Source organism: Herpailurus yagouaroundi, unplaced genomic scaffold (assembly GCF_014898765.1).
Source record: "Herpailurus yagouaroundi ecotype Mexico unplaced genomic scaffold, PumYag 188, whole genome shotgun sequence".
NCBI classification, from domain to species: domain Eukaryota; kingdom Metazoa; phylum Chordata; class Mammalia; order Carnivora; family Felidae; genus Herpailurus; species Herpailurus yagouaroundi.
The window spans coordinates 29,539,072-29,611,160 of record NW_024412419.1 but is presented as its reverse complement, the minus strand read 5'-3'; the positions used below and the strand labels follow the sequence as shown (position 1 = coordinate 29,611,160).

At 37.8% G+C, this 72,089-nt stretch overlaps 1 long non-coding RNA gene across 1 annotated transcript; it reads left to right on the top strand.

Moving 5' to 3' along the window:
• Nucleotides 1–37,919: 37,919 nt before the first annotated feature.
• Nucleotides 37,920–52,114, top strand: LOC121044588 (uncharacterized). The gene is made up of 3 exons (XR_005797373.1): nt 37,920–38,109; nt 40,141–40,227; nt 51,508–52,114. It is a non-coding gene; the product is annotated as an uncharacterized LOC121044588 (long non-coding RNA).
• The last annotated feature ends 19,975 nt before the right edge of the window (nt 52,115–72,089 follow it).

Here is a 72,089-nt window from a genome sequence, read left to right as displayed (position 1 = left end):
GATGTATTTTCCTCTCAGGACTGCCTTCGCTGCGTCCCAAAGCGTTTGGATTGTTGTATTTTCATTTTCGTTTGTTTCCATATAATTTTAATATTCTTCTCTAATTGCCTGGTTGACCCACTCATTCTTTAGTAAGGTGTTCTTTAACCTTCATGCTTTTGGAGGTTTTCCAGACTTTTTCCTGTGGTTGATTTCAAGCTTCATAGCACTGTGGTCTGAAAGTATGCATGGTATAATTTCAATTCTTGTAAACTTATGAAGGGCTGTTTTGTGACCCAGTATATGATCTATCTTGGAGAATGTTCCAAGTGCACTCGAGAAGAAAGTATATTCTGTTGCTTTGGGATGCAGAGTTCTAAATATATCTGTCAAGTCCATCTGATCCAATGTCTCATTCAGGGCCCTTGTTTCTTTATTGACCGTGTGTCTAGATGATCTATCCATTTCTGTAAGTGGGGTATTAAAGTCCCCTGCAATTACCACATTCTTATCAACAAGGTTGCTTATGTTTATGAGTAATTGTTTTATATATTTGGGGGCTCCGGTATTTGGTGCATAGACATTTATAGTTGTTAGCTCTTCCTGATGGATAGACCCTGTAAATATTATATAATGCCCTTCTTCATCTCTTGTTACAGCCTTTAATTTAAAGTCTAGTTTGTCTGATATAAGTATGGCTACTCCAGCTTTCTTTTGGCTTCCAGTAGCATGATAAATAGTTCTCCATCCCCTCACTCTCAATCTAAAGGTGTCCTCAGATCTAAAATGAGTCTCTGGTAGACAGCAAATAGATGGGACTTGTTTTTTTATCCATTCTGATACCCTATGTCTTTTGGTTGGCACATTTAATCCATTTACATTCAGTGTTATTATAGAAAGATACGGGTTTAGATTCATTGTGATGTCTGTATGTTTTATGCTTGTAGTGATGTCTCTGGTACTTTGTCTCACAGGACCCCCCTTAGGATCTCTTGGAGGGCTGGTTTAGTGGTGACAAATTCCTTCAGTTTTTGTTTGTTTGGGAAGACCTTTATCTCTCCTTCTATTCTAAATGACAGACTTGCTGGATAAAGGATTCTCGGCTGCATATTTTTTCTGTTTAGCACACTGAAGATCTCGTGCCAATCCTTTCTGGCCTGCCAAGTTTCAAAAGAGAGATCAGTCACGAGTCTTATAGGTCTCCCTTTATATGTGAGGGCACGTTTATCCCTTGCTGCTTTCAGAATTTTCTCTTTATCCTTGTATTTTGCCAGTTTGACTATGATATGTCGTGCAGAAGATCGATTCAAGTTACTTCTGAAGGGAGTTCTCTGTGCCTCTTGGATTTCAATGCCTTTTTCCTTCCCCACTTCAGGGAAGTTCTCAGCTATTATTTCTTCAAGTACCCCTTCAGCACCTTTCCCTCTCTCTTCCTCCTCTGGGATACCAATTATGCGTATATTATTTCTTTTTAGTGTATCACTTAGTTCTCTAATTTTCCCTTCATACTCCTGGATTTTTTTATCTCTCTTTTTCTCAGCTTCCTCTTTCCATAACTTTATCTTCTAGTTCACCTATTCTCTCTTCTGCCTCTTCAAACCGAGCCGTCGTGGTTTCCATTTTGTTTTGCATTTCGTTTAAAGCGTTTTTCAGCTCCTCGTGACTGTTCCTTCGTCCCTTGGTCTCTGTAGCAAGAGATTCTCTGCTGTCCTCTATACTGTTTTCAAGCCCAGTGATTAATTTTATGACTATTATTCTAAATTCACTTTCTGTTATATCATTTAAAGCCTTTTTGATCAGCTCATTAGCTGTTGTTATTTCCTGGAGATTCTTCTGAGGGGAATTCTTCCATTTGGTCATTTTGGATAGTCTCTGGAGTGGTGTGGGACTGGGGGGCACTTCCCCTGTGCTGTCTTGAATAACTTGTGTTGGTGGGCGGGGCCACAGTCAGACCTGATGTCTGCCCCCAGCCCACCTCTGGGGCCAGAGTCATACTGGTGTGTGCCTTTTCTTCCCCTCTCCTAGGGGCGGGATTCACTGTGGGGTGGCGTGACCCATCTGGGCTACTTGCACACTGCCAGGCTTGTGGTGCTGGGGATCTGGCGTATTAGCTGGGGTGGGTGCACAGGGGCAGGAGGGGCAGGCTTAGCTCGCTTCTCCTTAGGTGATCCATTTCAGGAGGGGCCCTGTGGCAGCGGGAGGGAGTCAGATCTGCTGCCGGAGGTTTGGCTCCGCAGAAGCACAGAGTTGGGTGTTTGCACCGAGGGAGCAAGTTCCCTGGCAGGAACTGGTTCCCTTTGGGATTTTGGCTGGGGGATGGGCGAGGGAGATGGTGCTGGCAAGTGCCTTTGTTCCCCACCAAACTGAACTGTCTTCCGGGGGCTCAGCAGCTCTCCCTCCCTTTGTCCTCCAGCCTTCCCGCTTTCTGAGCAGAGCTGTTAAATTATGACCTCCCAGACGCTAAGTCTCTCTTGCTGTGGGAACACACTCCGTCCGGCCCCTCTGCTTTTGCCAGCCAGACTCGGGGGCTCTGCTTGGCTGGCAGGCTGCCCCTCTGCCCCGGCTCCCTCCCGCCAGTCCATGGAGCGCGCACCACCTGGCCGCTCTTCCTACCCTCTTCCTTGGGCCTCTCATCTGCGCTTGGCTCCGGAGACTCCGTTCTGCTAATCCTCTGGCGGTTTTCTGGGTTAGTTAGGCAGGTGTAGGTGGAATGTAAGTGTTCAGCAGGACGCGCGGTGAGCCCAGCATCCTCCTATGCCGCCATCTTCCAACCTCAGTTTTCATTTTAAAACTGTGAAACCAGAGCCCAGAGACAAGGTTTTCCACAGTCCTTTGAACAATCCCCCCCCCCCCAGTTTTACACAATTATACGTTGCATAGTCTCAACATTCATAAAATGAAACTTTTACTATTTAACTGATACAATTAAATTTACAGCTAAAACAATTAAAGGAACTGGGAGGTATATTCCAGAAAATTATTTGATATTTAGAAAGGGGAAAATGAACATTAAATGAATGCATTATATTACATTTTATGATCACCTTAATAAGGGAAAATGTTACATCAATTAAAAAGAATAGGATGTCATATATAATGAAAGGAGTAAAACAACAATAAACTATTAGAAGGAACAGGGAAATTGCAAGATGACTAAATTAATAAAGAAGTGGGATAAAAAGGTATCAACACATGAGTTTTCAGAATGAAAGGACCCACTGAGTTTCTAGTTAAATGAATGGAGAAAAATCCACATTAAAGGACATATTTGTGGGGCACCTGAGTGACTCAGTCAGTTGAGCATTCAACTTCGGCTTAGGTCATGGTCTCGCGGTTTGTGAATTTGAGCCCCCCATATCAGGCTGTCTGCTGTCAGCGCAGAGCCTGCTTATGATCCCTGTCCCCCTCTCTCTGCCCCTCCCCTTCTTGCACTCTCTCAAAAAAAAAATAAAATATTAAGAAAGAACATATTTGTGAATTTCCAGAATAGTAGGGACAAAGGAAAGATCTTAAAACCTTCCAAATAAGGAGGAAAAAGCAAGTCACATACAAAAAGAGCAATCATAGTTGGGCCCGCAAATCCCAAATGTGAAGTATGACAATTCCATGTTCCACCTCCTAGAAATGTGGTGGAGAGGCATAACTGAAATAGGAACTTTCTCTCCCAGGTTGCTCCCAGGCTCATCCAAGATAAGCCTGAGCCAGCAAGTGAAGGCCATCAGAGAGCATAAAAAGCTTGGTGAAATGAGCCCAAGGGAGAGTAACACCTACTCAGCATAAGGCTGACCTGGGAACACAGATTGAAGACACAGACACTAAGCAGACTGAGGCAGGTCTTTCAAGTCCTGGCTGATTTTGAAAAGGCAAAGAAGGGGTGACATTTAGGCCAAACATCACATCAATGAAGCAAAACCTTCGTGCTCATTCTCAGTATATTTCTAAGCTCTTGTGTGTGTGTGTGTGTGTGTGTGTGTGTGTGTGTGTGTGTGTGTGTTTGGGGAGGGGATGGGGCAGTGACTTACGAGAAGGATCTTATTGAAAGAATGAATATGCAGGAAGATCAGTCCCTTCGTTGGGCTTGGAGAAAGATGTAAATCTCCAGAGCAGCTTGGAAAGGAAAAATGGGGTGTTCCTGGGAGGTGCGATTTATAGGGCTAAAACTGAGACAGCCCCTGGCAAAGGTGCATGATTTGATCACCCAAAGTTCCAGAGAGTCTGAGGATGAATAGATAAATGCATCCCTGGATGGAAAGAAGAATAGCCAAGGGAGAAAAATGAAAGTGGAAAGAGCTTGACTGTAAAGTTCAGGATGAGCCGACCTTTGAGGGAGTCCTTCAACCAAAACAGTGAAAGGCCGAGCGTGGGGCTGGCATGAGGCAGACACAACATAGTATATGCCCAAGAGATTGTAAATAGCTCATGTCTGCCCTTTCTCAAGTTTAAATAGGTCTCTGTAAAAAAATAAAATATGCCAAATTCCAAATCTATCTCTTCTTGGGATTAATTGGTGGTACACATGAGCTTAAACAAAAATTGTTTTTTTCTAGGTATTAGAGTTCGCGAGGTTTTGTTTTGATTTCTGATTCTTTGGACCTATGTACCATAGAGAACCATTGTTATCAGTTGAAATCAAATACCCCCATCAGAGTGACATAGTGACAAACTCTGTGCTATGCTTCCTCTGGTGCTCCCCGTAGACCCATGCTTCATTACCTTTTGAAATTCCCAAGGACACAGTTCATTTTCATAAACACAAGATGTGATAGAAATTCAACAAAGGCCCCACGACATTGGCTGCTGTCAGGAAAAAAGCCTAATTGGTCTATCTGCTAAAAAATATGCTCAGAATGCAGACCTAGACTGAAATCTCAAAGGCTGGTTTTGAAAGATCTGCTGAACCAGGGGGTTTAGCGATGTATATTTTAAGAAGAGAACATTAATGTAGAAATTGAAGCATAATTTGAGATTGGGTTTTTGTGTTTTCCTTTTCTTTCTCATGTAGAGAAAGTAAAAGCTTTTTCCAAGTATGACTGCTACGTTTTCATGGTCAATACTCTGAGACCTGATGGCATTGATTCCCATCATGTAATTTACCTCAGCAGTCCTGCATTTTGAAATACTGAGTAATTATTCTCTACACTGGCTCTTCATTTTGTGTGCCATATGGGATTAACTAGAAATAATATTTAAAAATTTTAGGTGTCTGGAAAGTAACAAAGAAAATGAAATATGGTTTAGAAAAGCAGGTTAATGCCTTTGAGGGAAAATAAATGATAGAAAAATTTAAATACTCAATGGGAAGGTAAAAGTTGTAGAGAAATAAAGCTGCAGGGTATTACATAAGTGAGAAATAATAAATTAGATATGGAAATAAAACATTTTTTACAAAGGGCAACTGCAAGTTAGAAAATATTTCATATTTCCCATTGTGGTTGAGTCTATTGTTTTCAAAGTCACTGATGAGACTTAAAACAGGCTATCACTTTTTAAAATAGATTCAAATATGTATAACCTTGGAGCTCTTAATCCATTTGCATTTTACCATCTGCTTTGCATGCTTCTTAACTTAATATGCACATCAGAATTGATTCAACTTGCAAGCTCCTTCAGGAAGACATGTGCTACAATTGTATCGCCGAAATGATGATACTCAATAGTCTGTACAGCATAAATCTGAAAGGACAGCATGGAAAGAATACTAGACAAAGAGTTAGGAGACTCCACTCCAGTCATATCGTAATTATTAGCTCGCTTTGTGACCTTGAACAACAAATCTAAACCTTCCAGTTTTCAATTTTCACATGTAAAATGGATTAGGCCACATCTTTGAGACTCTTTCCAAGTCCAAAATTCTCACAAATACATCCTCTTACTGGGGGGGTAGGACTGATCATTTCAGTTAAGAAACAGACATCAACTGGTGCCTCTACTTCCCTCTTCTGATCATCATATTTAGGAAACACATCTTGAGAGTTTCAAATGGAAAAAAAATCATGGTCTCGTAACATATGCCACTAACAAATATTACAAACTGGATATTAAAAGCTGCATACTAATAAAAATGCATGAAAAATTAAAAACTAAAATGAGTTTAAATGCATCAATAATCACAATACTTGTAAATATAAGAAACTTTCTTGATGACAATCTCTTAGAGAGAGAAAGTTTTTGCTGTAAAAGCAAAAACTAAATCCAGCTCTCAGGTAATTTCAAGAGACATCCCTATGATATAAAGATATAGAAAGTTTGAAAGGTAGGAAATGGAAAATGTATGTTTTTAAAGTTCTATTCAAAAGAACATTGGTGTGGCACTATTATCAAAACAGATAGTTCCAAGACAAATATATTGGTAGGGATAATGAGGATTATCACTTAACCATAAAAGGAATGATTCACTATAAAGATATACCAGTTCTGAACCCTGAATATACCTGTAGCCTCAAACATAAGACATAAATATTGACAGAATTACCAAGGAAAAATAGCATTTTTAGATACTGATCAATCAATCTAATAAACAGCCTGAATAGATAGTCATGTGTACAACTCTGCAGCCAAGATTGAGAAAATATATATACCCTTCCAAGGCATCAAAGCCTATGAACAAACATTTATATAGAATCTGTGCATCTGTATGTACGAAGACATTATATGCACTATGCTATTAAACATCAGAAATGTAAAGATCAAAAACAAACTCAACAAGTCTCCCTAGACATGGTAGTCTTTCACTGTGGTAGCCAAAGGAAGCAGAAAAGATCTGATTTCCAATGGGAAGTTTACGTGATTTGATAAATGTATGTATCTGAAAACTACCACTAAAATCAATATAGAGAACATTTCCATTACTGCAACTTGAGTCCCAGGTAGACACTGACATGCTTTCTTTTGCTTATATGTAGGATTCGCCTTTTTCTAGAGTTTCATAGAAATGGAATCATATAGTTTTGTGTCTGGTTTCTTTCACTCAATGTGTTGTTTTTAGATTCAGCCACATTGTTCTCAGTTGTTAGTTCTTTTTATATTGCCAACTAGTCCCTACCAACTGCTTTTCCATTTGCTTCTTGATAGACATTCTGATTGTTCCCAATTTTTGACTACAGAAAACAGTTGACGTGAACATTCTTGTACAAGTGTTTTTGTGCATAAATGTTTTCACTTTTCCTGGGTGAATATCTTAGTTGAATAGGTGAATCATGTGGTAACTGTATGTTTAAATTCTTTTTTTTTAATTAAAAAAAATGTTTTATTTATTCTTGAGAGAGAGAGAGAGAGAGAGACAGAGCATGAGCGAGGGAGGGGCAGAGAGAGAGTGGGACACAGAAACCAAAGCAAGATCCAAGCTCTGAGCTGTCAGCACAGAGCCCAGTGAGGGGCTCGAACTCAAGAACTGTGAGATCATGATCTGAGCCGAAGTCAGACATTTAATGAACTGAGCCACCCAGGTGCCCCTGTATGTTTAAATTCTTTTAAAAAATCAGTGTTCCAAAGGTTTTATCCTTTCATGTTCCTACCAGCCATGTATGAGCGCCAGTTTTTCTACTACCTGGACAAGTCTTTTCAACTTTGGACATTTGAGTGTGAGTGTACACTCACACTCACTTGCAGTTTAAAGTCACATTTTCTCTGATGACTAATGACGTTGAACATCTTTTCATGTGCTTATTAGTTATTTGTATTTTCTTTTTTGATGAAGTGTCTGTTCAAATCATTTGCCCATTTTTAAGTCAGATCTCCTTTGCATTATTGAGTTGTAAATATTCTTTTTAAAAAATATATATAATGTTTTATTTATTTTTGACACACACACACACATACAGAGAGAGAGAGAGAGAGGGGATAAGGAGCAGAGAGTGAGGGAGACAGAGGATCTGAAGCAGGCTCTGTGCTTCCAGCAGCTAGCCTGATGTGGGGCTTGAACTCATGAACTGTGAGATCATGACCTGAGGCAAAGTCGGGTACTTAACCAACTGAGCCACCCAAGGTGCCCTGAGTTGTAAATATTCTTTATATATTTTGCATACAAGTCCTTTATCACATGGTGTAGTGCAAATATCTTCTCTCAGATTATGACTTTCCATATAAGTGTCTTCAGAAAAATAGTAATTTAAAAAAAAATTTTTTTAACGTTTATTTATTTTTGAGACAGAGACAGAGCATGAACGGGGGAGGGTCAGAGAGAGGGAGACTCAGAATCTGAAACAGGCTCCAGGCTCCAGGGTCTGAGCAGTCAGCACAGAGCCCGACGCGGGGCTCGAACTCACGGACCACGAGATCATGACCTGAGCTGAAGTCGACGCCCAACTGACTGAGCCACCCAGGCGCCCCGAGAAAAACAGTAATTTTTAATTGTGATTACGTTCAGTTCTTTTATGATTCATGGTTTGTTGTGTGTGTATGTGTATGACTTTGGAACTTTTTGCTAGTCCAAGATCACATATCTTTCTCTTATATTTTCTTCTAGAATTTTATAATTAAAGTTTTTCCATTTAAGTCTAAGAACCATTTTGAATTAATTTTTTTAAGATGCAGTTAAGAGTTGAGATTTAGTTTTTCCCATATGGTTACCCAGTTGTTCTAACATCACTGTTGAAGAGTCTATATTGTGTTCCTTTGGTGGTGTCATGGTTCCTTGATTCTTCCTGTTCCTTGAAGTCTTGTGTTGCTGTCTTTACATAAAAACAAGTGGCCTCTTCCTCCAGTCTTTACATTCCCCAGATAAGATCCATTTATAGATCTTACTTCTTTCTTCATGACTATCTTCTCATTTTGAGGGTAAACCCTATATGTCAGCCTCTTTATATGTTATAGGATTTTATTTGTTATAAATTGTTAAGGGTTTTTGCATTTATATGCATAAGGATGTGGTCTGCAGCTCCTGTTTTTGTAAAGTCCTCAACTGATTTTGGTGATAGAGTGATGCTAGCTTTATAAAGTGATTTGATAAGTGCTTCCTTCTCTGCTTTCTGAAAGAGTGTGTATGTGGTTGGTATTATTTATTTCATAAATGTATGACATAATTAATATAAATCATAAGGTTCTACAGTTTTTGAAAATGATAGGAAAATCAATGTGTTTAACGAATATTTCGAAAGTTAGATTAGATTTTCTGTATCATCTTGTATTAGTTTTGGTTCACTGATTTTCAAGGAATTTGTTTTTCTTGGAAGTAGCATATATTGTTATTAAGTTGTGAAATTATCCTTTATTATATTTTTAATGTCTGTGGGATCTTTAGTGATCTCCTCCATCATTTTTGGCAATTTGTGTCTCTTCTCTCTCTTTTTTCTTGATCAGGATAATTAGTTACCATTTTTGTTGACCTTCTCAAAGGAACAATTTTTGCTTTAACCGATTTTTCTTTATTGTTTTTCTGTATTTATTTTCAATTATGTATCCGTTATTTTCTTCATTATGCTAATTTATTTTAATTAGCTCTTCTTTTCCTAGTTTCTTAAGTTGAGAGCTTACCTCACTTATTTTTAGAACTTTCTTCTTTTCTAAGTTTATCAATCTATAATTATTTTTCTAAGAACTGTTTTAGCCAAAACTTACAAATTTTGATATTTTGATGACTTCATTTTCACCAGTTGAAGGCATTTCTAATTCTTTTGGTGATTCTTTCTTTGACATATTTGTTTAGAAGTGCATTGTTTTGTGTCTATATATTTGGGAATTTCCCAGGTAGCTTTGTTAATTTCTGTGCTAATTCTATTGTTATCAGAGAACATACTGTGTATTTGAATCTTTTAAAATTTATTGACTTGTTTTATAGTCCACCATATGGTTTATCTTGGTAGCATGTGGCATGTTCAATTGAAAATAATGTATGTGTTGCTGTTCTTTGGTAAAGTGTTGTGTAAATAAATGTCAGGTCACATTGATAGAATGTGTTGCTCAGTTTTCTGTATCTTCACTGATATTCTGTCTACATGTTCTATCATTGCTCAGAATGTTGAACTCTCTAATTAGAATAATAAATTTGCTTCTTTCTCATTTCAGTTCTGCTGCTTTGTTGCTCCATGGAATTTTGAAACTCGTTTTTCAAATTTGTGTTTAGGCACGTAGAGTATAAAATTATTGTATCTTCATTGAGAATTGACCTATTTATCCTTATGAAGCATTATGAAATATTCTTTTTAATCCCTGTTAATATTCTTTGATTTGCATTTTATCTAATCACAGTCACTATAGCTTTCTTAATATTAGTGTTTGTACAGTCCTTTTTGTACCATTTTACTTTTATCCTGTTGACATCTTTACACTTAAAAAAAACATACTTGGGGCGCCTGGGTGGTGCAGTCGGTTAAGCGTCCGACTTCAGCCAGGTCACAATCTCGCGGTCCGTGAGTTCGAGCCCCGCGTCAGGCTCTGGGCAGATGGCTCAGAGCCTGGAGCCTGTTTCCGATTCTGTGTCTCCCTCTCTCTCTGCCCCTCCCCCGTTCATGCTCTGTCTCTCTCTGTCCCAAAAATAAATAAAAACGTTGAAAAAAAAATTTAAAAAAAAACCACAACATACTTAAATGTAGACACAATATAGTTCATTATTGCTTTTTTGGTTCAGTCTGATAATCTCTGATCTTTAATTAGAGTGCTTAGACCATTTGTATTTAAGTAAATTTTATTTTATTTTATTTATTTATTTTTTTCAACGTTTATTTATTTTTGGGACAGAGAGAGACAGAGCATGAACGGGGGAGGGGCAGAGAGAGAAGGAGACACAGAATCAGAAACAGGCTCCAGGCTCTGAGCCATCAGCCCAGAGCCTGACGTGGGGCTCGGACTCACGGACCGCGAGATCGTGACCTGGCTGAAGTCGGACGCTTATCTGACTGCACCACCCAGGCGCCCCAGTATTTAAGTAAATTTTAACATAATTGGCTTACATATACCATCATGCTATCTGATATTTGTTTATTTCTCTTTATCTTTTGATTACTTTTTGTCTAATTTGTTAATATTTATCTCCATTATTGGTGTATTAGGTATACATCTTTTTGTGGCTACTGTAGATTTTGCACTATATATCTGTAACTTAACATATTTTACATTACATGTATGGCTAAAAACCTTAAAAAATTTTCCCTAAACCATTTCCCTTCCAATCCTTTGTATTTTTGTTGTGGTGCACTTTATGTGTATATAGGTATAGTTATAGGAATAAGTTAAATCCCACAGTATATTTTTGTTTTAAACAACCAATTATACATACATATATGTGTATATATATATATATATATATATTTTTTTTTTTTTTCCCCTCCCTTAATAAAACAAACCTGGGTGGCCTTGTTGGCTCAGTCAGTTAAGTGTCCAACTCTTGATTTCAGCTCAGGTCACGATCCCTCAGTTCATGAATTCAAGCCCCATATCAGGGTCCGTGCTGACAGTGCAGAACCTACGTGGGATTCTCTCTTTCCCTCTCTCTCTGCCCCTCTCATGCACTCACTCAAAGTAAATAAATAAACTTAAAAAAATTAAAATTAAACATAAAACAAACATGCTTTTATGTCTACCTACCTATTTACCTTTTATTTTTCTTTCTTTTTTGTCATCTAGTTTTTCATCTGGTATCATTTCATTGTATCTGAAGAATTTCCTTCAACATTTCTTTCAGTGAATACTTGCTGGCAAAACATTGTTACAGATTTTTTTTGGCCTGAAAAAGTCTTCATTGCTTATTTTTTTGTAGAATATTTTCACTGTGTTGTTTGACAAGTTTCTTTTCCCCCTTTCATTTCATTAACTCTGAATCACTGACTTTTCACGTGTCTGTGGTCATTTTTTTTTATTATGTAAAAAATGTATCTTTTTTCTTATGATTTTTCTCTTTGGTGAAGTTTTCAGTAATTTGATTGTAATGTGTGCTGGTGTGGTTTTGTATTCAGTTAGTGGTTATTGATCTTCTTGAATCTGTGAGTTTATTGTTTTCACCAAATTTGGAAAACTCTTGGACAATTTTGGAATTTTAATTTCCTTAAATATTTTTCTATCTCCCTCTTCTTTCCTTTCTTCTGGTACTCAAACTACATGGTGGTTACACATCATGCAATTAAGCACACATCACCGAGACTCTTCTTTTTTCCAATCTCTCTTGCTCTCTCTCTCTTTTTTTTTTTCCTCTCATTGTGTTTTTTAGGTAGTTGCTTTTGTTATGTCTTCAGGTTCACTGACCTTTCTTTCTGAGTGTCTAATCTGGTCTTAATTCTTCCTAGTGACAGTTTCATTTCAGTATTTCATTTCTAGAAGTTCCATTTGATTCTTATATTTTCTATTTCTCTTCTCATTATGTTTCTCTTTAAATCTTTGAGCAAAATTGACACATTAATAATAATGATGTTAGTATACGTTTCTCCTAATTCCATTGTCATTGTCATTTCTATGTCTGCTTCTGTTATTTGATTCTTCTCCTGGTTGTAGGTTACATTTTTCTGCTTTTTCACTTATCTAGTGGTTTTTGTTGGCTGATGCGCATTATGATTTTACATTTTTTTTCGAGTATTGAACTTTTCAGATTTGTACGAAGAATGTCCTGGCAGGCAATCAAGTTGGTTACAAATCATTTTGATGCTTTTGTGATTTGTTTTCAAGCTTTTGGGGTGGGGACAGGTAGAGAGTAGCCTCCACTCTAGCTTCATTACTAAAGCTTGATTCTTTCAGGACATGTACTGAATGCCCTGTATATTAACAAGGTCTTTCCATTTTGGTTGGTGGGAACACACATTATTTCTTGCCCTGAGTGAGTGCTAGGTATTATTTGCCAACAGATTACCAATATGTTTTCTTTCCCTGAAAGTTGTTCTTTGTCTGGTCCACCACAAATATATGCAGATTTATATTCAGCTAAAGATTCAAGAGGACTGCAATACATATTGGACCTCTTTCTCTTCATAGCTTTCTCCTCTCTGGCATTCTATAATTCCTCCTTTGCCTCCCACGACTAATTTGAGTTTCCTTGGCCTCATTGAATGTCAATCTCTGTGTCCTGTACTAAGAAAGATGGCAGTCTCTATTTGAGTTTCCCTTCCTTCTTATCCAGTCCTGAAACTGGACATAGGCAGAAAGCCAAAGACTCCTGTTTTCAAGGACTGTAGGTCTGTGCCATTTGCTTTCTAGTGACTAAAAGAGTAATTTCATATATTCTGTCTACGTTTTAATGGTCTGCAGTAGAAGCGGTATTCTAGCATTATTACTCCATCATGGCCAGGCAGGATTTGAATTTCTTTATAAAGTAGATTTAGATATGTTTTTCTGCTGTGTAAAAATTCTGTTTATTCCAAAATGTCAGCCACAGCAGATTTAGTATGCATGGAATAATAATTTTATCTTATCAAAAAAATCATTTCCAAAACTCTATAAGAAATCTAAAGGTCAGATTATGAATATAAATGTACTTTGAAAAATGTCCCCCTTTTTCCTTGCCTTCTCCATTTTGATTGCCTATCATGATCTAAGATTGCTCAGTCTATTAATGGTCCAGGTCAGATACTATGTGGGGCACAATGAGTTTAAAAATATTTTGAAAGATTATAGTATTATTTTCCTTGAATAGGTTATAGTCTAATTAAAAAAAACCAGGAATGAGAATATAATCATCAAGTATAAAACATGAAGTACTACAATTTTTCAGAGTATGCAGAGGGCACTACTGGCTGCTTTGAAGAGAATTTCAATGACTTGGTCTTAATATTGGGATGTTCCAATAGCAGTCCTCTGAAGGAATCACTTTGCATTTCCGTGCTACAATCAAGTAATGGTTTACTCAGAAGTTCCTCAGAGCAGGTGAGGCCTTCCTTAAGCAAAATTCATACCCTAAATAGATTGCATTTGCCCAGAATAACAAGCTTTTCTCTTTTTGCATAATCTTCTCATATTCTTTCCTACTCATGGGCATTTGTATGCTAGGTATAGTTATGTGTAGTTTATGTTTTCAGTTAATCTCTATTGCTTACACTTTGCATATCCCTTTGGTTACTAAGTTCTGATAACAGACATTAATATAGAATTCCATGAGTGACCTTTTGGTGACCAGAGCTTCACTGGATTCTCAGGTTAATTTCCCTTGTGGTTTGATTTCTCTGAATATCAGTCAAATAAAATTGCAACATCATTGCATTCAGGTAGTGCATGTACATCTTAAATTTTACATGTGAATAATAATTCTTATTTGTTTTCAGTAAATATCTGAGACCATCTACCTTAACGGACCCTGCAAATGCAATGCCAAATAGTGCAATTCTCTGAAGAATGGCTAAAAATATGGGTACACACATTAATGAAGAGGGAAAATGCTTACCAGCTATAACTGAGTGGTTCCATTTACTCGTGTTAACCTGGGAGGGGTGTTTACTATGATTTAGTTCAAGGTGAGTGGTTTTGGAGGCATCTACATAAAACCCTGGTAGTCAATTACTTTCTGTAGAGCTGCTTACCAAGTTAAGTTTTAAAATTCAGTAAGACAAAGATGATGTCAGTTTCCCTAATTTGAAGTTTCTTTAACAGCAAAAAAGGGTCTCTCAGAGGTTTTTGCTTTAGTTCAGGCTTAAAAACTGAGAATTTAGTAAAGAAACTAAATTTATGTGGATTTCAAGGCCCATGACAGATGAACTGATGAAGAGGTAAATAGAATACCTCAAACCATTACTACAAAATTAATTTCCTGATTGAGGTGGGAGAACCACAATGACTCCTGCCCTGGGTATGCATCTTGATTAGGTATATTATAGTCTATAATTTTATTTATAGTTGCCATGAGGAGAGAAGAATGTTAATGCTGTCATCTATAAATTTTGGAGAAGAATTGATTTTATTTTTGATTCTTCCATCAGCAAATCGGGTGACCTGAGGTAAGTCAATGTGACTCTGGGACTCAAGCTTCCTATGAAAAATATGAGGGAGGTTAAACCAGATGAGACCTAAGTTTTCTTCCAACTTATTTCCTGACTTTATAAATTTTAAATTATAAAGATAAAGTTTAGAAACTTAGAAATAACCATGACTGGTCTAGATTAATGTTCCAACTAGCCCCCAAATCTGTGCAAACAATGGCCCTTAGGGATGAACCATGAGTGGTTGTAATTTTTCATTCTGACATCAACCTTAGAGGTAGAACATGCGTCAGTTCTTCTTAATCTCTATTGATGGCACTGTGGTATATAAATTCAGCCAATCCCCTTCAAAACTTACTTATATTTGCTGTCAGCACCTACCTATTGGGGATTACATTTCGTAAGATTATTGTCCTCTGTCTAAAAAAGTACTTCCTTTTTTTCTTTTTCCTAAGTTTGCCTTGCTCAGTTTGAGAAACATCTCCTTTAAAGAAGACTCACCCTAGTCTTTCAGATTTTGAAAGTTAGGTTTACATTTGTTCTGGGTATAGCAATTTTGTATTGTAATGATTTTAATGTGGTTAGCATCCTATGGTTTTGCATTTCCTGGTTGAAGACTTTTCCTCTTTCAGTTTCTTCTTGCATTGCTGGATGACTTCCCTAGCTTGATTCCTACTCCAAATCCCTGTGATTGCTTTGGTTTTCCTTTCTGAAAATCTCCCAATTCCATTTTGCATTTCTGGAGGTGCAACAACAAAGAAATATATAGGGTTTTAGAGGAAGAAGCAGATGGGAAAGGTGGTGTATTTTCTTATATTTTTGCTAACAGTCCATACCTTGCTGGATTTTTGGGTTACAGAAATGCCCTAAGTCTATATTTTCAAGAAGCCACTCACTACTCACCTAACTGAAATTGTATTTTTTTTAAAGGAGTGTATATTTATCCTTTTTTTTTTCTGTTTCCCTCCTTCCTTCACTCTTCTCTCCTTCTCTTGATTTTTATTCTTCCCTCCTCACTTATTGTTGCTTAAACAAACCAGTCATTTGGGTTATGGGGTTTTTAGAATGGGGAAATCTATCTTCTAGTGGTTTATTACCTAAATTTTAGTTGAAGATAGTAAGCATTAAGAAGTATTATATACTACCACCGTAAGTCCACTTCCTTTAAATCACTGAAAACATAATAAGCCTAATTTAAATATATAGCATCAAAATAAATAACCAAAACATAAGGCAATGATTTTCTGGAAATCCACGGGGAATGTTGAGAAAAAAGAAACTAAGAAAGGGCCTCAGAGATTCGAACTAACAAGAATTAAAGATACGTAAGCTTGAGTTATTTCATTGCCTATCTGAGAGGTATTGCTTTTCTCTTTCTCAAGGTGTAGTCCTATTTCAAATGTAATCACTCTATGTTCCTTTCTTTTCCTTGATTCCATCTTACCCCAAATTAGTATCCATTTGGCTCACTCCTGTACATGCTGCTCAGTCTGATGGACAGTAGGGTACAAACCAGCAGAAGAGGGCAGCATGCTTCAGTTTGTTGAGCACCTGTCATATGTCAGGCACTTTCCTAGGCACTTTTCTTGTTTCATGAAATCCTCACAACATCCCTGAGGGAGAATTGTTATTTTCCTCCTTTTACACGTGAATCATCTGAGGCTCATTCATTCCTTTTCCCTAGGATATGCAGGTGGAACGTGGCAGTGGAACTTGAGCTCAGATTCTACTTTGCCAGTAAGCAGCTTTTAAGCACTGCCATGAACTATGGCATTATAAACTTGTTAGAATCAAGATTTTCCATTTTCTAGTTAACCTTTGTTTGAACATGACAATATAGAGCTATTCTCTTCATCAGGTATTTTTGTTTTATTCTTATTTCTCAGGAGACCTAATTTTACAACAGAATTTTGTAGATCGAGCAGAATGGCTTAAACAGGTCTTTTTCTAAAACAAGTCCTGAAGGATATTGAAAACACAGTATGCTCCCATCTGTTATTCTTCCTTTATTTAGTGTCCATTGCCTTCAAATAGTCCAGAATCAAGGTGTGTGTGTGTGTGTGTGTGAGTGTGCTTCTGTTTTAAAAAAACAGTCAGAGGTGGCCTTACTTCATCCAGCCTCATTCCTGTTGCACTTGTTGATAATAATTTTTAATATTTTTAGAATTATGTCATAGATTAATTTGCAATTGTGGAAAACTTCAGAGACCTCAGAGTCAGTGGTTTTCCCTATTTATACCTAAATCTCTGAAGATTCCAGAATTTATCAGGGATGACAGACAATGCAAATGAAGAAAAAGGAAATAAAATGAAACAGAATTTCTTGATAGGCCTCATTTGAAATATTCATGCGAAATTAGAGCAGAACTTTATTTTAAAAATATCTACTGATGAACATGCATGTTTCTCATGCTAATAAGTTATCAATTAGCTAATTTTATAATTGTCCATGGTCTGTCAAACACTGAATTTTCTCAGTAGGAAAATGCAGTACTTTCCTTCTCAGGGGCCCTCAAGGGGAAAAGAAGTAATTACTGTCAATGGTCCTTCACTCCCTAAGTGCCGTAAGTTGCAAACCCACTCATTTGTAATTCTAGCCACAGATTCTCTTTCTCAAATTAGTTGAGGTAATAACTGGAGGCTGACAGAATGCTTATTTAAAACCACCACTAGAATGCATACGTAAATATATCTTAAGTTATCTTAAGTTACTGAGAGAGGATTGGAATGTTATAAGCAAAACAATAATTGAAATGATAGCAATGATGATGGAGTTTAATTTTTTTCATTATTCCCTCCCAATTCAATACAACCTGTGTTTATGTTCCTTAACTGGTAGTCAACTTGAATGATTTGACTCAGCATGATAATACCACTTACTGTTTCATCAGCCATTACATATAAAGACTTCAGCTACAGCAGGAAAGAAATTATATCTCATATTTTTCACTAAGGTCTTTTAAAGATATAGTCAGATATTTAACATAGTAGGTGTAAAATGTCCAAACCTGGGCATAGGAAATAACAGTAATTCTCAGAGGTATAAGGGTCTCGTTCCACTTGGTGTTCCCCTGATTTCTATGGATTTGATTGTTTAGCTCACTGGTAATCTTAACACTTCTTGCCTATCTTTGATCTCAGTATTTTTATGGGCCCTAAACCCATTTGGACATCTGGTAAATCCTGTGTATCCCTTCTCAGAATAATGTTTTAAAATTAATATAATAGGGACGCCTGGGTGGCTCAGTCGGTTAACCGTCCGACTTCGGCTCAGGTCATGATCTCACGGTCTGTGAGTTCGAGCCCCGCATCGGGCTCTGTGCTTATAGCTCAGGGCCTGGAGCCTGCTTTGGATTCTATGTCTCCCTCTCTTTCTGACCCTCCCCTGTTCATGCTGTGTCTGTCTCTGTCTCAAAAAATAAATAAACATTAACAAATTTTTTTAAATAAAATAAAATTAATATAAGAAAATAAGTAGGATTGCATTGGAAACCAATTATATTGAAATGAGACTAGCAAAGTATTAAAAATAAATTTGTAACATAGTAATTATGTACTTCCTTATTAATGCATTAAATAATACTATCTAGTGGTGAGTCTAATAACTACCATCATTTTGAAATTGTGATCAACATATACAGTATATCAAGATTTCAGATACAACTGTAGTGGGGTATGAAAATTTCTGATTGCTATTGATGACAGTTACAATATTGCTTTATATGACTGCTTATTTTCTTACATCCATAATTGAAGAAAATTATAATTTCACTTAGAGGTAGGTAAAACTAAGGATATTATGTATTTATTTATTTATTTATTTATTTATTTATTTATTTATTTAATCTAAGTTCAGGGACTGCTTAAATTCTTTCCAGAGCCTTGGAGAAAGCAGCATCTTACTAGAGATACATTTCATAAATTTCATGCTTCAAAGTAAATAAAGGCACAACTTGATATACGTGTAAAAGAAGCAGTTAATTAAAATAAACCTAAGGATGGAAATGGGAATTCTTCAGTCACCAAGTCAGTCAGTTAGTTTCTCGCTTGTTTTCTCTCCCACTTCCTACCTGGCCTCTTATTTTTGCACTGTCTGTGACTTCTCTATTTTTACTCTCTGCATCGAGGCTTTTTCTTCTATGCACATATGGCCACCCACACAGCTCCTCAGTTAATTCCTCCTCAGTTCAAATAATCAACAGATAGTGTTTCAATGAATCCTAATTCCAAATGTTCTAAGGACAAACTCTAATTGGTCTAACTTGAGTCTAAGTGACATAAGAGAAAAGTTATAACAAATGAGAGACAAATATAACCAAATGCTAAGTTTTGAGGCTCTAGGAAGGTTTCCCATAAATGGCAAATAGCAGGCTTACTGTTGTAAAAATGTGTTAAATGTTATGATTGTAGATGCTTCTGCCATTGTCAGCATTAGCATGCATTTACCTTGTAACTCATTCATATAGTTGGCTCTTATAGAATTGTACATTTCAACTAGGATGCATATAAATCTGGAGATATATGATAGTGTTCTGGAGGGCATAGAGTGGTACAAATAAATATGACACATAATCCCAAATCATCAATTTTCTTTGAAAAGTCTGGATACAGAAATAGAGTTCACTTCATGGTCACTGTTTGAAGAGACCCAATGATCACTGCAATCTAAGTTACCTGGTAAGTGTTTCTCCTTCACGAAATTTCTGGCTGTTCTTTAAACTTGAATCTGTTTCGCATATATGGGACAGTTCCACTGCAAACATAATACCACACAATGGATACTTAGATAAACAAAACCAGTGGATCTGAGAAGCCGGCTATGGACTCCTATACTGGGCTACCTATACTGTACTGGCATTTGTAGGCACACTCTTGCACATAAATATTGGGCTTATTTGGGATTCTTCTGTCAGAAGGAATACGATAGGTTATGATGTAGTAACAACTTCTAAAACACAATGGCTTCTGCATAAGTTTTCTATTGCTGCCTAATAAATGACCACAGTTCCTTGCCAGTGGGCTTTTCCAACATGGGTCCTTGTTTCATGGTAGCTTACTTCAGGGCCTGTGAGTGGAGCCCCTGGTGTGTCTGCCAGTAAGATATTTTTATATGTTTTATAATGTAATCACAGAAATGAGCTCCCATTACTTTTGCCCTGTTCTATTGGTTGGAAGCAAGTCCCACCTACACTGAAAAGGAGGGGATTACACAAAAGCATGAACAATAGATGAGCAGTATTGGACATCCCCTTAGGGTGTGTCCACCAGATCTTACAACAAGTTTATTTCTAAGTCATATCTATGTACAGGTTCACTGGAGACATTCAAGGACCCAGGCTAATGGAGACCTCATCTTAAAAAATATTTATTTATTTTCAAGAGAGACAGAGGCAGAGAGAGCGAAAGAAAGCATGAGCAGTGGAGGAACAGAGAGAGAGGGAGACAGAATCTGAAGCAGGCTCCAGACTCTGAGCTGTCAGCACGGAGCTGGACGTGGGGCTTGAACTCACAGACTGTGAGATCATGACCTGAGCTGAAGCTGGACACTTAACCAACTAAGCCACAAAGGTGCCCATGGAAACTCCATTTTGATATGTGTTTCCTTAATCACTGTAGCAATGGGAAGGTATGAAACAACTTGTGTACTAACTCTAAATGTTTTTGTCTTATAAAGTGACTTGGTCACTTCTGCTCACATTTCATTGGCCAAAGCAAGTTGGGTGGCAATGCCTAAATTCAAAGGGAATGGAGAAATGTGATACCACCATATGTTAGAGAAGAGGAAATACTTGTTCAAAAGCACGTTTGGCTGCCATACCTTCTTACTAAAGGTGGGGAGCCAGCTTCAGCTGACTTCTAGCACCTGCATTCCTCTTCTGGGTCTGCATTATATTTACCTCAGTTCAAATTCCCACTCACTTTCAGTGTGGAAGTCGATTTATTCTTGATCCCAGAGGGCAGCTGATGTCACATCACTCTCTTTTTTTCTGGATTAGATTCACTAATAGTAAGAATTTGGGGTCTCTAAACCTGCTTATGCTGGTGAAATTTTTTTCTAGTAAAGCATTGCTGTAAATTGCTCCCTGAGCCTGATTTTTAAAAATGACTTCCAAGCACTTTGCTGAATGGTTTACTTAAAGTGTCTCATATGTCTTAAAATATATCTATGCCATTCCCTTCCTGTTTATGATCAGAAACTTGAATTGCATTCTAGAATTTCTCCACTTTCTTAAATACCCATTCTAGTATTTTATGCTATTGTATCTGTAAGATATTTTCCCTGGTGGCTTTGGGATCATATGCTATATATCCTCCGAACTTTCTGTTAATTGCTGTTACTTTGCTACTCTCAGGACCTGTGGCTGCACTACAACATTTCAGGATCACGCTCTCTTCTTGGTTCCAAATCCTCCACTGCAAACCCTAAATATATGCTCCATTAAAATGCCCCTTGTTTCTAGTAGCTTGTAGCCTTATTTAGAGATTCCAGTATCTGTCAGATAGACGCTATTATAGTAGCAGTCCAGGCTGCAGATTCCTCTCTCAGTGGATGAAATACGAGAAAGAAATTCAGCTTAAATACATATGCAACAGGCTTTTTTCCCCTTCTGGGAAAGATTTCTTCAATTTCTTAACGCATGGCATGTCAGCTAAGCTGTGTTAAAAACAACCTCTAGTCAGCTGCTTCAGGTGGGAGTTTCTTAGAATTGCTGAGTCTAGTAAGTTCACACCCTACTTTTTGTGTGCTTAGCTTTCCATTTGACACCATCCAATAGTGTAAGTAGTAGTTTCCGAAACTTTGCTTTGACTTTGAGGTTTATTCCAAAAGCAGTCAGGACTTGTGCCTGGTGATGCTCTACATCCTTATCCAATTCTTTCAATAGATAGGAGTCAAGGCAAGACCATCCACAACCTTGATTGTGTTCAAGGGTGGATAATTACATACAATACGTAGCTAGCCAAGTTGTGCTAGATCACAGGATCCGGGGCATAGAGTGTAAAATGAAACCTGAGTGACCACAGGCATAAGAGATTTCTATGAACTTGTTGCCAGTCACCAACATCTAATCCCTTTTATTTTTATACCTTTCCTTGGCTGTCACCTGACTGCTTCTGTCCTTTCAGTCCTGATTTCACCCCCGCCACATGAGTGCAAAACTCCAGCTTTCACCAGTTTTCCACAAAATCCTCCATCGTGCAAGCATTTCATGAATTTATTCCTTCACCACGGATATTCAGCAAAATATGGGTGAGACCACGTTTTAAATCATGGGGATCCCATCATGGATCACCCTTTGCTCTGTCCTTTGCTCTCCTCCTTTGCATCCCAGAGGAGAAACCAGCACATTCTTTTTCCTCTCTAGAAAAGACTGTGGAGTGATTCTGCTCATACTCAGGCCCCCAAGGTTTTTCTCTGTATCTCAAAGGAGCTTGTGTATTAATTTATGCTGAACAAAGACAGTGTACTTCTTGAAAGATGTCACGGGCGGGGGGGGGGGGGGAGTTTCCCCTTTTTGCTAGGTATGATTATAATCATGTTTACACCAAATAACATACAGTGGATATGAGCAATGTAGCAGAAGCTTAGGGAACACACAGGAAGAGATGATTGTTTCTCTTGTGGAAGGTTGGGATAAGATGTAAAAATGAGATATAAAATCCAGGACATGGGCATTGCAGATATGAGGGCATTGGTGATTATGATGTATTTAAAGAAAGATTAATAGAATGGCGCTACAACAAAGGATAGGAGAACCAGAAGGGGATTGATGTTAAATACCAGAAAGGTAGACTGTCATACCTAAGAAGAGTCATTTTGCTTTTGCACATATAAATATTTTGAAGAATCTTCTGGAAAATTTGGATAGACTGCAGAGCTGAGTCTTTATCCTGAAAGGTTTTTCTCCTTAAAATTTCTGCTTCAAGTGGCAAGTGTGAGTTTGAAATTTTGTAGAAGAAAGTAGCTAAGCAACAAGATGGAACATGTTAAGAAACAGTGAAATTTGATTTCATATTTCATAATAGTGCATATTGTACTTAGGACTCTATGGGATATACAAAAGTAGCAGGATCTCATATTCTGAAAATTCACTCCATGTGTAGTAAACCTTAGTAAGCCAATAAGAGTTTATCCAAGCATTACTTGACAGCCAGAAAGAATGATTTCCCTCTCTTTCTTAAGCTTAAATATGAAGCTTAAATTATATGGGATCTAAATGAATTGAATAAATGCTTCATTTTTAATATATTTTACTATAGAAATCTAGATATTTTGTGAGGTAAGGAAAGAGTGCAGAGCATTGAAGGACATTGACCAGAATTAGGTAAAGCGGGCCTTCTTCTTTCCTCTCTTCCTGTCTCTTATTTTTCCTTTTTTTCCCCACACTGTTTCTCCCTTATACAAATATGTATGGAGTGTTTGTTATGTGCTGGGGACCATGCAAGGTGCTGGGAGACAAATTGGCAAGTGCGATACTGTGAGATAAATATTCTTTTAAAAAATCTTAACTTTTATTTATTGTTGAGAGACAGAGGGAGAGAGAGACAGAGAGAGACAGAGACAGAGAGAGATAGAGCATGAGCAGGGGAGGGGAAGAGAGAGACACACACACAGAATCTGAAAGCAGGTTCCAGGCTTTGAGCTATCAGCACAGAGCCCAATGCGGGGCTTGAACTCATGAACCGTGAAAGCGTTACCTGAGCCAAAGTCATACACTTAACTGACTGAGCCACCCAGATGCCCCAACCTTATTTTTTAAATGTTTATTTATTTTTCACGGGGGGTGGGGGAGCACAAGTTGGGGAGACAGAGAAATGCAGGACAGAGGATCTGAAGAGGGATCCACACTGACAGCAGAAAACCTGATGTGGGACTCAAACTCATGAACCGGGAGATTGTGATCTGAGCCGAAGTCAGATGCTTAACCTGAGCCACCCAGGTGTCCCATGAGATAAATGTTCTTAGAAAAAGGTGTTCTAGAAATGCATAGGTGGAGCCTGAATCTAGACTTGAAGGATGAAGAAAACATTGCAAAGAAGTTAATTTTCAGTAGAAATGTAAAGAATGAGAGTTGTCAAAGGGGGTTGAAGAGAGAAATTTGAACATTGGAAAGATGATTTCTAGTTAGTTAACTCTCAAATAAGTAGTATATTTATAAAACAAACAGTAGTATGCTTTTAAAATCAATTATACATTTTGAAATAATTTTCAGAAATATATTAAAGTATCAAAGGTTATATTGATTTGTGATCACTCATTTGAATAAACTCAAAGTGAATACACCAACACCCCCTTGAGCAATAGTTCTGTTCATTACTTTAGCTAATAAAATTTCCTTACGTGTAAACATGTTGTGGAGAAAATAAGACAAGATACAAGAGACAACTTAGAGAGATGGGTTACAATTTTATATGAAGACGTTATGGAACTTTTCTGATGAGACAACATTTGAGCATTGACCGGAAAGACGTGAGGAAGAGAATCTTAAAGATACCTGTGGAGAAAGCATTCCAGAGAAAGGGAACATTATATGCAAAGACAAGCTGTTGATGTATATGCAAAGACATGATTTTTGAAGGTTAAAAATGGAGATTTTAATCTATCCAGTAAACACTAAACATAAAACAAAGAAGCATAGATAAAATGCCAACAGAGGACATAAATGTAATATTAAAAATGTTTGATTTAGTGCATCCTACTGCCCCTGAAAAAAATCTTGGAAGGAAGAACTCAGGAACAAAGAACTACAGGACGCATAGGAAAAACGCCAATGTCATAGGCTTAACTGTAGACATCTCAGTAATTACATTGAATATAGGTATGTTAAAAAAAAACCCAGTTAAAAGGCAGAGATTATTAGGCAGGATTTAAAAAATGATCTATGTGTTGATTATAATACATATTTTAAAGACAAAGACACAAAGACACAGACAATTCTGTAAGTTAAAGGAAAAAAATATATACCTTCCCTGCAAACACTAAGCATAAGAAAGTTGCTGTGACTGTGTTAATATCAGATAAAAGTGTCAAAAAATCAAGAATTTTTATTAATTGTAAGTATGTCTGAGTCCAGTATCAAATTTTCTAAAATTCTTTAAACAGAAGTTGTCAGACTAAAGGGAAAAATTTGTATAGAGCCACAAAAGACCCAAAGTAGCCAAACCAATCTTGAGAAAGGACAAAGCTGGAGGTATCACAATCCCAGATTTCAAGATATACTACAAAGCTGTAGTAATCAAAACAGTATGGTATGGACACAAAAATATACAGACACATAAATCAAAGGAATAGATTAGAAGCTCGCAAATAAACCCATGCTTATATAGTCAATTAAGCTATGACAAAGGGGGCATGAATATAGAATGGAGAAAAGATAGTCTCTTCAAAAAATGGTGCTGGGAAAACTGGACAGCTACATGCAAAATAATGAAATTTGGTTGCTTTCTTACACCATACACAAAGATAAACTCAAAATGAATTAAAAAACAACATGTGAGACCTGAAACCATAAAACTCCTCAAAGAAAAGATAGGCAGTAATACCTCTGGAATCAATTATAGAAATATTTTTCTAGATATGTCTCCTCAGGGAAGGGAAACAAAAGCAAAAAATGATACTATTGGGACTATAGTAAAATAAAAAGCTTTGCTCAACAAGGGAAGCAAAAAGACAACCTACTTAATTGGGGAAGATATCTGCAAATGACATATCCATAAAGGCTTAATATCCAAATTATATAAAGAATTTATACAGCTCAACACCACCACCCCCAATCCAATAAAAACTAGAAGACAGGAATAGACATTTTTCCAAAGAGGATATACAGATGACCAATAGATACATGAAAAGATGCTCAATATCACTAATTATCAGGTAAGTACAAATCAAAACTATAATGAGATATTACTTTATACCTGTCAGAGCGGCTAAAATCAAAAACGCAGCAAATGACAAATGTTGGCGAGAATGTGGAGAAGAAAGAAGCCTCATTCCCTTTTGGTTGGAATACAAATTGCTAAAGCCACCATGGCAAACAGTATGGAGGTTTCTCAAAAAAATTAAAACTAGAATTACCATATGATCCAGTAATTCCACTAACTGAGTACTTATCTAAAGAAAATGAAAATGCTAATTTGAAAAGATATATGCACCCCCATGTTTACTGCAGCATTATTTACAATAGGTAAGATATGGAAGCAATTCATATCCACTGATACATTAATGGATAAAGAAGATGTGTGAGATATGTATGTATACTGGCAAACACACACACACACACACACACACACACACACACACTAGAATAATCCTCAGCCATTAAAAAATGAGATCTTGGTGTGGTGTATGTATATATATATATATATATATATATATATATATACACACATATATATGTGTGTATGTATATATGTATGTGTGTGTGTGTATATATATATACATGTATGTACATGGTATATATATATGTATATATATATATACATGTATGTACATGGTATATATATATACAATGGAGTATTACTCAGCAATCAAAAAGAATGAAATCTTGCCATTTGCAACTACGTGGATGGAACTGGAGGGTATTTTGCTAAGTGAAATTAGCCAGTCAGAGAAAGACAAATATCCTATGACTTCACTCATATGAGGACTTTAAGAGTCCTCATGAAACAGATGAACATAAGGGAAGGGAAGCAAAAATAATATAAAAACAGGGAGGGGGACAAAACAGAAGAGACTCTCAAATATGGAGAAGAAACAAAGAGTTACTGGAGGGTTGTGGGAGAGGGATGGGCTAAATGGATAAGGGACATTAACGAATCTACTCCTGAAACCATTGTTGCACTATATGCTAACTAATTTGGATGTAAGTTAAAAAAAAAAAATGAGATCTTGGGATTTGCAACAACATAGATGGATGTAGAGGGTATGATGCTAAATGAAATAAGCCAGTAAAAGAAAGACAAATACCATATGATTTCACTCATGTGTGGAATTTAAGAAACAAAACAAATGAACAAAGGAAAAAGAGACAAAGGGAAAGATAAAGCACCTAAATACAGAGAACACACTAGACGTTGCCAGAGCGGGGGAGGTGGAGGGAGATGGGGGAAACAGATGAAGGGGATTAAGAGTACACTTATCATGATGAGTACACTTGAATCATTATATTATACACCTGAAACTAATATAACACTGTATATTAATGTTACTTCAATAATAACAACAGCAAAATGAAAAGGAAAATGGGCAAAGATCTACAATATTATTTGAAGATTTTAAAAACTCCCTTTTTGGAAACTGTTTGCATGAGTTCACATGGACCAATTAATATATAGAAGAGTTGATTAACAGTATAAATTAAATTTTGTTTGTTTATTTATTTTGAGAGAGAGACAGAACAAGCAGGAGAGGGACAGAGAGAAAGGGAGAGAGAGTATCCCAAGCAGGCTCTGCACTGTCAGCACAGAGCCCAATGGAGCTTGAACCCACAAACTGTGAGATCATGACCTGAGCCAAAACCAAGAGTCAGGATCTTAACTGACTGAGCCACCCAGGCGTCCTAATTAACACTATCAATTAAATTAACCTAATTGACATTTTCAAAACATTATAAGTAAACAGAATATGCTTTCTTTTCAAACGAATAAGGAATTTTCCTGAAAATAGGCCATATTCTTGGCCACGTGAAAAGATCCAATAAGTTTCAAAGGATGAAATAATACACAATGAGCTCTTTGTATAATAGTATTAGTATACTATTATTATACTAGTTAGTATAGTAGACTAGAAATCTGTATTAATAAAAAATTGATAAATGTCCCTAAGTACTTCAAAATTAAATGTACTTCCAAATAACTCATGGCTCAAAGAAAAAATCATAAGATAAAAATTAATATAAAACTATTACTAGCTGAATAATAAAACACACACACACACCTCCTATCAAAATTAACAGATACAACTAAAACAATCCATAAAAGGAAATTTATAGTTTATTTCATGAAAGAAGAAAGGTACAAAATGAATGATCTAGTCTTTTACCTTAAGAAGACACTAACCAGAACAAAGCAAATCCAATATTAGTAAAAGGAAATATGAGTCAAACCACTGCAATAGAAATTTAAACAGTAGAGAAAATCAATAATGTCAGCTACTTATTTGAAAAGATCAATAAAATTGATAAATTTACTAACAAGACTGTCAAGAAAAAGGAGAAAAAGAACCCCAAGATACAAATTACCAAGGTGAATAAATTAAGGAGCATCACCAGAGATACTAAAGAAAATAAGAGGATATATGAATAACTTCATAACATATAATGCAATAATTTATAGGAAATTGGTGTTGACTTAAAAACACAACTTTCTATAACTTTTGCAATGGGAAATGGAATTTTTAAATTGTCTTATATCTATTAAAGAAATATAATTTTCACAAAGAAAATGGTAGGTCCAAATGGCTTCATTAATGAATTCTATTAAATATTTAAGGGAAAAAAATCATACCTGTATTTTGCAAACTCTTCACAAAGTAGATAAGTATAATCGCTCCAATTCACTTTATGAGGCAAGCATAACTCTAATACCAAGATAAGATAAAGATATTGCAAAGAGAAAAAAACTGGAGACTAATGTTTCTCATGAATAGTAAATGCAAAAATCTTTAACAAAGTATTCTATTGATTATGATAGAACAGCAATAGATAGCAGGGACTATAAGTCATGACCAAGTAGGTTTTATCCTGGGAATTCAGATTGGCTTATATATGAAATCAATCAGTATAATTCACCATAGTAAAGGATTATGAAAGAAAAATCACATGATCACTTCAATAGAGCAGAAAAAGTATTTGCTACATTCAATGGCAATTTATGATTTGAAAAAATCCTAATAAACTATGAATGGAAGGAAACTTCTCAACCTGATAAAGAACACCTATGAAGACTTTATGGCTAGTATCAAATTTAATGGTAAAAAATTAACATTTTTTTCTCTTACATCAGAAACAAAGAAAGGACTTCTCTCATTTTTTTCCCTTAATGTTGAAGTAGAGAGCCCAAAATGTAATAAGTCAAGAAAAAGAAATAAAGTTTGAAAAGGTGAAATAAAAATGTCATTATGGAAATTCAACCAAACTATACATAAAATAGTCAAAGGAACCTATAAAACTGCTATGAAATACTAAGGAAATTTTATAAGAATTCATAATACAAAGTCAACCATACAAAAATCAAGTTTTTTCTTTGAATTTTCAAAGTCTAATCGAAGATTAAAAATGTAACTAAATGAATTCCTTAATGTACCTATCTATGGGACATTTTGAGTATATGCCTTATCCAGAACCACTTTTGAGGAAAGTAACCAAAGAGAGTTCTCGGAGTATGGTGTGGGGCATTTGACATATGACTTAGTAAACTGCCTTCAAAATGCAAATTTTGACTAATTTTTCTCTTTCTAATTAGGCAAAACATTTTTCTTCCCCTTCAGCACTAAATGTTGCTTCTCCATAAAGGCACTGAAACCTTAAGTTCAATAGTATCTTGGTTTACACTAGTCTCCGTTTGAGTATCTACTTTAAAAAATGTTTGGTTATTTATATGATATGAATGATAATGAAGTCGTTTGCTGGAAAAAAGCTCTAAATGTTAAATTTCATATACCAGTGAGCAAAAGGATGAAGTATTCAGAAAAGAGCAGGAAATTGTTAGACCCGTGAAATCAAATTACATAGACAGTTTGCCTACTCTACCTAGCTGTCTTGTTGAGCTTAGTCTTTATAATATTTAAGAATTAAAAAAAATATTTTATGCTTTTAAGAACAAAAGTACTTTAATATCAAACACTTAGCTCAGCATATTATCTTTGCACCCACGCTGTAATGATCTATGAGTGCTGTTGACACAACACTGTTGATAGTCCTGACAGAGCACCTCAGAAAGTTCACAATGCTAAATCACAATAGCAAAGAATATGGACACAAATCAGGTAAAACTAATAAAACAAAGTGACTATTAGTGAATGTAGCCCATAGGTAAACTTCCTTCTGGAGTGAAAACAGAAGCACATAGTAGACATTTCTAACAGTATCCTTGAGTAAACTGTATTTGATTCACAAGGTCACCTCTTCAGAAATGTTATTTGAAGATGCACTATGTTTATTTAATTTCAGGTTTCCTCTGTCATTCTCAGTAGTGTCGACTAATGATAAAATATGTCTATTACCGGGGTGCCTGGGTGGCTCAGTCGGTTAGCAGTCTGATTCTTGGTTTCTGCTCAGGTCATGATCTCACAGTTTCGTGAGATCCTCTCATTGGGCTCTGTGCTAACAGCACGGATCCTGCTTGGGATTCTCTCTGTCTCCCTCTTTCTCTGCCCCTCCCCCACTCATGCTGTCTCTCTCTCTCTCTCTCTCTCTCTCTCTCTCTCTCAAAATAAATAAATAACTTAAAAAATATGTCTATTATCTTTTTCTTATAGCTGCTTTTTAACCAGCGAAATAAAATCACTGCACTGAAGTCAGAGATACATGTTTACCCCATGTTCCAAAGCTGTGAACTTCTTGTTTATTTAGTGATTTTCACTGTTGATAAATACGGTGTTTGGTCCAGTGTTGGTTGCGGGGCTTCCCTTGTCATTGTCATTAATGGCGATGTTGAAGTACCTTGTTCCTAAAGAACACACAACAGTGGGGCACCTGGGTGTTTCAGTTGGTTAAGCGTCCGACTTTGGCTCAGGTCGTGATCTCGCCGTCCGTGAGTTCCAGCCTTGGAACCTGTTTCAGATTCTGTGTCTCCCTCTCTCTGACCCTCCCCAGTTCATGCTCTGTCTCTCTCTGTCTCAAAAATAAATAAATGTTAAAAAAAAGGAACACACAATAGTATTGATATTTTGTGTTTGGAGGTGTTTTCTCTTGAACTCAACTCTCCTTGAAGGGAAGCCTGTCCTGCACTGTGGAATAAGTATACTAGTTTACCTTCCTACCGGCACTGGGGAACAATCTAAAGAAGGGCAAGCTCCCTTCAGCAGAGCTGAGTTCCTGTTTCTGGTGATCAGGGTTGGGATACTTCACATGTTTGTTTCGCGGCACTCAAGGCTGGTTTTTAGAAGACTAGGAAGTGGGAGGACAGATGTACCTGAAAGAACAGAGAAGGCCAAGGGTCTTTTCCCAGGTTATTTTCTTGCAACTTACTAATTTCTTAAATTGGGCAATTTGCTTATCTTACTCTTGGCTTTTTTTTTTATTTAACTGTTTTTTAAAAAGTAATTTATGAAGACTTATCTAAGTATTCCGCATAGATATTACAGGGATCTGGTATGAGGTAGTTTTGCAAACCAGCAAGAAAAATGCAAATACAGGGTATTCTTACTTGTAGTCGTTGGAATTACTATCAATAAGAGTAAACAAAGGTTTCTTTGATACTGATTCTCCCCTTTCTGTTTAATTTACCTCACTGAACACTATTTTCTTTTTCTTTTTTTAATCTTTGGATATATATATATATATTAATTTATATGACATATTATTAGATATATATAATATATTATATATTATATTCTATAATATACTATATATGTTTTCCTCTATTATATAGATATATATTATATATGGTATATTATAGAATATAATATATAAAATATACACTATATATATTATATATATATATATAAATTCTAAGTTACACTTTCTTGTGATTACTCTCCCATACAATTACTATTTCTTTTATTTTTCACATTTTAATCAATATAGATACTGATCCAAAGGAATGAAGCTAAAACATTAGAATTTCATGTAGGATAAGGCACTTTCTAGAGATGGGACACAACATATTTTCCCTAGGTCTCTGAATCAGGTTTTATTTATAATATTAACAATGGCCAAATATCTTGGGAGAAGAGCTGCAGGTACCTAAATGCATTGGGGTTATTTCAAATTAACTTGTCTTTGATACATTTTTAAGACACTTTGTGATGAATGGAAAATCGTTGAGTTGACGCAAAACAATGGTTGAGAAGCAGCTTAGGAACTTGGGAACTGAGATCTATTGTGCAAATTTCACTCACAATAGGTCTGAGAGCACAATGAGGCTATACGTTTTTCATTTTATAGATGGAGCAGCTGGGTCCAGAGAAGTTGAGTAAGTTGTTCAAGCTGCAGACTGTTCTCTGGGGGAGCTGAGACCTGACGAAGATGTTGTGAGCACTGTTTCTCCATAAGAAGGCTAAAAGAGGTGATGGGGGTACACCCCTGTTCCAACTGGACAAATTCTGTTCTAGTTGGTTTTGCTTTTTCTGTTTTTTTTTTTTTATTTGAGAGTTCTTAATGAGATTTTTTTTAAGTGAGAATTCAAATGTAAACATTTATCAAACCGATTGGATAGACTAAGTGTACAGCCGTTGTTCTTGGTCATATCCCTGCTTCCCATTATATACATCATGAGTGATGATTCCATTAAAAAGTCAAATAGGCAAATAGCATTAGGGAAGGTAGTTGAAAGTAATGGCTTTCAAATATTTTGACTGCAATCCACAAAAGGAAATACCGTAAAATCAAGGTGACCCAATGTAAAACTACAAACACAACAGAAACAAAAGTGCTACAAAGACTATGAATTCTGATATTTTTATTCTGTTCTGTTAAAAATTGATTTTATGGTCCAGTTTGGAAAAAAGAAGTGTAAAGAAGGACCATTTAAAAAATTGTTTTTACCTCTCATCATGTTTATGTCAGTAATTAAGGTATTATGACCAAAAGGGTGAATATTCTAGATTTAAAACCTGAGAGATGACACCATCTCATGGGGGAACTTTAAATCAAAGGTGAGTTTATCATCATTTCCAGAATTAATATTTTAGTATGATTGACTTGAAGCACTAGTGGTCTCACTCCTGCAGTCGAAGTTGTTTTATGTTTGGATTTTCAAAATTGACTGCAGTAACAATGATATTTATGACACGGGTTAGGTTAGATTAGGTGACATTTGGGGTAGAAATCATTTCTTTGTGCAGACTTAATCATTTTATTAGAAAAATATCAAGCACCCAGGAAGCTTAGAGAAAAAAACATCATCGTAATTTCCGTCGTGGAGAGGATGTGCCTTTTTTTGTGCCTTTACTGTAGCACTAACCAGTCATCCCTTCTTGTCTTACATTATAATCATCTGTTTCTGTTCCCTCCCAACATATTTACCAAATATGTAAATTAATGATGAGCCGAGATTCCACTTAGAAATATTTATGTTTCCAGATATTTTCAGATTCAATAGAAGTATATATATATAGATATACACACACGTGTGTGTGTGTGTGTGTGTGTGTGTGTGTGTGTGTGTGTATAATGGAGTTTAGTGAAATCAACAAAACCAAAGAGGACAAATACTTGGCAAGCTAGCTGACATTCTTCTATGCTGGGCTCCAGGCGCACACCCCCAGGCACAGCTCTCCTTTCAACTGGGATGGGTCTGAGCCTTAGCATCCTCCCTAACATGGTATTTTAGGAGATGTAATTAGTTCATAAGACTTGGCCTTCGAAATATAATATGCCTACCATCCCTCTTTTAATGGAGATGAATTCAGAGATTGAAAATTATTTTTCCTTGCAGCTCTGGTTTACACTGAGAAAATTGCCAAAGATGCAGATAAGTGAATTGTAGCCAAAACATGAGAACTGCTAGAGGTGACATCTGTTGGCTCTGTCTTTCTCTCCTGTTATGAACTTGATTCTGCTTTCTTCCTTTTCTCCTTATTAATTATAAAAATATAAGAATCCTTTTCCTGGAAATGTTGTCTTAGGGAGTCTATCATCTCTGATTCAGATGCAGTCTTCCCTTCAAAGCCTCATCTGGTAGTTCAGTTGTTGTTAATTTGTCATCATCTGTTCCCCTGGGTCCAAGGTGGCTATCAATTTCCCAGGCATCTCAGAAATCAGCATCCAAAGGCAGTGAAAGGAGAAAAATCACAATACTGTATCCAATGCTCATGTCTGAACCCACCTCCCAGGAAAAGGCATGAGACCCCCCACAATAGGTTTAGACCAACTAACAGATTTCATCCCCTGCAATTATTGTTAGAAGCAGATTCCTGAAAATCATGGCCATTTGGAGGGGAGTGAACAAACAGTTTCAGTTAAAAGGAAGTAGAGAGGAAAATTGGAAAATTCAATAATCAGTGGACAGTGTCTGCTACATGGCAGCAATGTGCCCATCTAATTTTTGATCATTTGCAGTCAATTATTGCCATATATTGTGAGAACAGCAACTTCTCATTCTTATCTCCTGCCATCCCTCATGGAAAGCAAAAGAAACTTGATAATAATTTAGGCTCAGTTTTACCATACACAGAATCTGATTTTCAGTGAGCATATTTGTGGCTTAATGACCTATTGATAGGGGCTTACACATGAATTTTATTATGTTTGTGTTTGATGTGGGAACTATTTTCTATAATACAGGAAATTATATAGGGACTCTCTTAACTGAGAGTCAGTCTCTGGTCTTACTAGCTTTTATTTTTTTCATATGAGGAAGAGTTTTGTAGATGAAATAGAGTTGGTCATTATAGGAGCTCTAGATATGGAACTGATCATGTTACATCAAATATAATAGAAAAATACATTATAAATGTACAGTAATAGCTTCAATAGTGCAACTATGTGATGTATCTAATATTTGTAAAGACTAAAGACACCATATTTAAATTTAAACTAAGAGTCATAAAGCTACACATCTATATTTACTTAAATTCTGCACAACACAATCTATATTAGATTTTCTTTAGCATTTTTTCTGTGTTGTCATTGCAGTTCTGTGTCTTGTCATATTTTAATCTGCTTCTATGTACAATCAGGAAATTGCTTTGGAGTGCAGTAATATGCCTATAGAACTACATTACAATGATTTGCAAATAATGTCACCATCACTATTGCATTTTCCACTTGGAAAAGTATCTTACCTAGGAAATCACTCTTAAGGCATGCAATAAACAATTTCATTAGAAATAGATTTTTTTAATGGTACATTTCACAGTTATTTCCAGTTTTGTTGTACTTTCTTTGTAAATTTGCAAGAACTTGGGTGATCAGCTAGCTTCTAAAATGTGAATGTGTCTCTCTAAGCATCAAAACTTGATCCATCATGGGTTGTGATATGGATAGGCTTACTGTAATTGTGTTCTGCCTAACATGTAAACATAACCTTAGAAAGTCAAGTGAATTACTTATTGCAACTTCATTCCTTAACAACGTCCTAGGGCCTCCATGTTGAGACCGGACCTGGGGTCTACTGTGTAGATTGATTTGAGAATAAGCCATTTCAGACTTTCAGAACTAAAAGGAGAGGAGAATCTGCATCACTTGAGATTGAATGACTAGATTCATTTACATCTGTTATGAGTCTATTGTAGGAGGGACAGGCTGAGGGGAAGCAGCCTGCTTGTTCTACTGTTGCTGTGTTCACTGGAACCATCCTCACGTGCCTTTCCCAGAAGATGTGAAGGTATCTCAAGCTAGTGGAACAGCATCCTTTTTCCTACAGCCTTTGACTTTTCATTCTTCTGCTTTGGAAATAACCCTAAAAAAAAAAAAAAGTGAAAGGTTAAAGGAAATCCGTCTGCTGAACACCTGAAAGAAACCAGCTTTCGGAACTGAGCTTATAAATATAAGCTTATAAATAAGGCTTGGGTTCAACAAAGAAAGGATAAAAGAGCCAAGGAATTCCTCTGTCTTCTGTACTTAGAGGGTGTTGCTTCCTTGTCAAAGGAACAAAAAAAATGAATAGAATGGCCTCAGAACAGAGAGAGTGTTGAGAAGGAGGAAGGTAAACTTTCAGACATATTCAAAAGGCAGAATATATTCTCTAGCATAATTGCTTTAGTCTGTGTGAATCCACTGTCCTCAGGGGCCATCCTGCATGCCATTGGAAGACAGGCTCTAGGAGAAGGGGGAAGTCACATGTCTGGGCTTTTCCCATAATTATTCCTAGGTTCCCAGTCAAGCCAATTTTGAAGATAAGAAAGACACTTCTCAATGGACCTAAGCTTTCCAGCTGATGTCTTGCTTTCCCTTTTGTACTTGACACAGCTGTGTCCTCTTTAGGTGAACTCTACATATAGAGTATATGGCTTTCTACAGGAATCTAGCGTTTTATATCGTTCAGCCCACGGTTTCAATATTGCTTGGAGAAACATGAATGGACATCTTGGCATGATGAAAGAACCTCTGTGAACAGTTACAGCTCCCTTTCCTGAAGCTTCTGCTCTGGGAAGACTATTTTACATCTCCCTATAGTACCCTCATATTATCAGTTCTAACCTTAGGGCATCCTCCTTAAGTCTGAATTTTTTTGCTCTACCATCTTCAGTATTTTATTTTGGTTCTCACAGATGATTAGGTTCCATGTGAATATATTTTTCATATGCTATGCTCCTCTCTCCTAGCAAGATAGGACTTGTTGGAATACTATTCTTGAACATTAAGAAAGCCTTTTCTCATTCTGATATTCATCACTGCTTTTATTGTTACTACAATAGCAAAGCATAATCTTGCCCCAAAGAGAGATGATTATTACTTTACATTCATGACTTTGGAAATACTTGCCATGTGAAATGCTGAAGGCATCCTTTAATTAATTATTGTTCCTTTTTGATAAGCAGGAAAGTTAGACCACATGATTGATTCCTGTATCTATGCCACATGAACATTTTAATTACATGAAAAATGGTTATAGTTTAAATTAGTGTGTACCCTGCATAATTCAGACTTTGAATTGTCTTCTGGCAACCCCACTGCCACCACAATTTACGTTTCTATTACTCTTCTCATGACTAATATTTTCAAAGAAGAAGCAGTAGGAAGCAACAGCAACAAATTCTAAGAAGAAGCAATTTATTTATTTATTTATTTATAATTTTTTTTTTAACATTTATTTATTTCTGAGACAGAGAGAGAGCATGAACAGGGGAGGGTCAGAGAAAGAGGGAGACACAGAATCTGAAACAGGCTCCAGGCTCTGAGCTGTCAGCACAGAGCCCGACTGCGGGGCTCCAAACCATGGAGTGTGAGATCATGACCTGAGCCGAAGTTGGATGCTTAACCGACTGAGCCACCTAGGCGCCCCTAAGAAGAAGCAATTTAAACTGTTTACTTCCATTGTGACTATTTTTTAAATGTTTATTTGTTTTTGAGAGAGGGTGCATGTGGGCAAGGGACAGAGAGAGACAGAGACAGAGACTCCCAAGCAGACTCCACGCTGTCAGCACAGAGCCCTACTCAGGGCTCAAGGGCACGAACCTTGAGATCGTGACCTGAGTGGAAATTGAGAGTCAGACACTTAACCAACTAAGCCTCCCAGGTGCCCCCTGACTATTTTTAAACTTAAGGAACCAACCTACAAATGGTTAGGAACACCACTGAACAGTACCTGCCATCTCTCTGAGTGAGAGCTTCCGGAGGGAGGAACTCACAATTTGTGAATAAGGAGAACACAGGGGATCAGGTCACAATAGGCTAATGACCAAGAGGAGAACTTTCAGTACAGAAACAGTTGCTGCCCTAAAGTAGTGTGTGGAAGTTAGATACTAAGGGAGGAAATGAAAATCCATCGATAATAGGCTTTATGTTTCCAAATTTCCCTGCAGTATCTCCTCAAGTAACTGGCAATGTTCATATAGCACACAAGTATGAAGATATTTTGGTAAACCCCCAAGAATGGTTTGATGATACCTTGTCTATAGATGAATATTTTATTTCTAATTAGTACTCCTAAGTACTGATTTGGCATGTTGAGTAGAAACTAAAATATTTTTTAAGAGGCAGGTTGAATATCACTTCAATAAATTCTCCATTGTCTTCAGGTTCCTGAAGCTGTAAGCTCAGAGCATCAATTTCTAACATCAGTTGTGAGCATTATGAATAGCTCCAAATGTGTTTTGCATTCTTAACTTGGGTTTTCAGAAAACTTTAGTAGTACCATTTGCCTCATGCCAGTTCCAGCTTCATGGCATAGCTTGAAACTATATAGGAGTGTCCATATGGAATAGAAGGAAAAGCTGCTTTTTGTTTGTTCATTTTTGAACCAGTATCTTAGGAGGTGGTGAGAGCTGAAGGAGGTAGTAAGGGCTGGAGGCATAGGTTCATGCTGCTGGATGTTTAATTTTGAGTCTAGAAAGAGCAAGTGCACAATGGGAAGTCCTAACTTATCTTCTCTCACCTCATTGATTTTTCAGTGAATAGATCATGAACGATTCCCACCTCATTCATAATATCTGTGTCACAGTCACCTCACTTGTCATAAGGACATAAAAATGAATTAAGTAAGTGTTCTTTTTGTTTGTTTTTGATGAGTAGGGCTTGTCACTGACTGTTTGACTGTCAAACAGTGAGTTGAAACTCTGGGAAGTGTAGGGCTCTTTGAGTTGTTTGACTAGCTTACATGTAAGTTCAGCTGCTGGAGATTGCCTTCTTACTAAGGAAGTGCCCTAAGATCCTGTTAGTTTTAAATCTTAAAAAAGAAAAAAAAATGACCAACTTCTGAAATAGATCAGTATGTTTATAAAGCTTTCTCCCCTTTGCCCCACACCTGACATTTGTTTGAGGTGAACTCTATGACTTGTTTAATATAGGCTTTTTGTAGGATGGCTTTTAACCTGGAACTCCTGATTCATCATATTTTATTATAGTAATTATTACAGGGAAGCAGGGGTGACCAATTATATAGGCACAAACCCTGGTTATTTTCTTCAACTGGTCTTAAGAGACTATCAGCTCTCCTCCCATTTTATTTATTTATTTATTTATTTATTTATTTATTTATTTATTTAGAGAGCAGGAGTTGGGGAGGGGGCAGAAGGACAGAGAGAGAGAGAATCTTTTTTTTTTTTTAAATAATTTTGTTTAACGTTTATTTTTGAGAGAGAAAGAGAGACAGAGTGTGAGTGGGGGAAGGGCAGAGAGAGATGGAGACACAGAATCTGAAGCAGGCTCCAGGCTCTGAGCTGTCAGCACAGACCCCAACATGGGGGGTCGAAATCACGAACCACGAGATCATGACCTGAGCTGAAGTCGGATGCTTAACTGACTGAGCCACCCAGGCGCCTCAGAGAGAGAGAGAGAGAGAGAGAGAGAGAGAGAGAGAGAGAATCTTAAACAGCCTCCATGCTCAGCGTGAAATCCGATGCAGGGCTCAATCCCACTGCCCTGGGATCATGACCTAAGCAGAAATCAAGAGTTGGTGGCACAACTGACTGAGCCATCCCAGCGCTCCTCCCCCCATTTTAGCTTACTGTCAAATAAAAATATTCATACCGAATTAGTAATACAGAGTATGGCAATCCACATATTTTTTAGAGTACAACCTCCGAAGCTTTGCTAAAAGTCATTTATGAGATTATTAGTTGTGAGAAAATTGTCCTGAAGAATGTCTAGAGAGTGATTATCAAAGGATTGATCCTGGACGGTTGTCTAGAGAATAGAGTATACACGGATAGCTGTACAACAGTGTTTCTTTCCCGAACTAGGTTTCACAAATCACAGTGTACTTCAAGAGTTAACACGGTGTTCAAAAATTTAAGGAGGAAGCAGTTGCTTACGCTAGCTCCTTTAGATTTTAATCTTGGATTGACTTAGAATATTGAAGCACTGTGTTTTTGGAGCACAATATTTTGGTTTCCATTGAGTTGTAGTTTGATGATAGCCATCGTCCTCCATTGAGGGACCTTCCAGGGATGGACCTCTGGAGATCATTATTAAATGTACTTCAGGAATGTTGTTGAGAACCTGATTTATTATAGCAACATTTTCCCTTTAGGAGCACTCATCAGAAGAAGTTCTCTCAGGTCTCATTATCAAGTACATTTTTTTCCCTTTGAAGATTTATTATTATTACTCATTATTAATTACTATTTTAAAATTCTTATAAGATCTGTAAAGTGAAGATTTGAAGATGTTTTTATTTTACACTAGTTACCAGCAAGCTCAGAGTCAAATTTGCCACTTATCTCTAAGAAACCTTCTAGAACGTTTGGTATGTCTCTTGAATACTGCCAGCTCCATTTCCTTTTTCCTAACTTTATTTCACCATCTCCCAATCTTCTTCCAAATTTTCGACCTGGTTGTATTGCATATATATGTTTACAGTGATTTATAGCTTTCTGGAATGGGCTGGAGCTACAAATGCAGTACAGTTTTATGGCTTTTGTTATCAACTTTACTCAATTCTAAGTTTTCTCACGATGACATTCACATCTTAGCCACGTGTTATTTCTTCCCCAGATAAACACATGCCCTTGGTTATAATACACGCTGTATTTGTTTGTTTAGCTGTTACATCTTAATGATTATTACAGGCACTGGAGAAACAGTACCATGTGGAGTGTGTCCTAAGGAACATGACAGATGGAGCCGCCATTGACTGAGATGAGGAAGACGTTCAGGTACAGCAGTTTGGGGGAGGGGTGGGAAATCAGGAGATCAATTTTGGACAAGTTACGTGTTAGATGAATGCACATGCAAATTATATTTTCCTAAGAATTCTTCTGGTCCTGCTTGTAAGTGAGCAACGAGTCACATCTAAGAAACAGTGGCATAGATTTAGACCATCATCTAGGGATCTTTCTCCCTCTTTCTCTGATGGACAATGAGGCAGCGTCTAACTTGTCAAAGCACATCAAATACACCATGTTCTCTGAATCTAGGTCTCAGATCCTTGATATCCTAAAGAAGACAAATGAATTTACAGTGATAATGCGATAGGTCCTCCCTTGGCCTCAATCCCTTTATTGTTGAGAATCAGGAGGAAAATGTGTGGATTCCAGCTAAAACCAGCATGCTACCATTGGCAGAAATGAACACAGAACTCTAGGACTCAGCATGCTCTGCTTTTCCCTATTGGTAAAGCACTCACAGCCCCTCCTAACCACTTTTGTCCAGTCTCAGAGCAGGACCAGGGTGAGGCCAGTGAAGCACTGTCTTGAGGAGGGAAGAGGTAGGCTAAAAATTAAAGAGATGCCAGAAAAATCTCAGTATACAAGATAAATATTATTTCAATACAATATTTTAAATATTTTTAATGTTTTTTTAAAGTTTATTTTGAGAGAGAGGAGAGAGAGACAGAGAGACAGAGAGAGAGACAGTGAGAGAGCACAGCAAGGGAAGGGCAGAGAGACAGGGAGAGAGAGAATCCCAGGCAGGCTCCGCTCTGTCAGTGCGGAGCTTGATCTCCCAAACCATTAGCTGAGATCAAGAGTCAGACTTTTAACTGTCTGAGTCCCCCAGGTGCCCCTGAATACCATATTTTAAAAAATCAAAATTAATGTGAAAAAGACATAGATTAATAACAATGCCATGCCTAGCCATATTGGAGTCTGGGGTGAGAGGAAAAATCAGTAATATTAATTAATTTAATTTTTATGTAAAATTCTGATCATTTGCTCATCATAGTTTTTTTTTCATTTGGTGTACCTTTAAATTTTGCCCCTGGAAGCCAGTGCCTCCTTCTTCCCTGATCCTAGCCCCAGCTCTATCTAGACTAACCCATTTGTCTTTTGTCACTGTTTATGTCAATTACCACAGGAATACCAAGTTTCATCCTCTGGGCTGTCAACCTCATGTTGTTTCTCCTTTGTTTCCATCCCACTTCTTCTTAACTTTCACCTTGCCTTATGGAATTCATAGATATTTAAGAGCTTGTAAGAGTTATATTAAGAGCTTATATCACTTAATATATTTTGAAACTCTTCTCTGAATACTTATCTTTTTCCCTGCTTCTTTTGTTTTCCTACTTGCCATTCAAATAGTAGTTATTTTCTTTCCCACATTTCTTATAGCACTGGCCTTGGGATAGAGTCTTTGCTCATTATAAATTCTTCCAGATCATTTCTCCTCCTTTTCCCCTATAATCACTAAGTGTTAAAAAGCATGTGATCAAAACATTCCAACAACTACCTATCCCACTTTTTTGTAGTCATTCCCTGACCCTAATGTCCAAATCCCTTGATCCCAGAAGATTTTAGCTCTTTGCCAACTGTCAAATTCTGCAACATTATTCATTATGGTCCTTGGTGATTTCAGTATCAATTTAGTTAATTCTTCTAATAATCCAGCCTCAAACTTCTTTGCCCATCTCTCCTCCAGTGATCTTCTCCTTCCCCCTTCCACAACCATTCACTCCTGTGGCCATATCCTAGATGACATCATTACCAAAAAAAAATAACATCTTTGTAGCCTTAATTTCAAGCATCACACTTTCCAAGCACCTCTTCATATCTTTTCATCTCATCTTTGCTAGAACCCCCAATTCAACAATTATTTGAGCTCATTGGTATAATCTATGGGTTCTTCCACTTTTCACCCTCCTTTACCACCCTCTTATATCTACAACTGCTTCTTTATTCAAGTTAGATTCTATCATTGGACATTAAAACTCTCCTTTGCATATGTCCTCAACTTGCTTACCCATCTCACTTTATCATACTTGTCTGGAAATTTCCAAACATGGTTAAATACTTCTCTCTACCTATGTTGTCCCTGCTCCTGCAGTTGGAGTTACATACAAAACCAAGTTGTCTGGTCTCACTTTAAATTCATGACGTCTGATCTTAAGTGGATTCTCAGTGCTGCCAAGCCATCCTCCCTACTGCCCTCATTCATTCACTCTCACTCTACTAGGCCTGTTTTTTCTACCTTTCCATCTTTTTCAGACTTCTAGTGTTCTACCTTCATTCTTAATTGATTTCTTTATTTTGCTACACCCAGAAAATGATGTAAATCAAAAGAAAATGTCTAGAGGCTCTCACTACCACATCCATGTATCTACTTACATCTGGACCCATATGTTATGATTTCCATCTCACATGGATAGACTGACCGTGCTCCTAGTGGAGATTAACTGTCTATTTGTGCATCTGATATACTTTCCTCTCACCAGCTCAAAATATCAGCCTAGACATTTTGTTGTTGTTCTCCTAATTCAAATATTTCCCCATTTCCATAGATCATACTAAACATTTTAGTATCTGTAATTTCTCCCATCTTCAAACAAAAATCAAAACCAAAAGACCTCCCTAGATTCCACGTTCTTCTTTAGTTTCTTACCACTCCTTTGTCACCTTTTAGAGAATAATAGTTGAAATCAGTGTCTAAACCTGCTGCCTGTATGTCCAGCTTCTATCTTGAACACTATGAGTTAGGGCTTTGCCTCCATCAACTACTCTATCAAAACTTTCAAGGCACTGAATTTCATTTCTTTGTTAAACCCAATAATCAGTTCTAAGTCTCGATTTTTCCTCACTTATCCACTGCGTTTGACCCAGTTGTCAACCTTCCTCCTTGAGATACCTTCTATACTAGCTTCCATGAACACCATACTTCTGATGTTACTCCTAACACTGTTGTCCCTATTCTTATTCTTATCTTCTCAAACTTTAAATATTAGAGCACCCCTGATGCTCTTTCTCACACATTCTATTGGTCATACCATCTGGTGTCATGGTTTTAATTATCATTTTTATACAGTAGAATACCAATATTAATCTTTAGCCCAGACACTTTTAGCCCATTTGAATATCTAACAAGCACTTGAAACTGAAAGTGTCTTAAAGTAAATTCCCAATCTGGCCCTTGCCCTCCCTGCCTCACCCGCATTGGGATAATTTTAGTCCTCTCCATCTTAGTAAATGGTTACTTTACTCTCCAGTTTCTCAGGCCAAAAAAAACATGGTGTCATCATTAACTCCTCTCTCTTACATGGCACATACAATCCATTGGCAAATCCTACCTTAAAATATATTCCAAATCTGAGGACTCTTCACTATTCCCCTTGCTTTTATCTTGGTCCAAGCCAACATTCTCTCTTTCCTGGATACTCTCCTTAAGTAATATTCCTGTTTCCTCCCTTTCCCTATTACAGTCTAACTCAACACAGCAGCCAAAATGATGCCTTTAAAATGTAATATCAGGTGATATCATACCTCTGGCTTTTAGCCCCCTCAGAGTAGAGCCAAGATACTTAAAATGACACATAAAGGCCTACATGATTCATCCTCCTACACCGTGCCTGGCCTCATCTCCTATAATTCTTTCTCTTGCTCATTCATCCAAACACTTTTCTTCCTTTGCATCCCCTGAACATGCCAGTCATGCCCCTGTCATCTCAAGTCCTTTGCGCTCTGCTCTGAAGTTTCTCCTCCAAGATATTGCATGGCTTATTTTTTCATCACCTTTGAGTATTGCCTTCTTACGTGACACTCTCTCTAAGTAACTTTCAAAATATTGTATTGGCCCAGATCTTCCTATTCCCTTTCCTTGCTTTATTTTTCTTAAAACCTGTCATCACAATTTGACTATTATATTTTAAATTATTTATTTATTATTCTCTTCTCTCCTTTTTCTATGATGGCAGGGGTTTGTGCCTACTTTTTTTCCCCTGCTACAGTTCATTGCTATGAGTAATTCTTGCCAATATGTTCAATTTGTGTTTTTTCAATACTTCAGGAAATAGGTATATAATATCCACATGTTTCTTTAAGACCATCACATTAATTTCCTTTATTCATTGGTGAACTTACCAGTTCATGACACCAAAGCGTGAGATGAAAAGAAATACACATCTTTCTACTTTCAACATTCTTGTGAGAAAGAAGACTGAGTAGTATATTATACAATTTAGAGATAATTAGCTTATTTTTCCATGTCACATATCTATTGCTACAGTACCTTTACTATTTGCTAATAAAAACTAACACTTTACAATTGAGGACATTCATGTATATGTGATCACCTCCACTGGGTTTTCCAGACCAGTAGTGACAAACTCAAATACCTTGAGAGTTCAAGTAAAAAGCATACATTTGTGAAGACAGGCCATTAGAAACATAGAAAATGCTTTTCCCATCTTAAGTGGACAGCTGGTGCTCAGACTCAGTCAACAATTTCTACATATGTATTTGGGTTCAAAATAACCAGATCTTCAGATTTTCAGTGAAATGTTGGAAATGTGTATTAATATCTGGAATCCCCCCGTGTTTAAAAGCTGGCAGTCAACTAAAATTTTGAAAAGAAAAAACACTGTTGTACCCTAAGGATCTTTGGATTTGGTTCCTGGGCCTCCTGTTTGCACTCTTTGCTTTTACATCTTGTATGCCCAATTGGGTAGACCCAACCACTGCCAGTTGCTAAGGATTGCTGATAGAGTGTAGGCAGAAAGCTCTCTGCCACCTTACCTATGGCTTATATTATTTTCAGATTGTGAGCCAGTGGGTTCAGAATTTTTTACAGGCTCTTTATTCTAGATTGTTAAGATATCTCTAAGAATTCTAAAGTATATCTTCTCTGTATAAAGTTGGAATTTCCAGTTTTAGGGCTTTATAATTTACTGTACTTTATAAACTTGACCCATTATCATGTATATTCTTCTCATCAACATAAGTATAGATTATTCATTCACTTGTCCATTCAAAAAATGTTTAGTGAGGGTCTCTTATGTGCCATGCAATGTACTAGATGCTGTGTAGGTGCTCAATGACAAATGCTATTTGATAAGCAGAGAATCAACATCTGTTCTCTTCTTCCTTAGTAATAGCACCAGTTTAATTTGGTATCGTAATATATTTAGCCAATGTTGACACTTTCCCTCATGCTTGCATATTGTTGTGGCCATGTAACCAAATCCTGTCTACTGAGATTGTTAAGGGTTGAATTGTGTTCCCCAAGAAGATATGTTGAATTTCTAAACGTTAGCACCTCAGAATTTGACCTTATTTGGAAATAAGGTCATTGCAGACATAACAAGTTAAGATGACATCATAATGGATAGATGGGGGCCTCAATCCAGTGATTGGTGTCCTTATAAGAAGAGAAGACACAGAAACAAAGGGAAGAAAACACCGCAAGAAGACACAAATAAAAGAAGAACACCATGTGACAGCAGAGGCAGAGATGGTAACTATAAGCCAAAGAACACAAAGAATTAATGTCCACACCGGAAGCTAGAAAGAGGCGAGGAAGGATTCCACTCAAGATTTCAAAGGGAGCATGGCCCCATTGATACCTTAATTTCAGACTTCTAGCCTCCCAGAACCGTGGGAAAATAAATTTCTGTTGTTTTAAGATACTCAGTTTATGGTAGTTTGTTATAGAACACCTAGGAAATGAATACAGAAGTATATGCAAAAGTTGTCATATGGAACTTCTGGGAATTCTCCCTTTTTAGAAGTTGTACATTTAGCTGGAAATATAGAGGTGATAACTTGAGCTCCAGTTGGCATGTTGAACCATGCAGCCTATTTGAGGATGGGATGTACATACTAAGGAAGGTGGAGAAGAACTATAGAAGAACTCTGGAACATTGGCGGTAGGGTGAAGCTGCTATCCTAGCCCTGGAGGCTGTGCATATGGTCTTCTTTATGTGAGAGTTAAATAAATTTAAATACATGCTTAAGTAGTTTAAGCATGCTATTTGACCTTGTTTTTAGGCTAACCTAATTCTAACTAATATTCTGATCTTCAAGCCGATTTGAGTATAGCATAGATAAGAGGTGGAGGCAGGCAGCAAAATTCAGATGCTTCGTGGAAGTGTGGGGGGGAATCTTATAACTGAGAGAAGAAAGGAAAAAAATGGATTTGGGAAAGGATCAAAAATTAAGCTCATTTCTATTATAATATTTCCTGATGGCCTTGCTGATACCAACGACTAGGGTGTTACACAAAACTACGCCATGTTCATGCTGGCCTTTGTGGCAAATGCATGCATTGGAGACGTGACTCCTAAAAGACAGTCAGATGTTAGAAAGGCACAGATTCTGAGGTCCAGCAAGGCTAGGTTGAAATGTGTTCTCTCTGGTCTCATTAACTGTGATTTGTGACTTACTATCTAATGTAGCTAAGCCTTGCTTTTCTCATCTATAAAATTTGAATAAAAACCTCTGACCCCCAAACTTTTTGGGGGGATAAGTAAGGTAATACATTTACCAATGCCCATGAGGAATTACCGAGATAGTTCATCTAGAAATAACTGAAGTACAATGGGTTATGAGGAATACATTAAGGTAATATAAGTAGAAGTGCCTTAGCACCCTGCCCTTTATATAGCAGATGGTCCATGCATGTTATTTCTCCTCCATTCTTCTGCTAATTTTTCTTCTGTAATATCAAGTAAGTAAAAAGATTTGGACTTTAGTGGGAACCTTGTACTTTGCTGTGTATAGCACTTTTGTGGGGACCTTACACCTTACTGTGTGTAGCATATCATGTTGTAATACACTAAAAGGCCAACCTTGTGTACTTAAGTTATGGCTTCAATAAGGATATTTGCCTTAGAGGTGTAGGTAGAACTTCTGGGGTCTACTCAGTTCAATCAACTCAAGGGTATTTTATCTTTCAGATGTTAGGAGAAAAACCTTTAATACTGGAAAGGACTTTGTTAAAACATCCTGGAAAAAGGGCTATATGTTTATCATAGCCAATTGTTTTATTTTTCACTTGAATTTTTTTTTATGAGAAAAGATTTTATAGAAAGAGCTTGGTTCCCGATGGAAATAAAATGGACACTCTTAGATATAGCTTAGTCAATTAATCAATATGACTAGGACATTATATCTCCAACACATATTTTTTCCCTTTTTCTTAATATATTTATTTTCTCGTAGCATAGCCCAGGGCCTAGGAATCATTATGGATTCCTTGGAATATGTCACATCATTCCATTCCATTCAGATGCTTCTTCTTCAGAGTTCCTACATTTTGAGGTTAATGCCTTTTTTGGATAGGAAATATATAAAATATTTGTGACTTGGGTAATATAGAGCAATCTTTTGTCTATGATTAACGATTCTCAAAGTTTGCCTAGTTATCTTCTCTAGATTACCGTTCCAGGTACCCAAGCAAACTGCCACATGGTCCTAATTTTGCAAATTCCTTGTTCATTTTTGTTATAATTTCCTCTATTATCTATATCTTGAGTCATCTTTACTTAAAGCGCTTAGTATCCCTCTATGTTACAGAGATAGATACTCTTAGACCTATAGATTCCATTTTAAGGCAGCAAAGTTATTTGGTCTTATTCTGCCTGGTTGCATGGTTGTAATTATCAGGCCATGTGCTATAGTTAACTAGGTTTCCTTTTCATTCCATTTGACCTGACAGTCCATTTCTTGGTTTTCCTCTCCAGATCTTCATAAAGTCTAACTTCTGCTATGTAGGTCCTAACCGTGTATCCTAGTGTGTTTCATCTACCCAACCCTATCTTCTGACCTGTACTTTTACTTATGGCAAGATGTTAGTGCTCACCTCTTACTCACCACGGATATATGTGATATTGACTATTTGTCTCTAGCTATGACTGATGGTAGGACTCATCTTGCCTGCCTGTCCGTCCCCCCAACCAGATCTTTCTTGTGCCTGATTCTGGCTACCTCTAATTTGTCACACATTGTTCATGACTGAATCCCTGCTCTGACTTTTGCCTTTATGGATTTTTCTAGACTGGATCCTTTAACTTTCAAGCTGGTACTCCAATTTCCTATAGTAAGAATAGAGGATAATGAACTTGAATAATGTTATTATCATTTTTTTTTTCTGACAGGAATGAAAGATTAAAAATGTTAAACTGTAGCTAAGCAGTGCCTAAATACAGTCTTTGGCAAACTGTAATGCAAGTCAAATGGATTTTGAACATTCTTCTACCTCCTCATAAGGTGACCCTTTTCTTTTTCTTTCTTTCTCTCCAAAAATTCTAATCTTTAGCTGTCCCAGGTCATCCCAGTTGGAAATTGCTAAGAAAACTATAGATGTTGATGATATCATGTTAATTCTCTTTGAAAATTTGCATGATAAAAGGGCACTGCAGAAAGCATAATTGAAAGTAAATTTTAAGACTCTGTGTCCCCTCCAACTGCATTTCTTTACAGAAAAATACCTTCCATGCTTTTGGATTTGAATGACTAAATTAATTAACAAAAAACTAGGACTGCAAATATATAGTTATTAACTTTGTTTATTTAAAAATACTTACAAATTTTACATCACCATCATTTTCTAAATGACAGTAAATTTTAATTAAAAAAATAAGACATCATCTCAGAATAAAGGGTCATATTTCTCGTGAGAGGACACAAATTGTTAATTTTGAATGCAGAAACTTACATGAAATTTTGTTTTGTATGGAGTTTTGTGCAAAAAAATATTTCAAATTAATAGTTTCATTGTGACAAAAATAAAAGGAGGAAAAAAGGAAAGAAAGAAAAAAAAAGCGACAACCAAATATTCAGCTTTTTCCAGAGCACTGATTTTCAAGTCACAACCATTGTTGAACATCTAGTTTCATGTACATATGTTTGTGATAACAGTGTTGAACTTCATCTGAGTTTTGGGATTCTGTAAAGCAAGGATGGTTGGAAAAGCCTTCCACCCCTCTTTTATTCTGTTTTGAGAAATCACTAGGCTAACCACAAAAACCACCTGCCAGGGAATATTCTAAGACATGATCCAATTCCACCCTCCTCCACGACTCTAGGCTGTTTTATAAAACTCTAGGCTTTCTCTATCTTCTTTTCCACTTTCTCATTAATGACTGTTTTCCCCCTAATGCAAAAGCCTGAATAGTCATCTCTGTAATTACCTGGTGCGTTTTGTCTTTCACAATCAAAATATTCAACCTCATCCACCTCCCCCTGACCTGTTTCTGTTGTAATCAACTCGGCATTCTTTGTGAACTCTGACAAGTCAAGGACCAGCTGCTTTGTCCCCTTTCTCCTTGATGAGAGATAACAGTGGGCGGGGAGACTTGCTAAGGCTGGCTCCAGGTGGCCCTTTAGGATAGCGGATGCTGAGCCTCAGGTAACTGATTATTTATTTCACTATGACCGGGCAGATATTTTCACATTTTTCTGGCCAGGATGTCATGTGTTCCTGTGAGGTTTATTTATTTATGTATGTATGTATGTATGTATTTATTTATTTATTTGTTTATTTCTCCTGGGAGTTGATTGCAAGGGAAGTGCTTTTGTGAGCAAGGAAAAAAATAACAATGATTGCTGCTATAGATTTTAAATTAGAATTTCATTTATTAAAGTAATAGTTTAAAACCCTGTTTTCTTTAAGCCTTTAAATTTAATGAACAGAGCTGATTTTACTGTTTATTAAACTAGTAAACTTTAAGGATCACTATGGGGGGGGGTGTGTGTGCGATAATTTTCAATCAATCCAAATTGAAATGAATAAACTTATTTAAATAATCAGACTCATTTTAAGCTTAGTCTATTCAATTTATTTAAACGCTTTAAAATATGTTTAAGTTCTTTCATCCTTTGACTTTGTAAAGTACAAAGTAAATTTAATCATCAGTGTACCTAATTCTAAGCCTTGCCAGAGTTAAGATCCTCTTTCTCAGTAAGGAAATAGCTTTACTATTTCAGGTAAGTTGAAGTTTCCATTCCGTAAGAATGGGAGAGCTTATTGACCTGAGGGGTTTTTAAAAAAATTTTTTTTAACGTTTATTTATTATTGAAAGACAGATAGAGACAGAGTGTGAGCAGGGGAGGGGCAGAGAGAGAGGGAGACACAGAATCCGAAGCAGGCTCCAGGCTCTGAGCTGTCAGCACAGAGCCCGACGCGGGCTCAAACTCACAAACCGTGAGATCATGACCTGAGCCAAAGTCGGACGCTTAACCGACTGAGCCACCCAGGCACCCCTGAGGGTTTTGTCTGGACTCTGGATGAAGCCTACTCATCTTTCACCAGTGAGGGAACGTACACTTTTGTATTTAGCTGCTGTTACGTGATTCTTGGTCTAAACTCTTTAAACTCAGTTTATTTCTATTGGTTTCCAGTTACATCTTACCAAATGTTTTTCACCTGATTTGCGTCTGCAACTTCACTTCCTTTAACCAATTTCTCCCTGATGGGTTGATTGCTGGATTATTTTTATATTCTTTTATGGCCGGTGACAGCTCTTTTGTGGATATTAAAAAAAACCCAGATTCTGCATATCTCCCATGACTTGGTTTTGTTTGTAAGATCACAGTTTCTAAGATTCCACTAATTACATCATCAATCTATACACACTTCTTCATGAACCCCTGTTTATTGGCCAGTGGGGAAAACTACCACTAGCCTCAATGAGTGTGGAAAACTGCGAGTCCAAGATCCTTAAAAGGTAGGGAGAAGACAGGGAAACATAGATGATAACCTGATAGCCGACATAATCTTTGGTCATGTGCCAGCTACAGTCTCTGCTTCTTTAGGTGTGGAATACCTACCTATCTCAGGGTGTGCAATAAAAGCTCAGTGTGAGCATATGCTTGGAGGACTTCTGAAATGTTTTCATGAATTAAAGGCATGAAGCCAATGATTACCATGTTTATATTTCTCATCATTTGGATCTAAAATAATAATAACTCTTTTAAAAGTAAATATGGAAGGTGTATTTGATTTTGCAGAGATGGATTATGAATTAAAGACTGTATAGAAAACACTATACAGCAAGAGGAGTCCTTCGAATTTTGTGAGTGGGTATATATCACAGAAGGAAATAGTCGTGGATAATAAAACAACCCAACTCAGCTAAATAGACTATGTGACACAAAATATGTATTGCTTCTGAAGTAAATTAAATATGACTTAGGAGAATGAGCTAAAGAGACAATATCTGGGACCGAGGGGCTAGAATCTTTTACAATAAATAAAATAAATCCTAACAAGTTCTCTTTTTTCCCCTTCAGGCCTTTCCTATTAAAGTGATAAATGCTTACAAAACAGATATCCAGCTACATAACCAAGCAGATTGAATGGGACTGGGGGACATTTCACAACAGTGATTTTGATTCTTCAAACTTTTGGAGACAAAACAACTTTCAGATGAAGAATGAAATTTGAAGCCAGAATAGCATGCAATGAAAAACATTTTAAATCCATGCCTTCTTTTTGAAGTTGTATCTTTTTTGGATGCTCAAGAGTGAGTTGGATTTGCAGCCACAAATCAAATGTTCAGAAATCCTTGGCTGTCTGAGCCTGGCGGCCCTCATCCAGCCAGCTGGACGATAAAACACCTGGGTTGATTCTATTTATTCTGGAGGGGAGGAGCAAGGCTGTGCAAAACAACATGAAGAAAGACTCGCCTATGCAAAATTGCAATGTATCTAAAATTTCGTTGTCTTCTCATTGTCCTTGTGGTATCTGTTCTTCCTTGGTCTTTTACATGTTCCCAGTGCCCCCCATTTGGAGAGTCCAGAGTGATGCTCCTTGATCAGAGGTCAGTGTATCACCTCATTGCCTTGTTTTAGGGTTTGTCAACCCCGCCACTCATACAAACGTGTTACCTTTGCCACTCTCTCCTTACTCTGCTTTCTAGATGAAAATAGTAAAAATTGTCAGTAAACTGATCATTTGTGAAGGTAGTCTATCAGGATCTTAGTCAGCTTGGGCTGCTATGAGAAAATACCATAGACTGAGTGGTTTGAACAACGGAAATTTACTTTTCACAGTTCTAGAGGCTGGAAGCCCAAGATCAGGGTGCTGGTATGGTGTGGTTCTGGTGAGAGCTCTTTTGCTGGCATGCAGATGTTTGCCTTCTCGTTCTATCCTTATCTAGGAAACAGAGAGGGGGTGGGGCAGAGAGAGTGAGAGCATGCTCCTCCCTTGGCTTCCGTTAAGAACAATAATCCCATCATGGGGGCTCCATTCTCATGACTTCATCTCAACTTAATTACCTTCCAAAGGCCCCACCTCCAAATACCATCACACTTGTGATTAGGACTTCCTATGAATTTTGGTGGGGCATGAATATTCATTCCTTAGAAATCAAGTCATTTTTGTGTCTTTCTAAGGAAATCTATTAAAATCTCTCTAGTAGGTATAGCAGATAAGGGGCAGTATGGCAGATAAGGGGCAGGAAAATGAGTGAGTAAATGAAGTATTTTAGCAATGGCCTGTTCTTTAGCCCTCTTCTAAATGTTTTAACCACTCAAGAGACATTAACCTCTGTCTGGAGCTGGTCCAGGATAGGTGTGGTTCAGTCAATAGAGGTATGACATCTTTCTTCCATCTCCTACACAAAGGAAGCATTCTGCTCTGCTTGTCCTGTGCCCAATGACACTCACAGGTAGCTACAGCAGGAAAGGTGACTGTTTACAGTAGGCTAACCCCCCCTGCAATCCCAGCCAGCAGTCAACTATTCTGCTTCTGAAGAGGTAAAGACTACTGCCTTATGAGGATATTCCTTAAACAATGTGGCTGGTTTTTCAGTGTTGGCAATAAGGGAATGAGTAAATGAATCTGGAGGACGTAACATTAGGAACTAGGAAGTGAGTGCCAAGAACCATCTGAGCAGCAGGCAGGAGACAAGACCGGTAGAACTGGGGAGGCAGGAGTCAGCAGTGGGAGAGGAGAGCTGAACAAGCAGCTCCTGCCGAGTTGTCTGGTACCCGCAGCAGAAAGCAGGTGTGATCAGGATATTGGAATAGAGCTGCCAAACAAGGGAGGAGGGGAGGCAAGCCCAAATCCCATCTGAGGTCTCAGGGACAGGGTCTGGAGATTTAAAGGGAATGGAAAAGTCAGGAGACGAATGAGTAGGGTAAAAGGAATATGCACCAGAGCTGAGGAGACTAATTTAACTGACTTCTTTGGCCATTCTCTTGGTAGAAGGCAATACCTTGTGGTAGGATAAAGGATATTAGGTGTCTTCAGGCTGAGAGGGGGCCATTCAAATGATAGTAGCTTGCTAGGAGGTAAACCGTGATGCTCTGTAGACCTAAATCAGAGGGAAGCTCATATCCGTTCCACCTTCCACCTGTTATCAGTTAGCAGGGGCACTGCCTGAAGGAATGTTGCATGATCAGAACATTCTGTCATACTGGAGACAATATGAGCAGTATCCCACAGAACTACCCATTTCTGAGAATTAGAGAAGCTCAGAGTTTGAGGGGACCCATGCCAGCAACCTTAATGGACTGAGATTTGTCCTTCTAATCTGACAAAACCCCAGAGTCAACTGGAAAAATCCTGAGCCTTTCCCTTTTGTCGTTAGTATTGCTCTTTCCCAGGATATCCTAAAACAAGAAAAGGAATTACTATCTTCTAGTAGATTTATTGCCTAATGTAAGTCAGGGAACCTTCTTCTTACTTTTAGCCCACAGACATGTTTTCTTATGTATTCATTTTCTAGGGTTGCTGTTACTAAGTACCACAAAATGGATAGCTTAAAAAAAAAAAGAAATTTATTGGCTCATAGTATTAGAGGCTAGAAGTCCAAAATCAAGATTATGGCAGGGCCATATTCCCTCTGAAAGTTTGCTTTCCCTTTTCCTAACTTCTGGTCATTTGCTGGAAATCTTTGATGTACCTTGGCTTGTATATGAATCCCTCCAATCCTATGCTCACATGGTGTTTTCCCCATGTCTCTGTCTTTACATGGCCATACAAGGATGTCAATCATATTGAATTAGGGCTCCACTTTATCCGGTATGATCTCATATTAACTAACTAAATCTTCAAAGAACTTCTTTCTAAGAAAGGTCACATTCTCATGCACTAGGGTTTAGGGATTCAATGTATCTTTTGGGGGGGGATATATTTCAACCCATAACGCCTTACCTGAAATTTTTTAGCAATATGTGAAAGCACTCTGGTTTCAGCCCTTGTAGCCCGAGCACTGCATCACTGCATTTAGGTTATATGAACTCAGGATGGAAGAACTGATTTTATTTTCACAAGAGTTTTCTGAGATGTAAACTGAAGTCATTCAACAATAGGTTACATGACTTATTGTTCACCTTGAGTTCATAGGAAGGAACATCTCACCAGCCCCCTTCTTTTTTTTAATGTTTATTTATTTATTTTTTTTGAGAGAGAGAGAGAGCGTGAGCAGGGGAGGGGCGGAGAGAGAGGGAGAGAGAGAATTCCAAGCAGACTCTGTGCTGTCAGCGCAGAGCCTGACATGGGCTTGAACTCATGAACCATAAGATCATGACCTGAGCTGAAATCAAGAGTCAAATGCTTAACAGACTGAGCTATGCAGGCCCCTCTCTCACCAGCCCCCTTCTGTTAAGAACATTAATGGTGCATATTCCTCAGTCTGGGAGAGTCATACAGTACTACAAAGGGAACAGGATGTAAGCACAATTTTCATATTTTTCCAATTTGCTCTCCTGAGAACCTTTATTTTTAGTTTCACTTTAAGGTATCTAACCCTAGTCCCAAGAGTGAGGGTCAAACGAGAGATGGGCATGGTGGTGGTCTGTAAAGGGCTGATGTTTCTCCCTGCAATTTGTATGCTGAAGCCTTCATTCCCAATGTGATGATTTTTGGAGATGGAGTGTTTGGGAGCTACAAGCATACCTTGGAGATACTGTAGGTTTGGTTCCAGACCACTGCAATAAAGCAAATATTGCAGTAAAGTGAGTCAAATGAATTTTGTGGCTTCTCAGTGCATATAAAAGCTATGTAGTCTTTTCTACTGTAGTCTATTAAGTGTACAATTGCTTTATGTCTAAAAAAGCAATGTATATACCTCAGTTAAAAATATTATTAAAGTCTAATAACCACCATTTGAACTTTCAACAAGTCGTAATTACTGATCACGGATCGTCATAATAAATATCACGATACTGAGAAAGGTATATTTTAAAAATTACCAAAATGTGACACATAGACACGAAGAAAGCAAATGCTGTTGGAAAATGACACCATTAGATTTGTTCAACACGGCAGACCTCCATACACTGGGTTGCCACAAGCTTTCCATTTGTAAAAAACACAATATCTGCAAAGTACAATAAAGAGATGCCCCAAAAAATGAGGTGTGCCTATAGTTAGGTTTAGATGAAGCCACCAGAGTGGGGCTCTCATGATGGCACTACAGCCCTTATCTGAAGAGACACTAGACTGTGCTTGCTCTCTCTCCACCATATGAGAACACAGTGAAAAGACATTTGCTGGTCAAGAAGAGAATTCTCACCAGAAATCATGCCGTGATCTTGGACCTCCAGCCTCCAGAACTGTGAGAAAAGATACTTCTGTGGTTGAAGCCAGCCAGCCTTTGATATTTTGTTATGGCAGCCCAAGAGGATTAAGATATGCTCTATATTCTCAGGCTACCTCACCACTAGGGAAACCATTAAATTATAAGTTCCTTGCGGGCAGTAGCCAGCTCTTTTATGCATAATACATAGTAGTGCTTTACAGTTAGCATTTGTATTACATTGCAAATGTCCGTATTTTACTGATGAAAAAACAGAATTAGAAAGATCCGATGAACCTAAATTGAGTTCAGATTTCTCTCACAGCCCGCCCATCTTGCCCACTGTGCTGTGCCTTATATAGTCTCCGGGTCTTGGGCGTAACTTAAATTGAATCCTGGCTATTCTCTATAGACCATGATGTTGTGAACAGTGTGGGGTGGGGGAAAGGAGACCGTGTGAGTAGAGTTTTGCGAAAATGCTGTGGTTAGGTTTCTTTAGTTTCCCTCCAGAGTGTACATGTAACTGCCATTATTACAGCTTTATAGCTGTCCTTTGTCCTGAAATCCACAGAGATAAGCAGAAGGTTGAAATGGGCAAGGGCAGAGATACTCATGGGCAAGTGTAGAGGAGTCAAGGAGGAGAGCATGAGCTGCCCTCGGTAATGCAGAGGCTGGTGGAGAATCTAGAGAGAAGAATTGCAATTTCTCAGCTTCATTACGCACAGCAGGTCTTTTTCCCCTGCTGAGGTTCTGTACTTTCATCTTCCTGATTGGTAAAGTCCACAGACAGCTTCATTCTGCCTTATGAGCATGATGAAATGTGTCCCAGTGTAGACAAACAAATGGAGGAAACCTAATCAAGTGGCTGTTAGAGCTTTGAAGTACAAATTGGTCCTAACCAATTTGATATTAAAAAAAAAAAAATCCAGTATCATCCAAGTTACCAATTGCATTATTTTTCTTTACTATAAATAGCATCCCAAGCCTAAGTATTTAGAGAGAGATTAGTCAGAATATCAACAGTCACCCAAAGGTACTGGATGACCCTTGACTACTTCTTTTGAAGTTCACAGAAGAAAGGGTAATTTTTATAGAATCAATAAGATCTGGGAATGAAAGTCTACAGTTTGATATTGCAGATTCTTTGGAGATTGGGTGAATGTTCCACATTCTGGGCAACCTGAGTAAATGGGTAGGAATGCAGTTCTTGAATGTCAGTGTTTGTCAATCGTGGTGTTAAGTATCCCAGTGCAATATGGAAGGAATGGGGGCTGGTCCAACCACCCAAGAACCTACAATCTCCTGGTGGCTGTGATAATTTAGGATGAGTGCAGTTAGGAAGACTTTTTTTTTTTAGGAGGGAAATATTGAGAGCCATTAAGAAGAGTGATTTATCAATCATTATGGGTCTGTGGACCACTCAAGTAGGTTTTTCATGAAAATTTCTAGAACCCACCCTAGACTCTGATTCAGTATGTTTGGGGAAGGCATTTTATAACTTATCTCTGGTAGTTCTTTTTTTTTTTTAATTTTTAATGTCTATTTATTTTTGAGAGACAGAGAGAGACAGAGCACGAGCGGGGGAGGGATAGAGGGAGAGGGAGACACAGAATCCAAAGCAGGCTCCAAGTTCTGAGCTGTCAGCACAGAGCCTGATGTGGGGCTCAAACTCATGAACTGCGAGATCATGACCGGAGCTGAAGTCAGATGCTTACATGACTGAATCACCCAGGCGCCCCTATCTCTGGTGGTTCTGATGGAGATAGACACAGCAAAGAAACATTGGTTTAGATAAAAAAATGAATTCTATGGTTTGGCTGAAAGAGGCAATTGTAAGTAACAAAAAAAGTAGCATAAGCAAGGATAGGGCACCAAAACTTGCTAGGATAGAGAGAGAAGACAAAGGTTGGGACGGGTGAAAAAAACAGACACTATAATGTAAAATTTGGAATACCTTTTTAAAATCCAAAAATTTTTACCACCTTCTATTGTTTCTTCAGCTGTAGTCCGAAAGTTCACAACTTTTAAAATATCAAATATTATTTTTTATAATTTTTCAATTTTATTACTAAAAACCCAGCCACCAACTTGGCAGTTTGCCTTACAGAACTGAAATACCTTCTCAAGCACTGTCAGCTGCTAAATTGTTAGAGATGTAACTATGTTGCATGTGTTTTAATGCTGTACATATTTAATAAATATAACTTGATGAGTTTGGAGATAACTATCCATGAAATCATCACCACCATCTATGCCATGAATATATCCATCCTCTCCAAAAGTTTCCTCCTGTCCTCTTAACTGTTATTATTGATATTATTACTTTTATTTTGTGATAAGACCATTTAACAAAAATCTACCCTCTTAGCAAATTTTTAAGTACATATGATGGTTAAGTTTATATGTCAACTTGATTGGGCTAAATCCAGATATTTGGTAAAACATTTCTGGGTGTGTCTGTGAGGATGTTTCTGGAAGAGATTAGTATTTGAACCTGTAAACTGAGTACAGAAGATCACCAAAGCAGGTGGGCATCATCCAATCCATTTAGGACCCGAATAGAACAAAAAGATGAAGAAAAGATGAATTTGTTCTCATTGCTTGAGTTGGGACATCCATCTTTGCCTGCCCTTGGACATTGGCACTCCTGGTTCTCAGGTCTTTGGACTCAGACTAAGTTGCACCACCAGATTTCCTTGTTCTTCAGCTTGCATATGGCAGACCATGGGACTTCTCTGTCTCCATGATTACATCTCTCTCTCTGTCTCTCAACTTCTCTGTCTCCCTCTCCAGGATCTATATAGATATGTAGATATGTCTATTTCTCTGGAGAACCTTTACCCATAGCACATTCAATATGGTATTGTTAACTAGAGACACCATGCTGTATAATAGATCTCTAGGACTTATTCACCTTGCATAACTGATATTCTATAATTCATTTTATAATATTCATTTTAATATAATCATTGCTAATACCACTATTGTTGTGCTATTACAATGTGTTTGAAGCCAGCAGCTTGCTTTTCTTCTTTACCCTACATGGGACAATGTTCATCAAATATTTACTGATTATCTGGTTGGGAGATACCGCATATATGCATGAGGCTGACTCATGTCTACAAATTTAACCAAACAAACCATTTTGCTTCTTTATTTTTTATCATCCATGTAACTTCTTTTGAATATTTTTCATCTCCTTATTTATTTGTGCTGTATTCTGGATGGTTTCCTCAGTTATTTCCAAATTTATAAACTTTCCTTTCTACTGTGTCTAGTGTCCATTTAAGCATCTATGGGATGTTGTTAAAAAATTAAAGGATTAAATATTATTTACATTTGAACATATTATTCTCTTTCAAATTGGTTAATCTCCCCTCCATAATGTTCTGTTCTTATTATATGTATTTTATTGTTTTCTTTTTTCTTTTTTTGATCATTTTAAAATCTATTTTAAGATACTTTATAATTCCTCGATATTCTTCAATTTGTCAGATATGAATACTCTACTCTCTTGCATTTTCTTTCTATTGTTTATGGTGATGTGTTTCCTCATGTCTCTGACATTTTGTTAATGAGCTCACCTTGGTGGTTTAGTCTTTGATGGGAAACCCACATATGCCTTGAATCATGGAGGCAACATGATGGGATGTCTGTCCTAGGAGATTTACTGGTCATAGAGTGATCTTTAGTTTTTGGTTCAGAATTTCATCATAATTTTGGTAGTGTAACTTTGGACACCTTGCCCATATTTGACACAGGCTAAGGACTTCTTTAGTTTTATTCAGAGCCTAGATTGACTGGCTTATCCTCAACACAACCTGGGGTTACAGTTGCAGATTTTCTGGTCTATGACAGACTGAAATCCTTTCTTCATTCTTAGCTTTAGGTAGCAATCCCTGTTAGACACAGGGCCTTATGGCTGTAAGTGCTGTCTCTGCCCAAACATCAGAACTCTACCCATAAGGTGTGTATCTGATCCTGATATCCCTGTGGGTTGTAGCAGATTTCCTACTTGCTTAGCATCTTTTTTTTTTTTTTTTATGATTACCCTCTTTATGACTTTCCCTAAGGATTTTTTTTTCTGCTTTTGAGGTTAGCTGTCTCTTTCAGATTTCTAAAATTTATTTCATCCAAAATTACTATTTATTGGTAGCAAGATGAAGAGATGTTATATCTACTTAGACCACCATCTTGTCTGGAAGATGTGGAGGATTTTATCATTATCCCCACTTTATTAATGAAGATAGAGGTGGTTGGAGCCACTTAAGCCTATGTTCCAAGTGTACATTTGATATTATTGAAACACATTTTATATTTTACACTTAATAAGTCAGTGAGTTTAGGAGAAGCAAAGAGAGTCTCATAGAAAGATGGAGGTGAATAGGGTGGTGGGGAATGATAAATGTAGTTCCTAAGTGTCATCAAAGCATGAGGTACAGATTGGAATATATTCAAGGGGCAGGCACAATATCATAATACAAAAGGGAGTGGTGAGGAGAATCTAACTGGAACAGGCATACTCTGCAAAACATCTCCAAATTTTAAATCTTTAAAATAACATGCTGACAAAAACCACATCTGCTGACTAAATTCAAACTGGCCGCTATTTTGCCACCTGAGGATTAAATAATTTAGACTTTGTCTTTTAAGCAGTGGGGGTAGAGAGTATAAAATCCCTCCTTTGAAGTCCACTGCATATTCTTATTATAGCCAATTTTCATAGCAAATATCAAAGTTTAGTTTGCATTCCATAAGCACATATGAAGTGAGGGTTGGGGGAAGTTGCCAAACATATGCTAAGCGATATGAGATACCATATTAAAATGACCCCTTTACAATACGGGCTCATAAAATTTTGAAAATGTCTCTATTGTGATTTGTACACCATAGGGAATAAATAAACATTGCTTAATACATAACTGAGCTTCCAAGAGGGACATTCCCCGCCCCCCCCCCCCCCCCAGCTGGTAGAATATCAAGATCCCAAAGTGGGGACAGAAGAGATGGGAAGATGTATGCTGATGCCGTGGATCTCTTTGAAAAGGGAAAGCTCGTCTAGAATAAGAAAACCAGAGATTTACAGGGACAAATATGATGAGATGTGGTCAAAATATGGAATCACACAGTAGGAGTGTTAATTATCTTCGTTCCCCCTGCCCCTCCGCCCCTTTGGATCTTTTTCAGCCTTTGTAGGGTCAGGCTTTTCTGTCCCAGGATGGTGGTTCCCAGAGTGTACTGCACAGACCAGGAGCATCACCCGTTGTTGGAACAGCAAATTCTTAGTCTCTTTTTCAGATTCACTGACTCAGAAGCTCTCTGAGTAGGGCCAAACCATAATGGGATTTAATAAACTCTCCAGGTGATTCTGATGCACCCTGAGATTTAAGAAATTTCCTAGAGAAATAAACTTTTTGTGGTAGACATTTCTGTATCTTTAATGGATTTGGAGTGGATGGAGCCATCAGTATTAGGCAGAACTTCAAAAATAGCCAATCTGGGGATGCCTAGGCAGCTCAGTTGGTTAAGTTTCTGACTTCAGCTCAGGTCATGATCTTGCAGTCCGTGAGTTCGAGCCTCGCATCGGGCTCTGTGCTGACAGCTCAGAGCCTGGAGCCTGCTCCGGATTCTATGCCTCCCTGTTTCTCTGCCTCTCCCCACTTTATCTCTCTCTCTCTCTCAAAAATAAATAAACATTAAAAAAAAAAAAAAAAGGGCCAGTCTGGACTATTACTACTACTAATAGCTGGTTCTTATTGAGTACTTCTTTTATAGTGTTTTATATGCACTGGTTCACTTAGCCCTACAGGAACACTGTTATTATTCCAATATTAGACAGGAGAAAAATACCAGAAGTTCAGAGAAGTTAAGTAATTAGCCCTAGAGCACAAAGCATTACCTGCACACCAAAACCCATTCTGAAACTCTCTCCTATCAGGAAAACTTAGATCATTTTAGTGAGAAATAAACTTGTCTTGTGTTAAAAGAATATATGTTTGGGTCTATTTTTCACTGCAGACTGCACTAACCTAACAAACATGCACAACAAGTAATTGGCAGAGCTTATAGTTTAGCCCAAGTAGTTTCATTCCAGATTCTATGCTTTTAACCCTAACATTTTACTACCTGTCCAGAACTGCTGAAGATGCCAGAAATGTACTTAAAGGACTTTATTCTTTTTTCTCTTATCTCATCTACTGGTCTCTGCCCTGCATTGAACCCTTCAGTGTGATGGTTTGATGCAGCTTTCAGAACATTGTGCATTACAAAGGAACATAAATACTTGTTTTCCTTTAACTTCATAGGGTGTTTATTCAGCAATGTCTTTGTCTCTTAAAATATATATTGTTGCATTATATTCTTGAAAGTCTTGTGTTACTTTGGAAAATTGCTTTGCTAAAATTTTTGCCTGTCATGTTTACTCAATTCTAAACTCCTATTTCTTCCTCATCCTACCTGCAGAGAATTGTCACTAAGCTATCTTAGGATCCCGATGCTCCTTTTTATAGTGTGTCATTTTTAAATATTTTAATTCTTATATAAGTCTCTCATATCTTTATACACATAGAAACAAATCTCTCCCATATTATTAATGTAAGTTCTCATAGTTAATTTCAATGACATTTGATAGGCTTGTACACATTTGGTAACCATTTGTTTTTGTATGTAAAGGACAGAACCCTAAGATTGCCGAGTAATGTTTCTAAGGTAACTTTGGCCAATAGTATTAAAATATATATCTATACAGAGTTTGACATCAAACTATGCGTTCATGAAGGCAGCAAACATGCAGAAGAAATGTGCAATAGTGGAAATATACTGGACATGGACAGAGCTAGTCTTGGCATTGACATTTAAGAACTGTTTGAGACTGGACATCGTACTTACTGTCTCTGGGGAACAACTCCTCATTTGTAAAATGACAGACTTAGATGATGCCTAAAGTTCTTTCTAGCAATAAAATTCTATGATCCTCACTCTAAGCCTGAAGGTTAATTTCAATGACATTTCCCGCTGGGCCTGATTTCTCAAAGAGAGGACCTTGATGCTTAAGCTTATAGAATATAAGGTCAGTGTATCAATTAGGGTGAGGCCAATCAAATAAAATCCATTTTAAATTGTTCAGTAGAATTAATTTGATATAAGAAATTAATTTTAAGGGTTTGAGAAGAGCTTACGAGGCAATAATAGGATGCTACACCCAGCTCCTCTGGCGGTGGGACAGAGAGAAGAGGTGGTCTTACCACAACCTAAGGGCAAGGCTACGTGGAAAAAGTTGGGATCCCCATGGTAGGGGTCTTTCTAAGCTAGTTCTGGAATCATGGTGAGAGGGTCTTTTGAATGAGTTGGAAACGTCTTGGGAAGGGCTCCTTGGATAATGACCCACAGCAAATATCGAAGACAATTCTCAAACCAGAGCCATAAGGGAAATTCTATGGCTTCTCCCCGCACATGCCCCATCTAATCCCTTCCATGGCCTCCCATTGGCCAAATTAACTGGAATTCAGTAGATAAAGAATCTTAGCAAATGTAGGTTGCAGGGGTCAGTCCCCTATAACAAAGAACATAAGAGAAAAGTTTAACTAATTAATTGCAGTGAATACAAGGCATCTATCACAGAATCCCTCACTTCCATTGCAATGAATTTCTTATCTTGAAATGCAGCTGATTTGTCATGTGTTTGTTTCTCAATAATAAGAGAGTTTGTTACTCTGAATAATAAGCTATGGCAACTATAAACCAAAGAAAGCTCTTTCTGAATAGTCTTCCACAATTCCTGTGAGCCTAGTTACCTTCTCACCAAATGCTAGGAGGATGAAAATCTTCCACGAAGGGAACCAGAATAAAGAGATTTGTCCTGGAGCTGGTTCTCAGGAATAAGGCTCTTTCTGTGGAAGAGGAATATGGACCTTCTATGACAGCAGGTGTTAACATGTCACTCCACATTCACAGACAGAAGCAGTGTAAGAAAAGGCAGCTGGTCTTGGTCATGGTGATATCTCCCAGCTAAGGGCACCAAGGAGGGCCTCCTACCCATGGCTGCCATAGTAAATATAACAGCCATAATGCTTCAGCTGAATTGGATTAAGGCGATTCCTTCCTGTTTCCACTTCCCACCGACTAGTAATTGGGTCCCATGGAACTAGATACTTTTGACATAATTTCCTAGTTCATTCTTCCTCTTTTGACTTAGTTGAAATTGGTAACATGATTCTCAACCGACTTACATTAAAGACTGAGTCTCTAGTATAGGGCTTCTCAACTTCAATGCATGTACAAATTTCCTGATAATCTGATTCTGGAGACACATGAGGTCTGGGCTGGGCTCAAGGTTCTGTAGTTCTAGAAACCTCCCAGGTATTGTTGATGGTGTTAGTCCACACACCTCACAAAGGTGCTTTTTGTTTGTTTTCCTTCAGTTGTTGTCAGTTTGTTTTACTATTGTCCTAGGAGGTATTCCTCAGAATTGTGTTCAGGGACCATATTCTAAAATCATTGATCGTCAAGGAAATACAAATCAAAACTACAATGAGATATCACCTAACACCTGTCAGAATGTCAAAAATCAACAATACAAGAAATGATAGGTGCGCTAGTGAGGATGTAGAGAAAGGGGAACCCTCTTGCACTGTTGGTGGGAATGTAAACTGGTGCAGCCGTTCTGGAAAAGAGTGTGGAGGTTCTTAAAAAGTTAAAAATGGAACTACCCTATGATCCAGCAATTGCCTTACTAGGTATTTACTAAAAGGATAAAAAAATACCAATTCAAAGGGATACATATATCTTGATGGTTATAGCAGCATTATCTACAACAGCCAAACAATGGAAATAGCCCAAATGTCCACTGACTGAATAATGGATAAAGAAGAGATGTGTGTGTGTATATGTGTATGTGTGTGTGTGTGTGTGTATATATATATATATATATATATATATACATATATATATATATAATTGAATATTAGTCAGCCATAAAAAGAATGAACTCTTACCATTTGCAATGACATGGATGGAGCTAGAGAGTATTAGGCTAAGCGAAATAAGTCAGTCAGGGAAAGACAAATACCATATGATTTCCTCAAAGGTAGAATTCAGGAAACAAAACAAATGGCAAAAGGAAGAAAAAGAGAGGGAGGCAAACCAAGAAACAGACTCTTAACTATAGAGAACAACTTGATGGTTACCCGAAGGGAGGTGGGTGGAGGGATGAGTGAAATAGGTGATGGGGATCAAGGGGGGCACTGGTTGTGATGAGCACTGGGTGTTGTATGGAAGTGTTGAATCACTGTATTGTACACCTGAAACTAATATTACACTATACGTTAACTAGCTGGAATTTAAATAAACACTTTAAAAACCCTAAAATCCCCCAAAACGAAAACAAAAGCAACAACAAGAGCTTGTGTTTCTGAGTGGGTATGAAATCTATACCACTGTCTCTGATCATCTTACTCTGTCTGAGGACCTCAAAGTGGCATGGAGGTCACATTATTGGTGGAACTGGGTGATGCTGGTCTCCTTGGAGTAATAAATGAAGAGGCTTCCCTTCACTGGATGTGAAGAGACTTCACTTCACTGGATGGTGGCTCCATTTTAATAACTGGCCAGAGAATATCTTTCAGGCAGAGCAAACAAGGCAGGAATGAACTGAAATGGGAATGACTCTTGATGAGTTACAACTAAGTCATGAACCATGTTGACTCCCCCATGGTTCACTGTCACTTGTTTAGTGCCTGTCAGGGTAGTCAGCTGGTTTTCCTCTAGGACCCCGTTTGCATATCCATACTGTTTTCTCTACTTCCACAGATGTTATGATAATTGTCTCCACAAAGAAGAATCTGAAAGATAAATATCTTAAAATTGAAGCTTTCTTCTTAACAACTGTAAGGGAATTTGACGGTTCTAGATCTCTGAAAATAAGATTGTTTTAGTTTATAGGGTGTTAGCAATGGCTGATGGATTTGGGTTTGTTTTGATCTGTGTTGTCTCTGCTTTGAGGATCTAGCAGTTAATTTGTTATCTTTTTGTCTATTTTACTGGACTTTCTAGGTCTTTTAAAAGAAACCGAAATTATTCCTTAGGGAGCAAAGAAACAGTATACCATTTCTATTTCCTACTCAGCCTGAAGGGAGCGATTAGTAAAACTGGTGATATTCGTAAAAGAACAGTTGCTCACATCCCAGGGGAGATGCCCCTTGCTAAAGCTGGCACGTACACATGATTCTTGAACTCTGCCATTGCCCAGCTAAAGTAAGTGAACATGCACAGGCCACACAGAGGATACTTCTTCATCACCTGGCTCTGGTGGCCAGGGGGGCTTGCGTTCCTGGATCCCATGGGACTATAACAATGGGCGAGGCAGTTCTTTGCAGGCTGTCACCCCCAAGGCACCACATAGACAGCAGTTTGAAACATACCCCTAGTCTTTCTGTGAGAAAGTCCTATTTACATGTCCTGGAGCTTCAGCTGGAGGGAGAGACTTCAGGTTTGCACATACCTACAGGTTATGCAGGTGCTCTCAGGGACACAGGCCAGGGAATGCCATCTTTACACTCTCTCTACACCTTGCTATAGTTTGCTGGTACCTCTCAGAAAGGACCTTATACACTTGCCCTGAACCCTGGTTCCCGGGAGAGATAGGTGTTGCACCTCACACATAGAAACAAACACATAGATTCAAGCAAAATGTTGAAACAGGAATATATTCCAAAGGAAAGAGCAGGATAAAAACCTCAAAAAAAGACTTAATCAAAGGGAGATAAGTAATCTATGTGATCTAGAGTTCAAAGTAACTCCTAAGATACTCATCAAACTTGGGAAAGGAATGGATGGATGCAGTGAGAACTTCAACAAACAGATAGCGGGATCTGTCCCTAACCTGGGGAAAGAAACAGACATCCAAATTCAAAAGACCTAGAGAGTTCATCAAACAAGATGAACTCAAAGAGATCCACACCAAGATACATTATAATGAAACTTAAAAGTTAAAGAGAGAACCTTAAAAGTACTACCAAGAGAAAAACAAGTGGTTACATACAAGGCAACTTCCCTAAGACTATCATCAGATTTTCAGCAGAAACTTTGCAGGCGAGAAGTGAGTGGCATAATGTATTTAAAAGACTGAAAGGAGGGGTGCCCTGGTGACTCAGTCAGTTGGGCGTCTGACTCTTGATTTCTACTCAGCTCATGATCCCAGGGTGATGGGATTGAGCCTGTTTTGGGCTCTGCGCTGAGCATGGAGCCTGCTTGATTCTCAATCTCTCCCTCTGCGCCTTCCCCCCTCACACGTGCACCCTCTCTCTTTCTCTCTCAAACATAAATAAATAGATAGATAAATAAATAAATAAATAAATAAATAAAAGACTGAAGGAAAAAACAAAAACAAAAACAAAACCTTCCAACCAGGAATACTCTACGAGGCAAGGTTACCATTTCAAGATTTCCTTTTGAGAGCTCCTGTCTGCACTGAAGCTTAGAGAGGAGAGGGCGTTTGGCCAAGGTCACAATGCTGGGAATTGACAGTATTAGGTTTAAATCCCAATTCTCTGATATCAAATCCGTGTTCTGTTCAGTTCACTACTCTGCTTAATATCCTCATCACCACTGTTGGGTGGTGAATATTTGGGGCATCGGGGGAGTATGAGAGTACCCCCTTTAAGGATTTTGGAACAAAATGTTATACAATTGGTGAACTTCTCTCTGTGATCATACCTGTAGGTGGTCCAATAATACCTGAACATTTTTTTTTTTTTTTTAAGAGAGAGAAAAAGGGCAGTAAAAAGAGAGAGAGAATCATAAGCCCAGCATGCTCGGCACAAAGTCCAACACAGGGCTCAATCTCATGACCCTGAGATCACGACCTGAGCCAAAATTAAGAGTCAGACACTTAACCAACTGAGCCACCCAGGTGCCCCAATACCTGAACTTTTTTAAAAGTAAATCCTCTTGGTTCATCTCCGGACTAGCAATGATCCATCTCACTAGTATTTTGTCATCTGTCTGTAGACCTGTTGGTTTCCCTTAACTGTTGTCCATTTAGGTTCTGGTCATTTATTCTGCTTTGAGTTCAGCTAGCTGATTGATGGTTACAGTTTTGTCATCCCTCCCACACACTCTCCTCCTTCACCCTTACGAAACTTAACTTCTTTATATAAGGACTAGGGCCCGTCTGTTTCCTTTACTACTTTCCTTTTTCTGTTCTCAGCACCATGCAGGATGGATTGATTACCTTTAGGATCGGGTCGAGTTAACTCCATTTTATTTATGTTTTGAGGTGCGTCTTTAATTGCTAAGGGGACTACCTGCTATTTCTTTTCAAATTATACTGAAATTGCTGACTGAACTCCACTACAACTACCTGGAGGCAAATTTGGTGGAAAATATTTTAGGTTATTTCCTGAACCCCACAATGAAACACGCTATGTTTGCTTCAAACTACCAAAGCTGGCTTTGGTCCTAAAGAAAGTTTCTAAAATTCTTTTCTAGCCAAACATTTAATTGTTCGTATTTTAAAAACTGCCAGCTTAAACAGCTAGGTTCTTCCAACTATGCTTGTAAAATATTTGATCTCATTTAGAAGCAAATCACTCATGCCCTCTGCCAGGGGACTGCTATTGATAAAATGAGGACTCTTGTATCTGCTGAGGTATGCCTCTCCTTATGTGCAGAATCCTTAATATGATGGGTTAAGTGCATGCCCCTGCCTGGTTGAATACCATATTGCTTATTGCTTCCTGGTTGGCAGAGGAAAGCCCCCCATCTGCATTTACCGTTCCATTTTAGCCTGAAAGACCAACTACTGCCTTCAGGCTCTGACACATGCCTGTGGGTTGATATTGGAATCTACATGTCCTCTTTACCTCTTTACTGGTTTTGTGGAAAATTTGCAAAGGGGGACACTAGTGTGGAGTTGGTATGGGATGCACCTGGTGGTTACTTGCATGAGCAAACGTCTTGAGAGGGGATCTCCAACTTGCCTTCTTTTGCATTGCCCTCCTCTGCTTTCCCTCTCCATCGGGTCTCTGTGGTGGTGAATTCCTTGCTCACTGACATACTGTGTCCTATTGTAGACAGTTTGCTTTTTGGGACATCGGTAATATTTGCGGTTGCTGAATGTTGGGGATGTGTTACGACTGGTGGCTAAAGGAGTACCCAGATCAATCTGCAGATGTTACCAATTAGGGCCAGTGCCATTTTCCACAGCTGTGGGCCCTAAAACTCTCCCACCTGCAGGTGCAGAACTATCTAATCTTTAAGCCAGCGAGAGCCTGGGCTGATGGGATATTTGCAGCGCCTTTCCTTCTGGGTGAGTGAGCTCTAGAAAAGGTTTTCTCTTCCGATGGACAGCCCGGTCTCCTGGCTTGACTTCTGCTCGGTACTCTGACATCCAGTTCTTATTTCAGCCACTTTCTGGGCTTGGCCCTGACTCTTCCTTAGGGGTCCTGGATACTGGGCCTGGCATTCGGTCCCCAGGGATGGCCTCTTTTAAACCACCCACTCCTATACCAGCTATGGCGTGGATTTTTACTTGCACTAGAAACTTCTGCCAGCTGGAGCTGTGCCCTGCCCTCTGGCCTCAGGGACGATCTCTTGGATTTGAAGAGTGGCTCAGATTGAAATCAGAAGAACCACACCTCTTGGATTTGGTAAGCTACATTATTCTTGGCTCCTCTCTTCAGTGGGCCAGCCATGTATTTCGGTCTGTTTTTTTCCCATCCCTTTTCAAGACTGCTCTTGGCTCAGGATTTATTGCTGATGGGGGCTTCCAGCATCCACCCTTTATTCAGAAAGGTGTTTCACATACGTATCATTTAGAATGGATTAATAGCATCACACAGTGATAAAGTGAAAGAAAAATAGAATTTTAGAGTTTTTCTGCATTTTAGCCTATTTTTAATTTTTCTTCTTTGTGACCCCTCCCCAGGATTATCTTGAAGATGTTTTAGTGTAAGACAAATGTTAACCAAGCACCTAATAGGTGACAAAGAGGTGACCTAATAGGTGACAAATACTTTCAGGTACTCTCTTTTATTTCAGCCAAATGACTATGCTCTGAGCTAGATGTATCTCTCCCCAAACTGGCAGATGAGGAACTGGAGACTTGGAGGTGGAAGCAATTTACCCCAAATCACACACACACGGTACATAAGCTTGGCATGATGCAAAACCAGGTACTTGTGACTTCCAAGCCCTATCTCACTCTTCTGGGACAAATTCCTTGATTTTACAGTTAAGGAGAATAATGCTCAGAGTAACGAAGACCCTTGCATAAACCGGCTGATTACATTATGCGGGTTGCCTGACTTCCAAAGCAATACATCTTCTACAAGATCACAGTGCCTTTTGACTGAGTTAGGCAAAACCCTTGAAGTAGATGATGCTTCTATCTTCACAGCGGTGGTTCATCCCTCTGTTTTCTCTCCTTTGGCATATTTCTATCTTTTGTGCTCCGTTTTCCTCCTTGGATCATTTTTCCTGTTCCTGTGACCACACCCTCCCGGTGGTGCAGGACTGGCCACCTCAGGGGGAATTTGAGTTGCTTGGACATGAAACAAAGTTGCTGCTGTTTTGTTTTGTTTTGTTTTGTTTTGTTTTAATAAAAAGTCCTGACAGAATAAGCTCTTTCCCACCAGGTGCGTCTTCTCGTCCCTATATTTTCGGTACCGCGAAATTGTCACTGTTTAAGCATCAGAAACCTCATCCTAATTCAGCCACACAAATTAGTTTACGTCAATATCCTGAAGGTCTGAAAGAGTCAGTGAAGCATAAGGTTTTTGAGCTGGAAGGGATCCTCCGTGCAGGTCTAGAGGAATTTGAGGAGTGGTTCTATTGAAATTTGGGCATGATGCCTAAAAGGAATCTGATATATTCAGTGTCTGCTTTCAGTTCCCCTTTGATTTTCTTTTATATGTGTCTGTGCAGGTATAGACTTGTGCCCTCTTAATCCATTTCTGTGAAAAACAGTAGAATAAGGTGTGAATGGCCTGGAGAGCAAATCATAGCTCTGTTATGTGTGGGTGACGCCAATGCATATTTCCAGACTGAATGCTTTTGAAAACTCTGCACTGGCAAGACTGATCCCTGTGACAGGGATCTTTGTAGTCAGCTAAACAAAAAAGCATCCTCTGTAATTAAGCAGAAATGCATGGTGGGAATTACCTCAGGAATCCTGAATTTGAATGGCTGCTATTGGTTTCTCTGTCTTCTTCACAATCCTAAATACTACTCAGTACAAGTTTGTGTAAAGCTCTTTAATTTTGTGAATTAAAACCCAACAAGCAGCCAATGAATAATAGGACAGAAAGGTTTGGCTACAGGATTGTGATACCAAAAGAATTCAACAAACCACAATGTATACCCACATTCACATTTGTTTGCACGTCGTCGTGTCGTCACAGTCCCGTAATGTCATAATGCAATATTTGCACAAGATATTGAAAGACTAAATCACCCAGACATATTTACTTTCTAATAATTTCTCCTAAGTTTTGCAGGACTTATAAATTGCACTGGCGTTTAGAGAGGAGACACTGTGCCCAGAAATATTGTGATCATGTTAGATAAGCTCAGGACATAAAATGTCATAAAATATATGCATATTGTATTGGATAAGCAAAGGCTATTGCGGAGAGAATAAAGTGCTTTCAAATATCATACCACATAATGGACTGGCTTTGAACTATACATGTATAACTGACAAAGATCCACATGTATAAGTGACATTAATTTTGCAGTATGAATAAGGCTTGCTTCTTTTTGTAGGGAACTTGAAGATAGCAAATGAGAAAAGGAAGTCCCCAAACCTTTGTTTATTCACTAAACATCGATATATCTATTGTGCACAAACTATTTGTCAGGCTGTTTTATAGGTACTGGTGAAGAAGAAAATTGACAAAAAATTCCTGCTTCCATGAAGCTTCCATTCTAGTAGAAGGAAACCAGCAATAAACATACTGAATAAACGAAATCTATACTATAGTATAGAAGAAAAAGGAGTATTATGGAAAGAAAAAAACGAGGGCAAGATAAAGGAGTTTAGGGGGTTGCATATTGGAATATAACAATCTGGTACTTTTCTGAGAAGCAAAGTGTTCATGGAGGAAAAGTGAGCCATGTTGCTATCTGAGGGAAGGGAGTGTCAGGAAGAGGGAACTAAAGTGCAAAAGCTTGGAGGTGGGAGTGTTCCTACACAGTTCCAGACCCAGAAAAGAGGCTAAGTTATCTGAAGGGAAGTGAGGAAGGGGATAAGATGTGAGAGAAAATGGTGGGTTGGGGAGTGGAAGAGGAGAGATCTCATAGCTTTGTAACTTTTGTTTTGACTCTAATGGCATAGAAGCCACTGTAGTG